This window comes from Protopterus annectens, chromosome 6.part0 (genome assembly GCF_019279795.1).
Source record: "Protopterus annectens isolate FY-2018-M chromosome 6.part0, PAN1.0, whole genome shotgun sequence".
Taxonomy (NCBI): domain Eukaryota; kingdom Metazoa; phylum Chordata; order Ceratodontiformes; family Protopteridae; genus Protopterus; species Protopterus annectens.
This window is the reverse complement of record NC_056737.1, coordinates 543,319,849-543,391,937: the sequence shown is the minus strand read 5'-3', so window position 1 is coordinate 543,391,937 and position 72,089 is coordinate 543,319,849.

Here is a 72,089-nt window from a genome sequence, read left to right as displayed (position 1 = left end):
ATTCCAAACTATCAATATGTCATCCAAAAAGCAAAAATATTTGACTATATTGACCATGAATGGCGAATTAAAAACAAAATGTTTTTCCCAGAACAGCATAACAATGTTGGCATAAATGGGGGCACAAGCTGCCCCAATTGCCACACCATCTAGTTGTTGATAAATTTCATCCTGGAAATAAATAAAGTTGTTCTTTAATACTATTTCTATATTTTCCAGGATTAATCTAAATTCATTGTCATTCAAAAATTTAAATTCTATTAACATGTATTCAAACCATTCAAGTCCTATATTATGCGGAATCACAGAAAATAAATCTTTAACATAATTTTGTATGTTTTTTGGACTACCTGTGGATTATCACTTTGTGGGGCAGCCTTCATTGGATCCTGTACTACTGGGGACATTGCGTTTTACTGGTTCCTTGGTTTTTTCCCCATTTTCCATTTTTTTACTTTTATCAGCTCTTTAAACCCATACTTCCTATCCAGACTCTAAGGTAGCCATGTTACTAATTCAGAGAGTCATCTGAACTCCAGTCAAGGATTCATCCCTCTGTGCCACAGGACCGAGTCTCTGACCAGCACTGTTTTTATTGATGTATCCAGACCAAATGACCCTTCCAGCACATCAGGTGCCTGTTAAACTATTCCACAATGGTCTCCCTCCTACCATTTACATTAAATGAATGAGGAGCCACCTCTCCTTTTGTATGTACTGTGTTAAAATAAAAACAATTTAAGTAAGCAATGTAGGCACTTCATGCAGCTTAGTCACAAAAGCAATGCCCGCCTTTGAAATTTGTTTGCTAGAATGTTAGCAATCTCTATTGGATCTCAATAGGTAGCGTCATTTTGAATAAGTTCTGAGCACAGCTAGTTGTTACCCTTTAGTTTTCTGGTGCAGCTAATGAAGGATTTACAATTCTTTTTTGCTTCTGATGCTAGTCTAAGCTCATGGGATGCCTTCATTTTCCTAATGGTGCTTTTTAGTTCCTTCATTAGCTTCTCAACATTATCCTTGACTTGAATTTTCTTTTTCTTATATAGTTTAAAAAACTTTTTTTTCTTTTATTGTATTTTCATTTATACATATGGATAACCAGACTGGTTTGCTTTTAAACATGACATTTTGTTTGGATCTGATAGGGATTACCAGTTCAATACATGTAGCCAGTTGTGCATAGAGTGTGTTTGTGTAACTACTTGCTGCGTTAGTATCTAGAGTAATAGAGTTAAAGTTGAACTTAGAGACATCATCATATAATTGTAGATGGTTCATACATTTAAAGTCTTTCAACTTTGTGATATTTACATCTAGGTGTTTGTAACTGCAGATAACTGGAGAAATGAGTTGAAAGGAAGTTAGTTGATATAGATGCCATGCATCTGAGGACCAGATCAAGAACGTGTTGCCTCTAGCAAGTTTCTTGATATTTTTTACCATAAAGTTTTTGTTTATGAAATGACAGGATTTTCTGGTGTAATCTACAGTTCAGGTATAGGTGTCCCAGTCTATTATTGTATAATTGAAGTCTTCTAGGATAACGGAACTGTTGATTTGAATTCCATCCAGTGTATTTAGGAAACTACTAGGATTTTAATGGGAGCCCAGATGAGGTCTTGTAAAATGCTGTGATCTGGTAATTGGTCCTGTTTAGTGTGATTTAGATGTGGATCAGTTAATTTATTGAGACTTAAGAGATCTATGTAGAAGTGATGTGGTCTTCCACATGTTTATGTACCTCTGCAGTTACCACTACCACCACCATTTCCATCATCAGCCCTCTTTTTCCCCTTTTCTACATGATGTTAGGAGTGTCATATCAACTGTTGCCATGGTTCTCGAATCAGTGCCACTGTCCTTCCTTCCTTAGGTATGGCTGTCTATCGCATGTCTTCTCTCACACATTATATCCATCTTTTTGCTGTATGCACTCATTTCCTCTTCCCTTCTTCCTGTTTGCCCCAAATCTTCTTCAGCAGATTGTCCTGCTTTTCTGACATGTGTCTGGACAAGCATAACCTGTTCTCTTTGACTTTCTCTGTAATTGGAGCTACTTTGGCATCTGCTCTGATGTCATTATTTCTTTGTCTGTCCCACAGTGTGTATTGTATCCTCCCACCAATATCAGGCACTTATAGGTTCATAGGTTCGTAGGTTCATACTAGGCTATCTGCCCTAGGGCATTTATAAGCCTAGCCAGAGTGTGTTTGGCTTTCGCCACCCATTTTAAATGAATTTTGCTATGCCCTTTTTCGAGGTTAGTATACTGTGCCTCTGTCGCCCTTTTTCGAGGTTAGTATACTCTGCCTCTGTCTAACAGTGACACAGAAGCGGGGTAAACCTACTATCTCCCATCCACTCATCAAGATTCCTCTTGAAGAGAGTCAATGAGGGACTCTGCCTAACCTGGACTGCGATTTTATTCCAGAGTGAAGGGAGCCTCTGGGTTATGAATCTGTCCCTCCAGCATGTCCTATTTATTTCAGTGCTGAGGTTCAAGTCTCTCTAGTGCATAGCTCGATGGGATTTGGATTTTCTGAGGTGCAGCATGTCCATTAATTCCGGGTTGGACATGGCTTTATACGTCAGGCACAGATCGCCTCTGAGCAGGTGGTATGCCACTGAGTAGAGCTGGAGTTTCTTTAACCGGGCAGCATATGGCATCTGTTTGAGCCCTTTGATCCTCTTGGTGAGGTACTTTTGGGGTCTTTCCAGTTGCTGCAGATGTCTGTTAAGGTACATCCCAAAAGGGGCATTGTACTCAATTATGGGCCTGATGAAGGATGAGTAAAGAGGCACGATGACCTCCCCTGATCTAGATGTGAATCCCTTCATGATTAGGTGGGCTATATAAAATGTTTTTCTAACCACTTTGGCCACATGGTTGTCAAATGAGAGATTGCTATCAACTTGGGTCCCCAGGTCCCTAATTACTTCTTCCATACTTAATGGATTTCCACCTATGTGGTAATTTGTGAGCACTTTGTTTTTGCCAAAGGGGATGACTATACACTTTTTGGCGTTTAGCTTGGGGCCATGGCTCTGGCACCAGTTGTCTATTTCTATGAGGCCCTTTTGTAGGTTGCTTGTGTCGGCTGGAGAGTCTATTATGGCACCATGTTTGCAGTCATCTGCGAACTTGGTCAGCCACAGTCCTTCTGTGTTAGCCTGTACCTCCGAGAAATATATACCGAACAAGAGAGGTCCCAGGACTGAGCCTTGTGGGACGCCACTTGTAACTGGTTTGGAGTCTGACATGGCTCCAGCAATTCTAACCATGTGGGTTCTGTCCTTCAGCCAGTTTGCAACCCATCTAGTGACATAGGGGTTTATATTTAAGCTGGTGAGCTTATCTATAATGCCTGAGTGGGGTATTGTATCGAAGGCTTTTGCAAGGTCCAGGTAGGCTGTGTGGACCACCTTCCCCTCGTCAATGGCCTTGGTGACTGTTTCAAAGAAATCAACCAGGTTTAAAAAGCAGGATCTGCCCTTAACAAAGCCGAACTGGGTAGGATCCAGTGTCTGTAGGTCCCCAATATCTTTATTTATGAGGTCCATGATGATCCTTTCCATAGCTTTGCAGACCAAGCTAGTCAAGATTATGGGGCGATAGTTTCCAGGATCCATTGAGGCACCGCCTTTGTGGAGAGGGACCACTGTTGCTGTACGCCACTCTTTGGGTACATATCCTGTAGTAAGGCTAAGACTGAACAGTAGTTTTATGTTTGGCTTTAGTTCTTCTTGGAGTTCATGTAGGACGCAGCCCAGGACACCATCTGGTCCCATTGATGCTATGTTTTTTGTTTTGGAGAGGGCGGCTCTTACCTGAGCATCTGAGATGTCAGGGGGCAGCACTCTGCTGGGATAGATATTTGCCCTTTTGGTGGGGAAGGGGTGGAGAAGTTTGCGCTGAACCTGTCAGCTAGGATGTTGGCAATGTCTGTGGGTTCAGTGTATTTTTTAATCATCTCCATCACCTCTAGCTACCACAACTGCTCTGCCTTTTCTGGCCAGGTTTCTGTACCATATAGTAGTATTTTTTGCACTTCAGTTTTGCACACCTTACTTGTTCAGCTTCTTTGGCATTCTTCTGTCATACACTACCCCTGACACTCTGTGATAGTTGACTGCAGCCCCTCTGTTTCTAGCTTTGACTTCCTCATTCATACTTCCCTTCTCCTGAACTACACATCCCATATACTTGAAGCTATTAAACTGTTTGACTCTCTTCACTTCTATCTCAGTTCACAGTTTCTTCTGACTTCCCCATTTGCTGCCATTACAGCTGTCTTATCTGTACTTTTTCATCCCATGTACCTTCAGTTCTAAATTCCATTCTCCTATCCTTTGCTGAAATTCTTACCTATAATGTCACATTGTCTGCGTACAGCAAGTTTGTTGATCTATCTCCTCTGAACTGTTTGCAAATCTAGTCCATCACCAGCATTAACAGCAGGGGCTAATTGCTGGACCTGATGCTCTGTTACTGGTAACCCTTTTCTGAGGTTGAACACTGTCTGTACTTCAGTCATTGGGTGCTTGTACACAGCCTTCACTAATTTTATTAATGTTTCTGGGATTTCGAACCACTGCAGGACTGCCCAAAGCAGCTTTCTTGGGACCTTGTTATAGGCTTTCCCCAAGTCTAGGAATGCCCAGTTAGAATATTTTGTCATCTCTAGTTTCTCAACTATTTGTCTCACTCCATAGATGCGGTTAGTTGTACTGCATCCTGATCTGAATCCAAACTTCTCATCTCCCATCTTATTTTGTAGTACTCTGCATATTCATTTATCAATCACCCTCTCCAGAACTTTCATGCATCATGCCAGTAGTTTGATACCTTTGGATATCCCCTTTGTTCTTGTACACTGATAGTAGTGTGCTTATTTTCCAGTCATTGGGGATTCACATTGCTCTCCATAATGCTACGAGTATCCTTTGGAGGCATTTCCACCCTGTCTAACCCATCAACTTGATCTTCTTAGTTGTGACTTCATCTGAGCCTGCTGCTTTCCATGATTTCATTTTCCTTGGTGCTGTTCTTCTTCTAGAGTGAGTTCCTTCTCTTCTTTATCTTAGGTTGTGTCTGGGACAGTACAGATTTTTTGGGGTTTTCTTCATTCATAAACTGCTGAAGGTACTCCTTCCATCTGCCTTTCCAAAGGGTGGTAGCTATTTTATTTATCTTTTTGTCTTTGCCTTACAAACTAAGAGAGTTTCTTTGTTCCATCTACTGAGACACTTTTCAGAAGCTTGTAGAGTGTCTTGGATGCTTTGTTCTTTGCTATTGCAATTTTTCTTTTATCCTTTTCATAGATACATAGCTAATGACCAAAAAGGACTTTTTAAGCTTAGCCATGTATCACAAATCTCTGACAAGTTCTGGTACCCTTGATGAGTGTAATCAGGGGCTTGGGAGTTGAAACATTTACGAGCAGGGGCCTGGGAGATGAACCATTTACAGGCTGCTTGTGTTCACTAGAAACATAGGCATTTTGAGACTTTCTGACAGCCAACCAGTTTTCCTTCTTAGCCTGGTCCATCTTTTCACCTCCTATTTTCCCACACTCCTTCCTTTCTTTTGATGATTTCCTGAACTTCTATATTCCACCACCAGCTTTCCTTATATGCTTCATTTCGATACGTGGCATGGCTACATAGCTGTTCTGTAGTCCTCACACATGTTGTTTTGAAGTGTTGCCATTCTTCTGTAAGTCCAGCTATTTCATTCTCTTCCTGAGGTGCTAGAGTCCTGAGTAATTTCTATAACTGTTGTTTGTTTTTTCTATCCAGTCAACTAACAGGTCTTTAGTCTAGTCTCTGTTGACCTTAGAGTCTTCTCTGACCACTGCCTGAAGCTGATTGTTGCAACCAGTGGTTAATGCTGTGACCCAACTGTTTTACTGGGATAACTTTGCAATCACTGCTTCTATCCCAGTCTACCCTGAGTTGCTTATTGGCCATTCTTGTATGTGATCTTGTGACTGTACCACAATAAACGGAGGTAGTGTGCAAAGGAACAATAACCAGAAAAGAAAACACACAATAGCACACAGGAGTCCAACCCCAGATACAAAAACGTCCACACAATAAAGCCTGAAGGTCACTCACTTTATTAACCACACTAACGCTCAAAATGTACACAGCATTTTCATCTAAAACTCATAAAGACCTCTTCAGATGTAAAAAATCAAAAGCAAGCGATTCTTTTTAATTACCCCTCCCTCTTTAAAATCCTCCAATAAAAACTTTATTAGCCTAACTTGAAACATTTTAAAATTTACTAGTTGTATGTATTTTAAATCTAATAGCGACAAATAACATCATATAAACTATATATTATATTCAAAAGTACAAATTAATAAGTTGTATAAAGAAAAACAACATCAAATACTGTAAAACAATAGTTGATAACCAGCTTTAGATAAAAAATAAATAAAAATATATATGTATGAATATGTGTGTGCTGTCTGAAATCTTCCTCTCTATTCCCATCCAGTGGCCAAATCAATAATTACAAATTACAGTTTTGCTGCCCTAAGCTTTAAAACTGGTTCCAGAGAAATATAGTCATTTAGACCTGCACCTTTATTTGCTTCCAATTTTACTTGCCAAAGCAATTCACAAAACTCTATAGTAGTCTCCCATGGTCCTCGCCGTGGATCCACATCCACTTTTTCTATAACATAGAAGCCATACTTGGCTAATGGACAGGAATTGAGGTGTCTGTAAAGGGCGTTAGTCTCATCCATCTTCCCAATATCATTGACGTGTTCATAAATACATCTTTTCAACTTTCTGGTAGTTTTTCCTATGTAGAAAGCCCTGCAGGTGTTGCATATAGCAATGTAAACCACTCCTATGGTGTCACAATTGCTATAACCATTTGTTCTAAGTTCTATCCCTCTTTGGGTTAATGTAACTGATTCCGTCTGAAGGACATAAACACATTGGGAGCAACTACCACATTTATATGTCCCTATTTTCTTTCTACTCTGTTTCCTCTTTCTAGTCTCTAAAATTTCTTTGATATTCCTACCTTTTCTATAAGTGAATTTTAGGGGATCTATAAATATTTTCCTTAAATCTGAATAACTACTAAATTTATTCTAGTTATTGGTGACTACATTTCTAATTGCAGCTGCTTCCGTGCTATAAACAAAGTTACTGTTCCAGTTAGTAGTATCCTGTTCTTCTTTATCGCCCTCCCTCAACTCTTGTTTTCCGACAACACACACATATTCTTAAATATATTTTTATTTATTTTTTATCTAAAGCCGGTTATCAACTATTGTTTTACAGTATTTGATGTTGTTTTTCTTTATACGACTTATTCATTTGTACTTTTGAATATAATGTATAGTTTCTATCATGTTATTAATCACTATTAGATTTAAAATACATACAACTAGTAAATTTTAAAAAGTTTCAAGTTAGGCAAATAAAGTTTTTATTAGAGGATTTTAAAGAGGGAGGGGTATTTAAGAAGAATCGCTTGCTTGTGATTTTTTACATCTGAAGACGTCTTTATGTGTTTTAGACAAAAACCCTGTGTACATTTTGAGCGTTAGTGTGGTTAATAAAGTGAGAGACCTTCGGGCTTTATTGTGTGGCCATTTTTGTATCTGGTATTGGACTCCTGTGTGCTATTGTCTGTTTTTTTTTCTGATCTTGTGACTGTCTTTCTTTCTGAACCATGTATTGGCTACTATAAAGCCATTTGCAGACAGAAGTCTAGAATAGCCTGTCCTTTATTCTTGTTGCCCCAACCATGTGGACCCAACCAGTCTTCATATCATGTTCTGCCTATCTCGATATGTGCATTCAGGTTACCTGTTATCTACACCGATTCTTCTTGTTATCCTGTTTTAATTTATCAAAGTCTTTTGGGTTCCTAATATCATGATGAGAATGAACTCCATTACTAAGTCAAAGTATGATTACAGTTCATGAAATTAATATTGTTTCAATCTTTGATGTTAGCCAGAAGTGCTCTTTGCAACACTCGCAATGTGCCCAAAAATGATACCTCCTGCAGTTCATATAGAGTTACATGTATCAGTAACATATCTAAGCACAATTGTATATTCTTTTTTATAACACCCAATGCTCCTACTACACTAGGAACTGTCCAGGTACCCTTCTTCCAGATTGCCTTCATTTCTGTTTGCAAATCCTGGTATTTTATGACTTTGTGCCTCTCTGTATGTAAGACACTGTAGTCACTGGGTGTCACAATTTCAATGATCAATGCAATTTTTGTCTTCTTTTCATTGACTACTATATCTGGTTTTCTCACATCTATTTTTTGAACTGTTGGTAATGAGTGATCCCATATGATATAAACTTCATCATTCTCTGTAATGCTTTGTGGTTCACATTTCCATTGTTTTAAATCTACTTCAGTATTATACTGTTTGCTCAATCCCCAATGCAACAGTTTTGCCACATTATGCCTTTCAGTATAAAATCCTTCCATTAGTACATCACAACCAGCAACGAGATCTGTGACTCTTTCCGGTTCTATTTTATAAAACCTACATTTCTCTGTTTCTTCCTCATATTCAATGTACTTTGTAGACCAATATGTATGTAGTGCACTATCTTGGACCACCGATATTAACATTTCATATTTTGGTTTAAATTCACTTATCCTTAACCATTCCTGCATTTGATTCTGATCAACATGAGATTGTTCCAAGAGTTATCTGTAGCTGTAAATATATTTATGCGTTTTTCACACTTCTTGCCTTCTCATCTGATCCTTCATCTTATATTCTTGCTTTTGTTTTATAGCACATTCAGTTGCTGCCTTATTTTTATCTACTGGTTTGATTTCTATTCTTGCTTGACACTGATATGCTTCTGCTAAACTAAGCAGGAAGTCATCTCAGACTTATTCTTCTCATATTTTAGAACATTCACTATGTTTGGGTCTTGTGAAGTCAGCAGATATGTATGCAGTCCTACAATTACAGATCTATACATGCAATTAATTTCAAAGAAGCCCATATCTCCTTCAGAATGGGAAATATATAGTCTTGGTATACAAGATGATTACATGATACAATGATTTTTATAAATCATTTGATAAGCATTAAGCATCCTTCTTGTTTTCCTGTCCAACCGATTCAACACCTTTTGGTGTCTTTCAGTTATTCCAAAACTGTAAGTTAGGACAGGAAGAGCAAATTGGTTTATATCATCAACTTTGTTCTTAGATGTTAGTGCTGTTTTCCGTATTAATTTTAGTCTTCTAAAATATTCCTTACTAAATTGTATTCACATTTGTTCACGTTTTATTGTTGATCCTTCATCAATTGCCAAATATTTATACATTCCCTCTTGCTCAAGTTCTTTTATATCACATTCATGTCCCAAACTGATGTTTTCTTGGTACTGCAACTTTCCTGCTTTAAATGTTGATTTTGCACATTTATTAAGACCAAATGACAATCTTATATCATCTGAAAAGTTTTTGACTACTTGTAGTTGTACTTTCAGTTTCTCCTGATACATTATACAGTTTTAAATCATCCACAAAAAGATGATGAGAATTATTTACATTTTGTTATTTTCTGGGAGCCAAATTGTAGCTATGACCTAATCAGTTAAGTAGACAGCTTAATGGGTTAAGCCAAGATAAAACAGCAGCAGTGATAGAATCACCCTGGGATATCCCCCTTTGAATTTTTAATCCCTGGAATAATAATTTGTCCTTTATTATGGCTTAACTGCAAAGTGGTTTGGCAAAGTTTCATGGTGGCTGTAATGCAATTGATCAATGTAGGGTGTATCTTATACATTTCTAAACACTCTTTTATCCATGAATGTGGGATACTGTCAAATACTTTTTTGTAGTCTATCCATGCCATACTTAGATTTTTCCCATTTATAGTTCTCCATTATGACATTATTTAACAACAAATAATGATTTGTTCTATATGACTTTCCATATGACTTTCTTTGCTTACCCTTTTGTTCTATTGCCATGACTGAGTTTTCTTTTACATGATTATAAACTTTCTTGGCATCAATTCCAGTGCATATGCTTTTGGAAAGCACGTTATTGGTCTATAGTTTTTAGGATAGCTTGCAGGTTTGCTCTCAAGTAGGAGTATTGTTTTTTCCTGTTTTTAACCAGGTTTTCATCTGTTTGGGGTACACTTATAAACAGTTCTTACTCATGGCTAAATCTTCATGTAAAGATGCTAATATTTTTAGTCAGAAGTCGGGTACTGCATCTAGACATGGAATTTTCTATTTAGGAGCTTTTCTTAATTTGTTTCAATTTCTCTGGCCTTTGCTTCATCCCATTTCATATCCTATACATTTGAACTTCTTATTCTTTCTTTTATTTCTTCTTTCCATTCAACATCTTTGTTATATTCCACAGGCTCTTCATAGATATTTATCCTAAATGTATCTATTCCTTCTTTTTAGGTGGTGTTTCAATTCCTTTTGCATTGTTTCCCAATTATCTATAAAACTTTTTTGGGTCAACAGTAAATTGCTTATTTTGTATTTTTCCTTTATATTTGTCTGCATATCTTATAAGTTTTTCTGTCTGTGCTGATATTTTTAGTTTATTATTTGCAATAGTGCACGGTAGAACCTGATATGTTGTGATATTTTCAAATCAGTTTTATCATGTTTATCTTCATAAGTATCTGTGTTGATCTTTTCCCTCTTCTGTACTCTTCTAACAGTGAAACTTCTTGCCTTACTTCCTTTATAGCTTTTACTGTTCAATATTTCCATTATGGCATTTGATTTCTCCCCTTCCTTTTCCTTACTGCGTTGTGTTTTTGTGGTAAGACTTTATCAGTTATTAATTTAGTCGTACAGTAATAGATCCTATTTACATCGGATATATTGCATGAATTTCTGTGAACAGTCCCAATTACTGTGGTCATTTGTTTTATCAAACTTCAACTTTTTGGATTTAATTGACTTTCTGCAGTCTATTGTTTTCATTTATCTTAATATATCTGTCCATCACTATTAAATCAAGCTCTTAGATCATTTTCTTCTAAACTGAGGGCACATTCTTTGTTCTATATGGGGATCCACTTATTTAACTTTCTGTGGTGTTATCAGAATTTAATTTTCTACACTAAATCCTTCACTTTGCAGATAATCCATAACATCACTTTCTATTTCTTTAACTTCTCCATAACTAATCCTGTTTTTTTACTTTTCCTCTTTGCTTTCTTATTTTTTGAATTGTAAAATTTTTCATATCTGGATGTCTTTGCCTGTATTTCTCTTCAAATATCTTTGGTGCTGCTCTTTTTGTACTGATTGTTTTGATTTCTCCTTTGCATAAATATTGCACCATATTAAACCTCTTTTTTCTTTCCCAATTATTCTTCAGATATCTCCTGCTCCACCTGTTTCTCCTTACTTGGGGGACTTGTTGTTCCATCATGCTGTGATATAACCAGTATTAGACTTTGTGCACCTAATCCTTCACTTTGCAGGTATTCCATAACTTCAGCTTCTATGTTTTTTAACTTCTACTTTTCTAATCTTCTGATTTCTTTGTGGTCATATTTTTTGTGTATTGAACGTTTCCATATCTAGATGCCTTTGCCTGTATTTCTCTACAAATATCTTTGGTGCTGCCTTTTTTGTATTGTTTAATTTGGCTTTCACCTTTGCATAAATATTGCACCATATCAGATCTCTCTTTCTTTCCCATGTCCATGTTTCTTTTTTATACCTTTCAAAAATCTCTGGATTTTGTTCTTTATTTTTTGTACTTCTTAAGTCACTTCTTTTTCCAAATGGTCTAAGGTTTCTTGGTCTATATAATGTTTTTGATAAATCTGTTATATTAATGAACACAAATTTGCATGTGAAGCTTTTGACAGTTTTTCTTGTGCAAGTATTTTTCTTTGCTCTAATTTCTCTCTGAATCTTTTTTTTTCCAGAAGTTCTGGGCTTCTTGCATAATAGTAATAATGCATAATTTCTTTCTTATCCTCAATAGTCTAGCCTATCATCCTTATGGCTCTTCTTTGGTCTGTTAGATTATTCTGACTTTCGTGGACTACTACTTCCACCTACAACAGGGAACATCCTCCCCCCTGGGCCTGGCCTAGCCCCATTGTAGGAATGTTTCTGTTTGTTGAGGACTCTACACTGTTATTTTGTCCAGTCCTGGCACCAATGTACCTACCAGGATTGGTCACTTTTTTATCCTGGGACTTGTGCAACCAGCTATCTTTTTTGTTTTTCAACCTACTTCTCTCCATGTTATATGCTATATAAAATAGAGTCTTGGTGTATTTTGTGCCATCTTGGTGAGATTTTGTGAAAAACAGGGCCCACCTCATGAAGGTACTCACCAAGACTTGAGGATGAATTCAGTTCCAGCAGTAAAACTCTCCTTTGCTTGTTGATTTATCATCTCTCCATTTGAACCCCTGTTTTATCCTGCTTTCTATACCAGGTCCTGCAACTCCTGTCTGATTCCACTCTTTACCTCACTACCACAACCCTGCTGTGGGGCACAGGCAGGCCGAGATTAGGAATACTCCCCTATCATTACATTGGAGTCTCTGATTGCCATGAGTCTGTCACTAATTCTGCTGACAACCCTCACTGCCCTCCGAAGCACCTCCCTCACTACAATTCCCACACTATTTCTAAACTGTTCTCCTCCTGATTAATAAACTCTAGATCCCAAGCCAAGATAGCTTTGCTGCACTGCCCTTCTATATTGTCTCCTGGATACATAGGATGTCCTTACAATCATGCCATTGACTTCCATGCTGCATCTGGTTAGTGAACCTACATTAAGTGTAGCAATTCTTAGTTTATGCTTGGCAGGTTGATTGGTTTGACATCCAGATCTCACTCTAAAGAAGTGTCCCAGGTAAACCAAGCCGAGCAACTGCACCCCATCTAGCCAGTTGCTTATTAACACAGAGTTGCTGGGCTTTATGGTGATCACACACTGGCCAACAGGGTACATATATCCCTCACACTGTTAGACTGGGTCATCCATCCACTTTAAAATGGCAAATACCCATGCCCATTAAGCAACATTAGTTGATATGAGTCACCTACAGACAATTATTTTTTTTTTACACCATCAAGTGGCCAGCTGTGACATGGCATGCAGTCTGTGATCTCCTTTCCTGAGGACACTGCACACTACAGTTGATGCCCAATGTGGTTGGTCTCTGCAACTCTCCCCCTGTAGACCCCATCTAGACATTGTGCTGCTGCTCAAAACTCTATTCTTTCTTAACTGAATTTGAGGTGGAAACACACTTGTTTTTCAGGAGATGGGATGGAGACAGGGGAAATATACAAACTCAATACAGGCATTAGCCTGAGGTCAGGATTGAATCTTGTACCATGTCTATAGGAGGTGAATAACTTAGCCATTATGCCATCTGGTCTGTCTCAGTTACATTGGGCAAAAAGCATAGTAGGTGTAAAACCCTGGTATAGAGGGAGTGCTTTTTGCACTTTTAAACCATGTTTCTGGCATAGCATACACATGCACATGCTCCAAATGCAGTACAGACTTAAAATTTAGACTCCTTGCATTCAGCAGAGCCACTTTGATTTGGTCAAGTACTTTGCTTACTTCTTTTGTACAGTTGGGAGATCCATTAGTTGGAGTCTGCTGCAGACATAGTACCTCCAGTACTCAAAAGCCTTGGAAAGAAAGGTGCAACCTATCCCAGGTAAAGCAAGAGCGACGGTCTATTGTTTCCCTCCATGTTGACACATACAGCATTCTCCCAGAATGACACCAACAATGTGATCACATTGTTGAAGCCAATTGTCTTTTCCCTGTACTTTGGTATCATTTGTGGAGACAGAATTCTGTTCAAAGCCAGGATCTTGTCTGCATTTGTGACATGCAAGGAGGGCTCTGTTATATCTCTCTTCATATCCCTCAGGATTTTATGCACCGGGTTATTCACATCCATCTGGACCACCATCTCCATTTCATAGTCATAACTATTGGTATGTCAGACATATTGGCTACTCAAAGGTAATCCACTGCCATGCTTGCTTTGTCCAGCCTCATGACAGCTGGGTCAGTGTGTCTGACAATGAGTTACTAGTCACATGTACACTTCTGCTAAACGGTGCCTTATATAATTAGTTTGAATGGTTAATTACCCAATGACCCTTTACATTTAAGTCATAGTCTTATTTGTTTGGCGTAAGAATCTTTGCAGCCTTTGATATCTCACAGATCTTGGTTCCTGAAAGGCAATTGACTCTCCTGCTTTCTTTGTCCAGCTCGTGAGACTTGTCAGTGTATGACAATTTCACTAATACACTTTAATTAAATGGTGCCTTACTGCAGTAGTTTGAATGCTTTATTACTTAGTGAGCCTTTACTGTTCTAGTGCTAATGTGTGTTGTGTTGTTTTATTTACACTGAGACCGATATTTTCTAGATTTACTACATCTGGGAGGGTAAGGCAGGAATTTGTTGACAACAACAGGGTATGATATTTTACTGTGTGTGTGTGTGTGTGTGTGTGTGTGTGTGTGTGTGTGTGTGTGTGTGTGTGTGTGTGTGTGTGTGTGTGTGTGTGTGTGTGTGTGTGTGTGTGTGTGTGTGTGTGTGTGTGTGTGTGTGTGTGTGTGTGTGTGCGTGTGTGTGTGTGTGTGTGTGTGTGTGTGTGTGTGTGTGTGTGTGTGTGTGATTGAGTAAGAGACTTACAGGTTGTGTTTGTGTTTGAGAGAGGGAGGCCTCCAAGTTGATAAAGTATTTAATCTCTCACATATAGCCAGTGATAAGACAAGCAACAATTCATTGTTTGTGAGCATTAGGCAACTGAGCATACCACATGCTATGAAGCTGGCAACTAAGGGTGAACAAGCTGTCTGACCCTACAATTTAGTCCAAGAATAAAGTAAATTAATTCAATACTATTTGATTTTAAGAAAAGTTTAAGTAGTTAATAGTTCAATGGAGATATAGTTCTGATTTTACAGGAAAGTGGCTTACAGATTTATTAATAGATGGCTCTTAGTTGTAGTGTAAAATAAGTAAAAAGGTAAACACATAATAAAAGACTAGCACTTCCAGACCTTCAGCCTAATTGTATATTCACATCGCCACCCCCACCAAGCATGACCCTGGGCACAAAAGGCAGCAATTAACTTCACACTCAGTTGGCATTCACCCCTATCAGACCTTATAATACATACACCCTAGTTTTCTTCCCTGCCCTTGGATGATAATCACAGAAAAAAATAAATAAATACCTTGTATGCTTGTAGACTTGGTGCTTGAGTGTGACATCACCCCCATCCCATCTTTTCAAAGAAACAAAAAAAATTAGAGTATATGCAAATACATATACAAATGTGCACACACAACACATTCACATTTGGGGGTCTGCAGGTTTGTCAACATCTCTTTAGTCAACTGCATTTGATCAATATATGCAGATGGTCTAATGGTCTATAAGTGTGTGAGACTGACAGTCCATGGGTAAAGAAATATTCCATTTCCCAGGGGATTGTGTTTTTTCGGATTTAGTATAGATATATATCTATATATATATATATATATATATATATATATATATATATATATGTATATATATATATATATATATATATATATATATGTATATATATATATGTATAGTGGAGTGGGGAGATGATATTTTTGGCATGTGTGGTAATGTGTGGTATTGTGTCAACGTTCTGTTTGTCAACCTTCTGCGGTGAATGTTTCTAAGGTCGATGTATGGGTTACTCAACTAAAAGGAGTGTATATATACACACATATATATATAAATATATATATATATATATATATATATATATATATATATATATATATATATATATATATATAAAGAAAGAAACACATGATAATAAGGACATTGCAGTCACAAGCATTTATATTTTCATCATGGCTGTAATGCAAGATCCTAAAGAAAGATGGAACTGAATTTCTGAAGCCAGATTATTCTTGGAGGAATTTTTGGTGGAAGAGAGGGGCCAAACAATATAAACAGGGTAGGTGAACATGAAGAAACTGTTAACATAAATTTCTGGGCCAAACAATACAAAAGAATGTCAGTCTCTTAAAAGACCAAGAAGGAAAAACAGGAAGGTGACAACAGTTAAGGACACCAAGAACAGTTCTCAGCAAATTCTGCAGGTACAGAGGTATCAGTAGCTCCTGTAAATCAAGGTGAAGATCAACTGGCTGCAGTAAATGAATATTTAGAGGCTTTTATTGAAGCAATTAATGATGAAGGTAAGGTAATATTAGATCAAATATTAGGCAAGAGCAACAAAAACCCCACAGATAAAAAGCCAACTAGTGTGCGCAGTTTAATGTTGTCCAACACAGTAAACATAGACACACTCAATACACAGCCATTTTCACTACTACAAAGTGCTCACTCTGATGCACTCCCATGACATTAGAATATAACAACAATGATATAAACTTGCAGAAAAATGCTGACAAAAAAAAATAGAGCATTTTGTTATTACGGCACTTATCACAAATGACAAAAGAAAAGTTTTGGAGAGGCAATTTCATACATATTTTTGATCTTGTAGATGCTGAAGGTATTTGCAGAATCATTGATACTGACTTGGAAGGGTAGAAAGACCTCATAGAAGCATTTGTGGTCTTGGGCAGACAGCAGCCAAGATCATAGGACAATATCATGGGACAACTGGGTCATGGAGTTCATACATTTTTTTCCCGAAATGTTTTTATTCATTTGATAACACCATGGGCAGGATTCACGAAGGCTTGCACAGAGTGTAAGAGACGTGCAACACTCCATGCAAGCCTCGCGATCCAGGAACAGCCCTAAGCTCCGTGTAAGAGACCAGCTAAAACATCTCTTACACGGACTGGGCGTGGACATGCTAAATACCTCACTTGCATCCAAAAGGTATGCAAATGAGGTATATTAGCGATCCACGAAGCAGGACAACTGAGTACATTTCTGCAAATTCCACAACGGAGCGGTGTCAGCTCCGAAAAAAGGTTGCATATGACTCAGGCAGCATGCCAATGGCCAAATATGTGGCCATTGGCAATACAACCTGATGCCAAAATGATAAAATTATATATTTTTTTAGCGCAGCCCCGTGCAAACGGGCTGCGCTGTATAAAAACATAAAAAAGAAGGTTATAAACCCACAAATGTGGGTTTTATGCAATACATGGAATGACAATGCAGGGACCAGCAGACCAAAACCAACATGGCCACCGTGTAATGGTTGCTAAGGGGGGAAGCTGAGTTTAAGACATGTAACTAAGCATTAGTAGGCAGTCTCATGTAAATGAGGGTAAGGATACTGAATCTCACAGTCACATAGCAAATGAGCACAGTCTGAGTAGTGTAAGAGATACATAAGGGGGAGGAACAGAGTAGGAGATAGGTGACATCACAGGGGGGAATGGTAGAAAGAAATGCAGTTCATTGGAGGCCAGTGTAACATGACAGATGACAGGCACAGATCATGGAAAGAGGTGTGCCACTAGATAAGTCATGGAAAGTCAAGAAATGGAAGGTGTACACTGTTACCTACACCAAAGTTTCTTGCTGGGCGTGCATGCGCATGTGTGCGCGCCATGAAGCACGAGTAGGACAGTGTGTGCACGTGTAAGGCAGTCTGAGCATGTGGGAGCGTGTTGGGAGATGTTTAACACTGTTTGCGCAGGTGTATGCGCGTGTAAGGCAGTCTGAGCATGTGGGAGCGTGTTGGGAGATGTTTAACACTGTTTGCGCGGGTGTACGCGCGTGTAGGGCAGGCTGAGTATGTTGGAGGCTGTTGGCAGACGTGTAACAGTGTTTGCGTGGGTGTACGCGCGTTTTAACCCGAATAAGTAGATTCTGAACCGTGTAAGCACATGTGCGCGCGTGTAAGCCACTGTGAGCGTGTTTCAGATAGTATGCACGTTGCTCCCCCCTGAGGAAACAGAGAGGAAAAAGGAAGCAACAGAATTAATAGGAAGCTAGCAGGGATAACTGCTGAAGCTAGCAGGTGAAAACAATTCGAAGCAGGCAATTACACAGGCAGAATAGTAGCCCAGCCCAGCACTTAAAACTCTGCAAACAGTAGTGCAGGATGTTTCCATTAAGAGACACTGCAAGACAGGAGTAAGCTAATAGAAGTGAAAACTGAAAAAGCTGAACTCAAAGCAGAAATGTTAGGGGCTGCCATAGCTGTCATAATGAGACATAGGCAACTTGCTGAGGGTGGTGACAATGCAGATGGTGCCAGACAACCCACAGTGAGGAGACGGAGAAGAGTGTACAGGCCCAGGGTCACCTACCACGGGTTACATGAGCTGGAGATAGTAGAGCACTATAGAGTGGACAGAGAGCTCCTGCAGCAAATTGTTGAGCTGTGCAGGCCATGCCTCACACTCAGAACCAACAGAGGGGAACCCATCCCAGTGGAAACCAAGGTATGTGTTGGCCTAAGAATACTAGCAACAGGTACCTTCCAGAGACCAACTGGCGATATGATGGGGATATCACAGGCATCAGCCTCCAGGGTACTTCACCAGTACCTGGATGCCATGTCAGCACATGTCGGTGATCATGTATATTTCCCCAATGCCCATGAGGTATTGGCCAGCAATATGCGTCTCTTCCAGCAAATAGCGAAATACCCTGAGGTACTGGATGCAATAGACTGCACGCACATACACATCAAAGCACCAGCCGGTGAGTGGGGTAGGGCCTACATTAACCGCAAGGGCTTCCCCTCCATCAACTGCCAGGTCGTGTGTGATGCCCAGGGCATAATAATGAATGTGTGTGCTGGCTGCCCTGGGAGTTATCATGATTCCAACATCTGGCATTTGACGCAGCTGTACCAGACATTTGCCAATGGGGACATCCCACACGGACACCTAGTGGGGGATGCAGGTTATGCACTGGAGCCGGGGCTGATGACACCCATCAGAAATGCACACACACCTGAACAGGAACGCCATAATGAGGCACACGCACAAACACGTAATGTAATAGAGCGTGTGTTTGGGCTGCTCAAGTCACGGTTCCGGTGTCTGGACACATCTGGTGGAGCCTTGCAGTACACACCAACTACATGTACCCAAATTGTCATGGTATGTGCTATGCTACATAATATGATCTTGCAAAAACAGCTGCAGCAGGACCAGCATAGGGCCGGGCCAAACACCCCCCCACCATTGCCAAGGCCATCACAGGCAGAGCGTGACTCAGAGGAGGAACAACCTGTGCCTGCCCCAGTAGGCAGAAGGAGGCGTGCCCAGTATGCCCTGGCCTTGGCAAAGAGGCAACGCATAGCACATACACTGGCTCAGTAGGAACCCTGGGAATGATACCCCTCTCTGACTCACTCATATAGTAACAGAGATGCCTAACATGACACAACCTGCTCTCAAACATGTACAGGGAGTGTAGTATGTGCATCCGACAGAGGCAGCCCTGCAGCACCACATGAGGCATGATTGCCATGTGTTAAGCAATGTAACACCATCTAGTATATGCAAACATGAAGACCCTGCCTAACATCTCACCCTCACCAAGCATGATGCCACACTATGAAGACAAGAAGATCAAGTACAATAATTGGCTGAAGTAATGCAGTCAGTCAAAGGGGAGCCAATGTGTTACAGGCTGGGAAGATATGCGGAGCTTGACATGATGCACCACCTGCTAGGGGTGGCATGCACCTATCATGCCATGCCCCATGGATACTGGCAAAGGCTGTCAGTACCCACAACATGCCCTGAATAGGTAAGTCTCAAAACACAAACCCACCTTCATAGGTTCTACAAGGGATAGGAACCTAAATGTAATACTACCCCATGACAGATGTAGAAACAGCAAGATGTGTGCAGTGAAACGCACACAGTAAGGAGAATGTAGATACCAGTCCTGTAATAGAGAACTGGGCAAGGCTCACATCAGCACCCTAACACTACCAGGTCACACTCCATACTGTGCTGTACAGCCGCAAAACATGGAACAAGCTACAAAAGGAGGGCGACTAGCAAGAAATGGCAAGGATAACCACACCCCCATGTTGGTACCACAACAAGAAGCAGCATGGAATAGCCATGGTCAAACACCAATGGCTAAAACTGCCTCACAGTATATAGCCTGCTGCAGACTACTGTCCTAATACCAGGAACAGCACCTGGCCTATGTCAGAATACATGAATATATCAAGCCCCCCAAACCACATTATATTGCTTGACTGAAAATACCCACACATACACCGGTAGCATTGTACTAGCACCAACACAGTAGGAGAAAATTACCCAGATTCCATAAACCAAAATGCCCAGGAACAATGTACTTCTCCCACAAGAGGGGTAAGCATACTGGATGTGATAATCAGCAACATGTGTACTAGATGGCAAGATGAGAAGTGTACCCCTCACTGGTAAGTCCAGACCATAGAGTAATCACACTGAATATACACACCCTGACCCCAGTCCCTGGCCAGAATACCACAGTGACAAACATGTGTAAAGTATAGGTTGCAGCCCTCAAAACCGATGTTGAATTCACAAAAGGCCCTGTGCAAGTGCAGAATATGGGACACACCACAGAACATGTTATACAGGCATTCTATGAACACAGCCAGGAATGCTTGGAGTATGCAATCACAAATAACAACAACACACAATGCCATACACGCAGGCATCTGGCATGCTGGCCTCCAGCCATTACCAAACCATGCAAGAGAATGAGGAAGTTACCACATGATAGAGCAAACATAAAAAGGGAAGTAATCACTGACCAGTAGTATGGCAACAACATATGTCCACACATACAATCCACTAAGTCCAGCCACGACAAGTATAATCTGTGAATCCAGAGGCAATGTGACGCCAGTACCAGGTACACAGACAACCACAACACCCTCCAATAAATACAAACATATGTGATAGATGCATCCATGTATCCAAACCAGAGGTTGAGCTCCAACAACTCAGTACTGTCAACACTAGTCAGGAGGAGAAGGTAACCACATACACCACAAACCCAGTCCCACGTAGACCTACCACAACTGTAAACCAAACACATAAACACAGACAAATATTCCCGGAGGCCTTAATTACAAACACACCACACCAACAGAAGCCTCCAAAGTAGATCACAAGCAACCACAACCTTCAAACATGCAACGAATAGTACGCAAAGCTGGTGTGCCAAACAGTCACAGGCCCGAGGGAGAAACAACATGCCTGATACAGTTGTAATAGGTGTCTATATAGGCAGCTTTCCCACTCACCAGACTGAACAAGGGAAAGGGTAGAGTAAGCTGCTTGTAGGCTGCCACAAAATGCCACACAACACAAGTACACAGGTCACCCCAAAGCAAGCAGAAATATGATGCACTCAATGTCCATGCTGGTGTGAATTACCTGAGATGTACCTCCCTGGTCAACATCAAATGAGACATGGATGGTCCCTCCGTGTATGTACCCCAGGGTGGGATGACACTGGCTGTGTGCAGCATCCAACCCTCACCAAGAATGATGCCACAGTACAAACACAGAATGCTCATGTTTAACAGCTGGCACAGTTACAGCTGTCAGTCCAAGAGGGTCTACTTTGTGTCTGCTTGAGATGTCAAGCATGACAAGCCATGCTGCTGTTACAGGGATGGCTGTCAGCTGTTACCCGTGTGCTTCTGGATACTGGATAAGACATTTGCCGCCTCCATAGAGCTGTATGTAGGCAAGGCCAAAAAGACTACCCACCACCCTAGAAAACATAAGTGGTAGGAAACATAAGGGTAATGCTGACCAATGCCAGATTTGTAAACTGCAATATGCATGCCCCTGAGGCACTTCCCATTATGGAGAACATTGATGCCTGTCCAGTGACAGAGGCCTGCTGCAAGCCTAGTGATAGCACACCAGCACTACTAGGTTATACCACAAATCATGTGTTATGGCCCCAACACCTGCACCAAGACATCAAAGGAGGGGGAGTACCCATATGCAGCACAGACACCCATATTGCCAGGTAACTGACAATGCACAAAGCAGCGGACACCACCCATGTGCACATAACTGTAGTCAAAACTGCTGTACAGTCTGTAGCATGCGACAGACCACACTCTCACACACAAGAACTCCACCAAGACATCCGAAGACACTGGACAGTATGAATGTCCCACCAAATACCAGACAAGGTACACACAAAGTACCACATAGGTGTCAAACCATTATGTATGCAAGGAGTAATCAGCGACCTAGGGACACAGGTTGACATTAACCTGTCATGTGACAGCCACAATGCCAATGTGGCTATGAAGACTGTTGATACTGGACACCGTATCATGAAAGGATTCACATCAACATCAACAGAGGTCACTGTGCCACTGTACTGTTCCCTTATCAGACCCATAATCTAGTACAATGACTCATATGGGATGTACTGTACGTGACACCTGCAGCGGTTCAGAAGACCTCATATTTACCCCACCAACAGGATAAAGGGTGTGAAATATATGTCATATGCTGCCTGGCTGTAGACACCCCAGCTGACTGCAGTCACACACTGCCTACACAGAGGCATTGTATGTCTGTTGTACAAGGCCATGTCCAACACAGGAGTAATGGACATGCTACACCACAGGAAATCAAAGCCATTGGAGCTGTGAGAGTCACAGATGTCAACCTCAACACATAATGAAATAAGATGTGCTGGAGGGACAGATACATAACCCATAAGCTCCCCACACCCAGAAACAGGATCCCAATCCATGGTAGGCAGAGCCCCTCACTGACACCCCTCAACAGGAATATTGCCAAGTGGATGGATGACCGTACATGTATACTAGGGGTCCCCACTGTGTCACGACCAGACAGAGGCACAGTGAAGAACCTCATAAATGGCCATAATTGAACATAGCAAGGGGTGGCGAAAGACACACACACCCTAGCTAGGCTTACTAATTGCCTAGGGTGTCTAGCCTACTATGAACCCATGAACCTATGAAAATACAAAACATACAGGACACTAAGGATAATCACAAGGCTTACCCAACTGATGGTAGGAACCATGTTGGGCATCCACAGACATGCTCCGAATCACACAGATATTACAAACAACATACCAAACACACACACATATTGCTAACATACAACCTGTCAGGTGCAGTGCAAACACCCCCCCCCAACTGCAAAATACCTATCCCAGCAGATGGTCCCCTGACATTGCAGATGCTGAGGTAACAGCCATCATCTGCAAAGCAGAACACACAGCAGCAAAGGTATGTGATGGTGTCCTGTGCTGAGGCCAACATGGACCCCAAGAATAATGGAATGCCAAATCACACTACTGGCCAATATCAGCCTTACCACAGGATATGTACCAAAAGAGCAGTGTACAACAACAGTGGTCCATCACAGCAAAGGTGTTGCCTGAATGGATACTCCAAACTACCACCCCAGGATCCTGACAAGTTTGTTCTGCACAGCTATGGAAAGGATCAATATGTACCGCAGACAGAAGGCTAATGTGGACCCACTGATACTGGACCCTACACAATGTGGCTGTTGTAACTGCAGAACCAGCCCCTAAACATGTCTGACCAATTTGAAGCAGTCATTAATGTCATTGACGAGGGCTATGTGGTCCACACAGCGTAGCTGGACCGTGCACATGCTTCTAGACAATACCGTACGTGTTCAGTATGGATATGTTCACCAGCTTAAATATACACCCCTATGTCAGTAGAAAGGTTGCAAAGCAGACCAAGGACAGAACTGACATGGTCAGACATGCTGCATCCATGTCAGACTACAAAGCAGATATGAGTGGCATCCCACAAGGCCTGGCCTTTGCCCCCCCACCCCCGTTCTGTATACATGTCCCATAGGTATAGGCCAACATGGAAGGACTGTGACTGAGCACGTATACAGAGGAGTACAAGCAGCCCACCATATCCAACCCCCAGCTGACAGAAGCAACCCACAAAAGGGCCACCTACAAACAGACAACTGTAGCCATAGCCATGTCAGCAAGCTAATTGCAGAACTGTGTATAGACAACCACCGCGGATATACAGTAAGTGGCCACAAATTACCACATGGGTGTTAACCCATGAGGTACCTAACATGTAACGTGAGACCTGGGTACAAAAGGTGATAAATATCCTGCATTGGACAAACATGTGGCTGTAGTGTTCGCAGAAACATGTACCATATACCCACCCAAACAAGAAGGCTGGCAGATGTAGATAAGGGGAACTCACTGTGGCTCTGCAGCCATCCTCCATCAGCATCACAACTGACTATAATAGCCCCTGTGGGATATACCGCAGCAGACACCTCCATCAACTGTAAATTCCACAACAGTACCCCACCAGCGGTAGCAAAGAGCATGAATAGATGCATGTGTTGCCTGAGTAAACAAACTGCAGCCCCACACACCACCATCCTTCCCAGCTACCGGAAAGCTGTGCCTGATGTATGAAGCCATGTCCAACCTGGAATGAACGAACATGTTGCACCTTGTACAATCTGAATGGCAGTGAGCTATGCACATGAGAGACCTGAACCCCAGCACTGACATACATAGGACAAGCTGTACAGAATGATCCATAACACAGAAGGCACCCCCACACTTCAGTAAACTCCTGGTACAGGTCAGCCAGAAAGCCACATATCGACACCCTTCAAGAGACATCCTGATGAGTGTATGGGAGATGGTAGGCTACCCTGGGTATCACTGTTATGTCAGAGGTAGACGGAGGCACAGTATACCAACCATGACATATGTAATGGCAAACTCCAGTTACAATGTGTATCAAAGGACAAACACACCCTGTGACTAGCATCAGACATGGCCTACTGAACATCGCTAGTGTTTGCCAATGTCCACCCATGTTGTGGAATACACTAGCAATGTTGGACGAGCCTGGTGTAGGTAGTCCATATCTGAACATATTGCAAAACGGTCATATGTGCACAACTGGTCCCTACACAGTCTGTTGTGCTCACTATGAAGATGTCAAGCAGTCATAGGACTAAAGCCCAGGATACTGTCCACCACAGTGAAAGTACCGAACCAGAACACTATACGGTACTACAGTGTTAGGTCATTATGAAAGTATGTTGAGAACTGTCTGCAAAGTATCCCATGTAATTCCTGCAGGCACAGTATAATCCCTGTTGTGGCAGACATGAAGCAGTTGGCCAGTTAGTACACAACATGACACCCAACACACAATCATAAACGTGCGATATTGTTGAAGGTCACACACACCCAAATATGTGGTGGACTTCAGAGTGCAACATATGGAAAGCTCACACTGGGCATGCTCGCACACTTTGATAAATGAGGCATATGTCAGACAACATGCCATGGAAAGGCTGAACTGGGCATGCTCACACACTTAGGCCATATCTCCATTTAGCAGTTGGCCACACATATCTGTTATTTGTACGTGTCAGTCCAGGAACCAACCACAACACAGCAATCAGCCCAGTGCACACAGTAAATGACCACAGAGACATAAGTGATATAGTGGATCGCCGTCATATGCAAACATCTGCCACAGATACACAAGTTGGTCATAGGAACAGGGAATGCTATGGCAATAAAGACCTGCAAACAGTAGAACAGCACAACAAATATTGTGCATCCAACAACTGCACATATGGGTGTAGAGGTTAATACTAGACTTCTTGCCCAAGGGAATGACAGCTCAGCCAGAGTTTGCTTGGCATCTGCATCCCCCGGATAGTTGGCTACTGTGCCACTGTAAAATAGGTCACAGAAGGCAACATGTGAGGCTAGTGAGCTGTGCCTCTGTCAAGCAGGGGCACCGTGGAGGTCTCAGGGATTGAATGTGCTAAGCCACAGCCATGTTGTCGGTGTGTGCTGTGAGAGGGTTGCTGAGGATCTCTGACAGTAGGTGTCCATCAATAACAGACTGAGGGGAGCCCTATCTGCATTCTTTGGACGATTCCACTGTCAACACTGTGTTGTAATGAGTATGTGTGAATGAAGTGCTGTGCTGGAACTGTCCACAGATGTTCTCCCTCTGTGGGCTACAGCTCTGCAATGTATTAGGTCACTCTGTCTGTTGAACGGCGCATATATGGCTGGTGTACAGCCGACAGGTGTCTTGTTGTGGAGCAGTCATGGGTATATGTGGGATAGCATGACCAATGCAAATTGTACACATGCTCATAGGATGCAATTGTCAAGGATTATGCTGAGTGGCCAGTATAGTCCTCCAGCATGGGTCCTCTGAAGTCATCCACCCCAGTCTACACAAGTGTAGAGTCTGCTTGTGCTAAACACAGTTTGTGTGCAGTGACAACCTTGCCTGGGGGTGGAGATGAGATATGGATGTCCAGGGAAAGGTGGGTATGGTCAGATATCAACAATGGTGGTCTACCTCTGGTGTGGAACAGTGAGTACCCACGTTGCAGATGGACAGGTGCAATATGTATTCACCCTTGTGGCTGTGGTGTGTGGTTCTGCCATAGCACAGGGACCCACAAATTGTAGTGGCTGTAGGGTAAAGTGGTAGAGGCCTGAGTAGTTCTCACACACAATATGCCTGTACCTGATGTTCACAACTGGAATGGTGTATGTGAATACCTGCATATCCTGGCACTGTTCCCAGGGAAGCTAAGTGTATGTCCTGGATGTGGGTGTGGTGTTCTGGACTGGTTGTGTTGAGTGTTACAGGTCCTGTGGTCCCAAAGCATGGTATAGAACATAACCTGCCAGTGCGATGTGCATATCTGACCCTGACGTAGGTGGCTGCAAATGCATATATATGCTATCCCCCACCTGACAGGTAGTACTACATCTACATACCTCTGTAGAAATAAAGATGTCAGCACCCTAGAAATACTACAGATGCAGAACAGATGCCCAGTAATTCGGATAGTGCGCTCTGCTAATGCGTCTCCCTCAAGTGTCATAATATAGTTAGGGAGGGGTTCGAATCTTGCAAATGCTCTGTGTGTGTGTGGGTGAGTGGGGTTTGTGTGTGTGAAAGGTTGTGAGAGGGAAATGTCCCTTTTGGCAACTGGGAGAACACACTACAGGATGCACACTCCCTTTTGTAAACACAGATGATGTCAGCACCCTATAGGTACAGCAGGAGAAGGGAAGTCTTCCAGTAATGCAAATAGCGCGCTCTGCTAATGCGTCCGTCTCGAGTGTCATAACATAGGTAGTGGTTTGAATCCTGCAAATGGCAAGTGTGTGTGTTTGGATGAGGGGGGTTAGTGTGTGTGTGCAAATATGTGTGAGGGAAATGTCCCTTTTGGCAACTGGGAGAACACACTACAGGATGCACACTCCCCTTTCTAAACACAGATGATGTCAGCACCCTATAAGTACAGCAGGAGAAGGGAAGCCTCCCAGTAATGCGAATAGTGCGCTCTGCTAATGCGTCCGTCTCGAGTGTCATAACATAGTTTGGTAGTGGTTTGAATCGTGCAAATGGCAAGTGTGTGTGTTTGGATGAGGTGGGTGTGTGAGGGAAATGTCCCTTTTGGCAACTGGGAGAACACACTACAGGATGCACACTCCCCTTTCTAAACACAGATGATGTCAGCACCCTATAAGTACAGCAGGAGAAGGGAAGCCTCCCAGTAATGCGAATAGCACGCTCTGCTAATGCGTTAGTCTTGAGTGTCATAACATAGTTAGGTAGTGGTTTGAATCCGGCAAGTGTGTGTGTTTGGATGAGGGGGGGTTACTGTGTGTGTGCAAATTTGTGTGAGGAAAATGTCCCTTTTGGCAACTGGGAGAACACACTACAGGATGCACACTCCCCTTTCTAAACACAGATGATGTCAGCACCCTATAAGTACAGCAGGAGAAGGGAAGCCTCCCAGTAATGTGAATAGCGCACTCTGCTAATGCGTCTTTCCCGAGTATCGTAATGTAGTTAGGTAGGAGTTTGAAACTTGTAAATGGCATGTGTGTGTGTTTGGTTGTGGGGAGTTTGTGTGTGTGCATTTCCGTATGGAAAACATGTTAATTTTGGCAATCAGGAGATCACATTACCTGATGCACATAACCTTTCAAAATACTGATGTTGTCAGCACCCTATAAGTACAGCCAGAGAAAAGGAACTATCTAGTAAACCGAATAGTGCGCTTTGCTAATGCATCTTTCTCACTTGTCATGACTTAGTTAGGTAGGGGAATAAATTCTGCAAATGGCAAGTGTGCATGTGTGTGGGGGTAGTAGGGTGTGTGTAAATGCAAGTGTGAGAGAACAGATCCTTTTGGCAAATACTACAATACACCAGATGCTGCATACTCCCCCAGTAAACACAGGGGATGTCACCACACTATCAGCACAGCCAAACAGGGCTAGTTGGCTAGTAATGCCAATAGTGTGCTCGGCTACTGTGTCTATTACCATTGTCAGAGTACAGATAGGTATGTTTTGGTAACCCACAACTGTCACGTGTGGTTGTGTCACACAGTATGACCTTGTGTGGGTGTTTGTACATAACAATGCATGCCATTGCCTAAACCAGCAATGGCATTGCACACATGATGTATGTGTGTGACACATACACAGAAATACCTGTGACCTGCAGTAGTTACCATGTCTGACACATGCCTCGAGTGGATAAATGGTATTTGCAATGTATACCAATATGACTGTGTCTTACTGTGCAGGGTCCGCACGTGGTATGTCTCTATACACTGTGGGTGTCTATGGTGAAAGACCTACAGCAGGGGATACACATCTGGTCTGGGCCATATAGTGTACATGTAGTCGATGTACAGGTGCTGCATGTTCCCACCTGTTGTGTTAGTAGTAACATGTCATTCCACTGCAATTCAGTGACCACATGCTGTGAACCCTTCAACTAGTGTGTTGTAGCTACAGTAATGCTCACACACAATATTTGGCTGTATGCAGTCCGGCCATATAAACACAGTTCTTGAGACTGTCATATTGCCAGTGTTGTTATGGAGGATTGGTGGTCTTCCTGTGTATGGGAGGGTTGTGTGTGCCAGGCTATGAACCAGATGGCAGTCCAACACACTGTTAGCTGCACATGAGAAGGCCCTGATGGTTTGTGTTGTGCTAAAAACCTGGGGGGGGTGTATCTGTGTTACCTTGGGATACCACCCCCCATCCATGTGTGTTACATGTGTAGGGGATGACAGGCATGGTATGGGGCATAACCTGTCAGTGATGGGTAACACCTGTGAGCCATGAATCATGAATCTGTTACTGCACAGACATTGCAGTACACCGTGCTGAGGGCAGTGTCTGGTGCATGCATCTTCCAGTGTACACTGCTGTTGTTGTGTAGCAGCACTGTTAGTGTCCTAACCTGTGTGATACCCACGGAGGTGGCTATGTAAACCATGTCCTGCAGCATAAGGCAGTATGTGTGTACCAAGGAGCTTTGCCATTATACATCGGGCCATGGGTGTCACGTGCAAGATGACCCTTGCACATCATTGTGTCTTCCCTAGCATGTAAGCACACGTTGACAGCCAGTGGATACCCTATGAATGACAGTGGAGACTGAGCATAATGTAGACATACAACACCCTTCCCACATATAGTGGTAGAATACCTGGTGAGGGTATGTTGGCAACCAACATCAGGCTCATACTGGCCTGTGCCACATGCTGAGAGATCCATTCTATGTTCCCTATCATGTAGTCCAGGGAGGTATGTCTCAGGCAGCCATACTGGCATGGTCAATGAGTGAGTCATATTTGTCCATGCCTCTGACTGACCTGTATGCATGTGTGCTGTGGTGGACCATAGTGCCCCTGAGGCATATCACTGTGACCTTCACCAGATACAGCCTGTTGAGCGGGACCCCAGTGCAGCACACAAGACAGGTACCTGACACGTCTGTAGCAGGTGTGTTGTGTTGCCCTACAGGCTGTAAGTGTGTGGCACAGGGGATGTGCGTGCCATGTGTGGCATGTGCTCTGTTCCAACGGAACATATGCCTGTGTGCCAGCTGCGGAGGTGTGTGATGCCCAGGCAGGCTGCTATTCTGAGTCCCCACGTATGCCCCAGTGTGTTCAGCATGCTGTCAGTGCGTGTCAATGTCTGACTTGTATTGTAGTCACTGTAATATATTTTATTTATTTATTTATTTATCCTACATTTGTTGACTGGTATAGTCCGACTGGATGCATGTCCATTTCCAGGGGAGGCCCGTGGAGACAAGCTACGAGGGTAGCAGATAAAGCATTACATAATACTAGTATTACATATTATAAACAGATTATTTACAGAGATTACATAAGTAAGCAAGTCAAACATGTTCCACAGGTTAATGTTAGTCCTGAGCACAAGTCAGGATTAAATTAAAATTACACAGTAAAGTGGTTCACAGATTTTACACATTCGAGTTAGCCAGGCTTGATACTTTGACATAGCCAGTTAAGTGACAAATGTTGTTTGAGTCTACTGTTAAATTGGCCTAAGGTGGACAGTAGGGTAATATCAGCTGGAAGTGTGTTCCAGGATATACTTACAGGGTTTGCAAAGAGAGAATCACCAGCTGTGTTATTAAACTTGCTAGTCTGAAGTAGTAATTTGTTAGAGGATCGAAGCGGTCTAGGATTGTTATAGGGGGTGATAATATTTGAAGTGCAGGAGTATTGTTTGGATTATAGAGGATTTTATAGGCCATAATCAGTTGGTTATACTGTATTAGGCTGGGTATTGCAAGCCAACCAATGTGATTTAGATTGATGCAATGATGTGTCCTACAAGGCAGCCCAGTGGCAAACCTGGCAATGTGGTTGTAGCAAATTGAGTGTTTGTTAAGGACAGTCTTGTTCATATTCGAGAGTAGAGGGGATGCATACAGAATGGTTGAAACAAGGTGTGAGCGAGCTATGGCACCTTTAGCTGGAGGGGCTAGGAAGGCTTTAATTCTGTAAAGTGACCCTAGTTTTCTATTGATGGCTTTGATAATCTGGTTAGCATGTAGGTCACATTTGAGATTATTGTCTATGATGACACCTAATAGTTTTGGAGATGGGTCAGGGGAGATTATTGTGCCATCAGTTGATGTTATGGTAATGGTGAAAGCGGTAGACCTACGTGTTGGTGAAATAACAGCAGTTTAGTTTATTTGGGATTTAGGATCAGATGATGTTCAGAAAGCCAGTTTTCTATTGTATTAAAGGTGGTCTGGGTAGATGACCATAACTCTACTGGAGATGTGGCTGAGCAGATCAGAGTAGAGTCTTCAGCATATTGGACACAGCTGACTTTTGGGATGACAGTATAAAGGTCGATAATGAAGATGGAGAACAGCAAAGGCCCTAGTATAGAGCCTTGTGGTACTCTGAGGGTGTTAGGTAGAAGGTTAGAGAGTTTGTTCTGCCAGAGGTCAGCCTGCTGTCGACCATGCAGGTAGGATTGAAACCATTGGAAGGCTCCAGTATCTAGACAGTGTTTGCAGGGTGTGGAGTACAAGTTGGTGATCAACCATATCGTATGCCTTGGAAAGATCCAGAAAGAGGGCTGAGGATATATAATTAGTGTTGTAAGTATGGTTTATGGTGTTAGTAAAGGCTAGGAGGCCTGAAGTAGTGCTGTGATGAGGACGTATGCCATGCTGAGTGTCTGTCATAATGCGATTTTGGATTAGGTGGTGCATGAATTGTCTATGACAAAAGTTTCCATAATCTTTGCAAGTAGAGAGAGTATAGCTACTGGCCTATAATTGGAGAATTCAGTAGAGCTGCCTCCTTTGTGAAGTGGGATTACATATGACATTTTCCAGATGGTGGGATAGTTAGATTTTACCATGGTTCCTTTGATTACCTTTGAGACGGGGTAAGCAATAGCATCATCTGGTTTTGATAGGTACTCGGCAGGGAGTTGATCAGCAGGAAGTGTAGTGGGTTTCACTGTTTCAATCAAGGTATGGAGAAGTGAAGTGGTGACTGGTTGGCAGCTGAACGCAAGTAGTTTTCTAGGGGTGTTACTTTCAGGACCAGGGGAGCCAGGAGGTAGATGGCTAGCTAGGGCCTGAAATGTCTCAGTAAAGAACTGGTCAAAACTATCAGGAACATCTTCAGGAGTATTATCAATAGTAGCAGCAGGGATTGGGGTTGACGTTTGTCCAGGATGTAGTATATATGACATGCCACCTGACAGGGTATGGCATTACTGGGTTCAGAGAGACCAGTCCCCAGATTGGCTGTGTGGTGGCATCCCACACATGTGTTGTACATTCCTGGCCAAGGGTGATGGCTGACTGCATACATGTGGCAGCTGTGACATTGACACATGACTCACATAAACCACAATTGGACCATAGAGGCGATTCACAGGTTACCTTTGCACATGCTACCCTAGTAGTGTGATTGCCATGATCAGTACCAACACATAGGGCCAATGGGGAACAACATACTGAAGGTGTGTATGTGTGGGTGTACCGCTACTGTTTCATAGCACTGACATACATGACTGCACACGTGGGTAAATGCCAGGTAAGACATGTGCAATGTGTCACAGGCAACGTACATGCATACAGGACAGATAGTGACGTTCTGTCATGTGTAAAGTTGACATACGTATCGTACGCTATGCAGATGTCACTAGAAGTCTACAGAAGCACTGTAACTCTGCATTGCAGGTGTAAGCAGTGTTCCAGGAACCCCAAGCTAACATGCATGCAAACAAAGCTACAGTAAACAGGGCTGGAAGTAGTGCATTATACAACAAAGAAGGGGTAACAATAACAGTAAGTAACAATGCAAATATGTAGGCACTATCAAAATGTACCCAGGAATACACAGCACAGATGCCCATGGTAGAACTGATATTATGTCATACTTATTTGTGATTTGGATTACTTTGGTACTGCACACATATCTACATGCGAACATCCACATGGCATAGTCGTTGTGGGCAACTTGACACCATTACTGTACATGTCCACCATTGCATATCACTACTTGCGTTATGTATGCGGCTATCTGTTGACAACCTTACCACCGGCATGCAATTATGTGCAGCTGTTATACTTTGGTATGCACTATGGGTGCAGATAACAATTCAGGACATTCATACAGTTACTGCAGCAGGCATGCTGGGATAAACACACAGTCATAGCAGCACACTGTACTGTTACCAACATGATACTACTAATACACTTCTATGTAGTCACCCTGTGCATCAGCAAAGTGTTTACCTGTTCCCGCAATGATGTTGGAAATTGCAGGAGGTGGCACAGTGTCATCATATGCACAGGGTGTGGATTAGGTATGCCTGAGTCAGCCACTGATACCACCAGTTGACATGTGTGTGTATGTGTGTTGGTGAGGGGCAGCAGTACAGGGTGGGGCAGTGTTGGTGCAGTGTGTGCATGTATGTGGTCACCCTAGGTGTTAATATTTCGCATGTGTGTATGCACGCACACAGTTCCAACTCATGGCTGCCATATACAGGGGTTTGTGGACAGCCACAGACTGCACCTGGCAGGCCATACATATCAGTGTCTGTGTGCACGGACATGGTACCTGTACCTGGCAGGGGTGCTACGGACCGTATCCAGTACTAAGCCAGACTGGGTACTGTCATCAGAAGTGGGAGTGTGTTGACTGGACACAAGTCCCTGTTTGGACTGTCCAGAGCCACATGCACGTGGTCTCCTGGGGTGTTCCGATGACAGCACAGACCCAGCATTGCTGGGGCTGCTGCTGGCACTATGGGGGCATGCGCGAGCCTGTTGTCATCTGCGCCGACTGCCAGCTGCTGCTGCTGCTGGCATATGGCCACGTCGACGCCGCAAACACCCACCATTGTCCTGGCTCATGGACATCTGGTTGTGGAACTGCTGTAATATGTCCCCACAACGTCTGTCTATGACATCGGTGAAGTTACGGATAGCATCCGCAATGTCACGCATACTGTCTGTCATGGCTGTGCGACATGCTCTCAGCTCCCTCAGACCCTGTCTGGTGTACCTTTCCATATGTGACTGTGCCTGCATGACAGTCTGAAACATAGCTGAGGTTGACAGACCTCTTTGGGCATGTCGGCCAGAGGCAGTACACCCATGGATGCTCCCACGAGAACCCATGGGCAAGTGTCTGTGTGGTACCATCGGAGGACCCTGCCCATGGCTGCTGTTTGGGGACGCATGTGCCACAGGTACCACATTACCCTGGTCTATGCCCACTGTATCCTGTCCATCACCTAGGGACAATGGTGACAAAGGATGTACAGGCAGGATGACTGTGCGCAATGATGGGGTTAACAGCTGTGTACTGTCAATTGGCTGACAAATGGCAGACCCTGACACACCTTCCTGTACCATTACACAAATATCATCATTACCAGTAGCCATGGCACAGGATTCAGGTTTCCTGCTGCAGGTCACCAGAGCAGCCCCAGAACCTGTGGGAGGAAGACAGGAAACACAGTTTACAGTCTCCAGACATTGTTACCAGTGATACACTTATACACACATGCATACATGCACACATGCACACATGGACACAGGCACACATACACACATGGACACAGGCACACATGCACACATGGACACAGGCACACATGCAGACATGCACACATGGACACATGCACACAGGCACACATGCACACAGGCACACATGCACACATGTAGACTTGCACACGTGGACACATGCACACATGCACACACGCACACATGGACACATGCACACATGGACACATGCACACATGCACACATGCACATGTGGTCACATGCACACATGGGCACATGCACACATGCACACATGTACACATGCACACGTGGTCACGTGTACACATGCACACATGCACACGTGGACACAGGCACACATGCACACATTGTTGGTGTTCCGGGCTGGAGCCACAACACTTAGGGAGTAGCCCCTCCAGTCTGGTGAGGGGGGGATGTGTGGCCACCCCACCTCCTGTGGCGACCTGTTGCCTGTGGATATCTGATGCACGCTGATGGACACTTCGGATTAAATCACTGCAGTGATGTCGCATCTGCTCATATGTCCTGTTATGTGTGCCAATATCATTTACCCTATGGACAAGGTCTTGCCACAGTGCAGCCCTCTCCTGCTGATTCTGACTGGTGTGGGAAAACAGGATGTCATACTCCCGCACCAGGCTCTGGTGGATCTCCTCATCTTCTGCCACAGAGTAGGCGGGTTACACTGTCACGCCATCTCCCTGGAAGAGAACACAGACATATCAAAGTAGTCTACTGACCATGTCAGCAATATATGGCACACATACTATACATGATACTCATGTGTAGTGATATACTACTACTCCCATATGTTGCATGTGTGTATGTCGTGGTGGATACACAGGTACATGGCCAGATATCAGTGCTCAGCCAACACCTGTGCAACAATACCTGCTACATTCCACACAACATAGTAGCATGCCCCATCGGTCAGCACACACTGACAGGTGCAATGCACAACCTCACTCTGGGGGTTCATCCCAAGGTACTATATGTGGGACACCGTCCACTACTGTGATGTGGACAGAAGTTACTCGGCCTGGATATACATATCCCACCACCACCACCAGCACAGTAGACTACTTTGATATGTATGTGATTAGACAGTTATTCACTTGCTGGGACTGAGATGGTATCCATGCATTACACTGGGCCAGTGGAAGCCACAAGCCACACTGCTGACCCCTTTGCAGATGCTTACCATGGACATGCCACAGATTGCATGGAACTAGCACACACATTTCTAACCCAGACCCTATGCACAAAGGTTAGGCATCCTGTCCGGTGGACCTCAGACAGAGGCAGATTGTATAACAATAGCAGGAGGCTACTGCAGGGCAGAGCACATTCACATTAAGGGAAGGCATCTGTGGTCAGCACTGGTACTACGCTACGGTCTGTCATAACAACGGCCACGGCCTACTCTGGGAGGGAAATGGACACAAACACTATGGATGACCACAAGGCCTTCTTCAGTTATGTTACACATATGGACCACATGCCTCAGATATGCTCTGTGTTAATACACACCTACTTAACATTCACCAAACACACGGATATTGGCAACAATCTTGCAGACATGTTTGGTGCACGTATCCCCCCACCTTCTCCCCAACCAGTTGAAATATTTATCACAGCTGCATGTAACCCCCCTATCATCTCACATGTCCAGGTGAGGGCCACCCTCAGCAGAGAAGAACACACAGCATCACAGTGAACTTGTTGTATCCCTGGATGTGTGCTACCGGCGCCCGAGAGGACATACGACCGCATATAACACTGATAATTTATCTTGGCCGTACTACAGGATATGTACCTGGACAGTAGCATACAGCAACAGTGGTCCCACACCACTAAGGGGGCACCTCGACTGACCCTGGGAATTACCACATAGGTTCATAGGTTCATAGGTTGGTACTAGGCTATTGGCCCTAGGGCCTATACAAGCCTAGCCATAATTCCCTGGCTATTTCTTTCCACACTATTAACTTCCCTGGACCCCTGTCTAGCAGGGCAAATGACGTGATTCCTGGGTGAATTTCCTTTCTCCCACCCAATCTTCAAGGTTCCTTTTGAAGAAGGCCAAAGAGGTACTCTGCTTGACATGTATGGGCAGTCTATTCCAGAGTCTGGGGAGTCTCTGGTTCAAGAACCTATCTCTCCAGCATGTTTTATTTATTGTGATGACAAGGTTTAGATCCCTGGAGCATGTGGCTCTGAGGGATTGGGATTTCTTTAAGTGTAGCATGTCCAACAGCTCTGGGTTTGACATGGCCTTGTATGTTAAGCAGCATCGCTTCTGAGTGGATGATATGCGACAGAGTATAACTGGAGTTTAAGGCAATCAGTGTAGGGCTTCTGCTTTAGGCCTACGATTCATTTAGTGAGGTATTTCTGCATCATTTCCAGTTGTCTCAGATGTCTTGAGAGGTAAACAGACCATTTGCAGGTACAAAGGTTAGAGAGTTTGTTCTGCCAGTGGTCAGCCTGCTGTCGACCATGCAGGTAGGATTGAAACCATTGGAAGGCTCCAGTATCTAGACAGTGTTTGCAGGGTGTGGAGTACAAGTTGGTGATCAACCATATCGTATGCCTTGGAAAGATCCAAAAAGAGGGCTGAGGATATATAATTAGTGTTGCAAGTATGGTTTATGGTGTTAGTAAAGGCTAGGAGGCCTGAAGTAGTGCTGTGATGAGGACGTATGCCATGCTGAGTGTCTGTCATAATGCGATTTTGGATTAGGTGGTGCATGAATTGTCTATGACAAAAGTTTCCATAATCTTTGCAAGTAGAGAGAGTATAGCTACTGGCCTATAATTGGAGAATTCAGTAGAGCTGCCTCCTTTGTGAAGTGGGATTACATATGACATTTTCCAGATGGTGGGATAGTTAGATTTTACCATGGTTCCTTTGATTACCTTTGAGACGGGGTAAGCAATAGCATCATCTGGTTTTGATAGGTACTCGGCAGGGAGTTGATCAGCAGGAAGTGTAGTGGGTTTCACTGTTTCAATCAAGGTATGGAGAAGTGAAGTGGTGACTGGTTGGCAGCTGAACGCAAGTAGTTTTCTAGGAGTGTTACTTTCAGGACCAGGGGAGCCAGGAGGTAGATGGCTAGCTAGGGCCTGAAATGTCTCAGTAAAGAACTGGTCAAAACTATCAGGAACATCTTCAGGAGTATTATCAATAGTAGCAGCAGGGATTGGGGTTGACGTTTGTCCAGGATGTAGTATATATGACATGCCACCTGACAGGGTATGGCATTACTGGGTTCAGAGACCAGTCCCAGATTGGCTGTGTGGTGGCATCCCACACATGTGTTGTACATTCCTGGCCAAGGGTGATGGCTGACTGCATACATGTGGCAGCTGTGACATTGACACATGACTCACATAAACCACAATTGGACCATAGAGGCGATTCACAGGTTACCTTTGCACATGCTACCCTAGTAGTGTGATTGCCATGATCAGTACCAACACATAGGGCCAATGGGGAACAACATACTGAAGGTGTGTATGTGTGGGTGTACCGCTACTGTTTCATAGCACTGACATACATGACTGCACACGTGGGTAAATGCCAGGTAAGACATGTGCAATGTGTCACAGGCAACGTACATGCATACAGGACAGATAGTGACGTTCTGTCATGTGTAAAGTTGACATACGTATCGTACGCTATGCAGATGTCACTAGAAGTCTACAGAAGCACTGTAACTCTGCATTGCAGGTGTAAGCAGTGTTCCAGGGAACCCCAAGCTAACATGCATGCAAACAAAGCTACAGTAAACAGGGCTGGAAGTAGTGCATTATACAACAAAGAAGGGGTAACAATAACAGTAAGTAACAATGCAAATATGTAGGCACTATCAAAATGTACCCAGGAATACACAGCACAGATGCCCATGGTAGAACTGATATTATGTCATACTTATTTGTGATTTGGATTACATTGGTACTGCACACATATCTACATGCGTGAACATCCACATGGCATAGTCGTTGTGGGCAACTTGACACCATTACTGTACATGTCCACCATTGCATATCACTACTTGCGTTAGCTTTCCCCCTGTGCTACCCATGTATGCGGCTATCTGTTGACAACCTTACCACCGGCATGCAATTATGTGCAGCTGTTATACTTTGGTATGCACTATGGGTGCAGATAACAATTCAGGACATTCATACAGTTACTGCAGCAGGCATGCTGGGATAAACACACAGTCATAGCAGCACACTGTACTGTTACCAACATGATACTACTAATACACTTCTATGTAGTCACCCTGTGCATCAGCAAAGTGTTTACCTGTTCCCGCAATGATGTTGGAAATTGCAGGAGGTGGCACAGTGTCATCATATGCACAGGGTGTGGATTAGGTATGCCTGAGTCAGCCACTGATACCACCAGTTGACATGTGTGTGTATGTGTGTTGGTGAGGGGCAGCAGTACAGGGTGGGGCAGTGTTGGTGCAGTGTGTGCATGTATGTGGTCACCCTAGGTGTTAATATTTCGCATGTGTGTATGCACGCACACAGTTCCAACTCATGGCTGCCATATACAGGGGTTTGTGGACAGCCACAGACTGCACCTGGCAGGCCATACATATCAGTGTCTGTGTGCACGGACATGGTACCTGTACCTGGCAGGGGTGCTACGGACCGTATCCAGTACTAAGCCAGACTGGGTACTGTCATCAGAAGTGGGAGTGTGTTGACTGGACACAAGTCCCTGTTTGGACTGTCCAGAGCCACATGCACGTGGTCTCCTGGGGTGTTCCGATGACAGCACAGACCCAGCATTGCTGGGGCTGCTGCTGGCACTATGGGGGCATGCGCGAGCCTGTTGTCATCTGCGCCGACTGCCAGCTGCTGCTGCTGCTGGCATATGGCCACGTCGACGCCGCAAACACCCACCATTGTCCTGGCTCATGGACATCTGGTTGTGGAACTGCTGTAATATGTCCCCACAACGTCTGTCTATGACATCGGTGAAGTTACGGATAGCATCCGCAATGTCACGCATACTGTCTGTCATGGCTGTGCGACATGCTCTCAGCTCCCTCAGACCCTGTCTGGTGTACCTTTCCATATGTGACTGTGCCTGCATGACAGTCTGAAACATAGCTGAGGTTGACAGACCTCTTTGGGCATGTCGGCCAGAGGCAGTACACCCATGGATGCTCCCACGAGAACCCATGGGCAAGTGTCTGTGTGGTACCATCGGAGGACCCTGCCCATGGCTGCTGTTTGGGGACGCATGTGCCACAGGTACCACATTACCCTGGTCTATGCCCACTGTATCCTGTCCATCACCTAGGGACAATGGTGACAAAGGATGTACAGGCAGGATAACTGTGCCAATGATGGGGTTAACAGCTGTGTACTGTCAATTGGCTGACAAATGGCAGACCCTGACACACCTTCCTGTACCATTACACAAATATCATCATTACCAGTAGCCATGGCACAGGATTCAGGTTTCCTGCTGCAGGTCACCAGAGCAGCCCCAGAACCTGTGGGAGGAAGACAGGAAACACAGTTTACAGTCTCCAGACATTGTTACCAGTGATACACTTATACACACATGCATACATGCACACATGCACACATGGACACAGGCACACATACACACATGGACACAGGCACACATGCACACATGGACACAGGCACACATGCAGACATGCACACATGGACACATGCACACAGGCACACATGCACACAGGCACACATGCACACATGTAGACTTGCACACGTGGACACATGCACACATGCACACACGCACACATGGACACATGCACACATGGACACATGCACACATGCACACATGCACATGTGGTCACATGCACACATGGGCACATGCACACATGCACACATGTACACATGCACACGTGGTCACGTGTACACATGCACACATGCACACGTGGACACAGGCACACATGCACACATTGTTGGTGTTCCGGGGCTGGAGCCACAACACTTAGGAGTAGCCTCTCCAGTCTGGTGAGGGGGGGATGTGTGGCCACCCCACCTCCTGTGGCGACCTGTTGCCTGTGGATATCTGATGCACGCTGATGGACACTTCGGATTAAATCACTGCAGTGATGTCGTACCTGCTCATATGTCCTGTTATGTGTGCCAATATCATTTACCCTATGGACAAGGTCTTGCCACAGTGCAGCCCTCTCCTGCTGATTCTGACTGGTGTGGGAAAACAGGATGTCATACTCCCGCACCAGGCTCTGGTGGATCTCCTCATCTTCTGCCACAGAGTAGGCGGGGTTACACTGTCACGCCATCTCCCTGGAAGAGAACACAGACATATCAAAGTAGTCTACTGACCATGTCAGCAATATATGGCACACATACTATACATGATACTCATGTGTAGTGATATACTACTACTCCCATATGTTGCATGTGTGTATGTCGTGGTGGATACACAGGTACATGGCCAGATATCAGTGCTCAGCCAACACCTGTGCAACAATACCTGCTACATTCCACACAACATAGTAGCATGCCCCATCGGTCAGCACACACTGACAGGTGCAATGCACAACCTCACTCTGGGGGTTCATCCCAAGGTACTATATGTGGGACACCGTCCACTACTGTGATGTGGACAGAAGTTACTCGGCCTGGATATACATATCCCACCACCACCACCAGCACAGTAGACTACTTTGATATGTATGTGATTAGACAGTTATTCACTTGCTGGGACTGAGATGGTATCCATGCATTACACTGGGCCAGTGGAAGCCACAAGCCACACTGCTGACCCCTTTGCAGATGCTTACCATGGACATGCCACAGATTGCATGGAACTAGCACACACATTTCTAACCCAGACCCTATGCACAAAGGTTAGGCATCCTGTCCGGTGGACCTCAGACAGAGGCAGATTGTATAACAATAGCAGGAGGCTACTGCAGGGCAGAGCACATTCACATTAAGGGAAGGCATCTGTGGTCAGCACTGGTACTACGCTACGGTCTGTCATAACAACGGCCACGGCCTACTCTGGGAGGGAAATGGACACAAACACTATGGATGACCACAAGGCCTTCTTCAGTTATGTTACACATATGGACCACATGCCTCAGATATGCTCTGTGTTAATACACACCTACTTAACATTCACCAAACACACGGATATTGGCAACAATCTTGCAGACATGTTTGGTGCACGTATCCCCCCACCTTCTCCCCAACCAGTTGAAATATTTATCACAGCTGCATGTAACCCCCCTATCATCTCACATGTCCAGGTGAGGGCCACCCTCAGCAGAGAAGAACACACAGCATCACAGTGAACTTGTTGTATCCCTGGATGTGTGCTACCGGCGCTCCGAGAGGACATACGACCGCATATAACACTGATAATTTATCTTGGCCGTACTACAGGATATGTACCTGGACAGTAGCATACAGCAACAGTGGTCCCACACCACTAAGGGGGCACCTCGACTGACCCTGGGAATTACCACATAGGTTCATAGGTTCATAGGTTGGTACTAGGCTATTGGCCCTAGGGCCTATACAAGCCTAGCCATAATTCCCTGGCTATTTCTTTCCACACTATTAACTTCCCTGGACCCCTGTCTAGCAGGGCAAATGACGTGATTCCTGGGGTGAATTTCCTTGCTCCCACCCAATCTTCAAGGTTCCTTTTGAAGAAGGCCAAAGAGGTACTCTGCTTGACATGTATGGGCAGTCTATTCCAGAGTCTGGGGAGTCTCTGGTTCAAGAACCTATCTCTCCAGCATGTTTTATTTATTGTGATGACAAGGTTTAGATCCCTGGAGCATGTGGCTCTGAGGGATTGGGATTTCTTTAAGTGTAGCATGTCCAACAGCTCTGGGTTTGACATGGCCTTGTATGTTAAGCAGCGATCGCCTCTGAGTGGATGATATGCGACAGAGTATAACTGGAGTTTAAGGCAATCAGTGTAGGGCTTCTGCTTTAGGCCTACGATTCATTTAGTGAGGTATTTCTGCATCATTTCCAGTTGTCGCAGATGTCTTGAGAGGTAAACAGACCATTTGCAGGTACAAAGACATTCACAAAAAAAAAAAATAAATAAATAAAATAAAACAGAGCAAATTTTTCTCAAAAGACAGTGATTTTCAGATTTAAGAATTGAAAAAAATTAAATATTCGATTAATAAGAATTCTTGTCCCAGTCCTCTTCAAGTAATGCATCACACCAAATGACATTTGATGACCTTTATTAAATTTTCATAAATATAAATGTTAACCAATATTCATTCATTTCAACCAAACATGATACAGGTGAAATAACATCCATGTAACATTATCATAGGACAAGACAGGGTAATCCTGCTCATTCTGATCAGTAAGCAGCATCCATACCTCCACTCACTTACTTATGAAGCAGCGTACCCGCTCACTTCTGTTACCATTTATTGTATTATACCAACCAAATAAGCAGCTTCCTCCGCTTGCTTATGTACTTATCCAGCAGCATAACCACCCACTTTCCTTTCCCAACTTATTGAATTGAGCATCCAACACCAGAGGGGGAGCAGAAGAGGGCAAGCCTGCCCCTCTACTCTGCCCAGCAGCCTGACCAGGCTGTTCCCTCTTTCTCCACCAAACTTCCATCATCTAGCCACCATTAGGGGATAAGGCCAAACATCATTCAGTGTACAATAATTATCAGGACATTACCAGGCCCTGGCAATTACCTAATGATTACCAGAGCTTTACCTGCCACTGGATCAGGAATATTCAACCCCCAAACACCGAAACTAAATAAAGGAATTGCATACCACCCTTACCATAGCAACCCCTTTACTTGGCCAATGACATGTAGAAACAATCTGTAAACTTTTAAATGCCATTTAACAACCACCTTGCCAACACCAACAACCCATTATAAACAGTAAGACACCTACACCCCATGATAGCTTTAGTAATCTGACCCCTCTTAGCTCTATCAGTACCCTTGAATGCCAACAATATACCAAACTTGAAAATGCCCTATGTCACCTGGTCGAAACAAGATTAGTGACATACCAACTCTGTCCAGCATGTAGAAATTAAACCATACCATTTCTGTCCTTCAAGTACAGTAAATCAAACCACACTTCCATGCAAGGACACCCCATCTAGCTCACCACCTGAACCCACTTACTCAATGCAACCCACTAATCCCCTACCCCTGAAGGCTGCAACCCTACCCCAGTCAATCCAAGAGAAAAAAAAAACAGCTACCAATAATACAATGTAAATTCACTCCTGATGCTCCCCACCCAAAACAAGCAAAACAAACCATTAAGTTATTATTGGGAAGAAAATATAACAAAACTCCATATGTGGCTGCCTTGCTGGAAGACCATGACCTCTTTTCACAGCACTCCATCAACCAACATCATCCTTGACCCCTCTCACACCTGTCAAAGCCACCTTCCGTCAACCTACCAAGTAATACCTGGCAGCCCGTCTACATTTTCAACCTCCACGGGATCTGCATCATATGCATAATGGGCCTGGTCTGCTAAGCCATGGAATTATGCAGTATGGGATGCATATGCAGTGATATTGGGTACCTGCAGACACTTGTTCCCAGCCAGTGTGCCTTTGGGATGGGCTGATCCTGCCTTTTGAACCTGGCTGACTTTTCAAAGCAGTCACTACAGCCATTGCTGGGCCAACACACAGACAACTGGTGCCAGGATCATGGCCTAAGACTGATTGACATGTAATGTATGGTCATCCCCTTTTGGTGGAACTACGTACACACAACATATCACATGGACATACCTATGGATACAGACCTATGACACATTTGGAGGGTTCACAGTATGCACACTATTAACCTGCTACTTTGCATTACCTGTGTTTGTCGCAGCTGGTTGCATTACCACTGCTCCTGCTTGCTGCTGCTACTGTCAGTGCTGACAGCTTCGGGTGACAGAGTCACAGTGTATAATTTTTTTTTTTTTTGCTCTCTTTCTCTCTCTCTCTCTCTCTCTCTGTCTCACTTCTCGCTCTCCCTCTGTCTGCTTACAGACAATGCAATGAAAGTATTGCATGTGGGGAGTGTTAGCACTGGATGCTTTTGTAGGTATCTGCATAGGTCCATGTGATGGCCTCTGCACCAATTGTAAGCCAGCATTTGCTAATTGCATACAGCCAGTTGTGTACTGATTGCAGTTCTCACTGTGATTTCAGGTCAGTGCTATAAAAGGGCATGTGGGATAGGCGTTGCTCTTTCAGATTGTGAGGGCGGGGACCATGCTGGTATGCTGTGGACAGTGTTCTGTGAGTGTAAAGGTTAGTATCTCTCTCATGATTCAGGCTGTGTTGTATATTCACATTTCTCCATTCCTCTCTCATGTTCCCTGTAGCAAGTGTGTATGCACAATGACTCCTACAACTATATATAGATATATATTTATATATATATATGTACATATACATACATTTATATATGTACTTTAACTGACCTTATTATCTACAAGCTACCAACTAGCATGGCTGTTTCTGTTCACACACTACTATTATGGAAATCCAGTAGTTTTGACAGTAATTTTAAATGACATGCTTTGTGTACTACACATCCTATATTCCCTTTACATTCATCCCTACTATTACATGTCATATTTATTTTAGCACAGTGTTTTTGTATAAGAGTCTTGGCTTAGTGGAAGGTCGTACAGACTAGTGTTTCCAAGGTCCTGGGTTCAGGACTGACAGTGGGATTTTATTTTGCTTTTGAACTGAGTACAGGACCTGTCAATCAAAGTGACTAAGGCACTTTTAAGTAGTTTTAACCAGGTTAGCGCTGGTTTGTGTGGAGCTCACGCATGCGCACAGGCGGTTAGCTCCACGTACACAAGCGCACACCCGCTTACAACCGCTTAACGGTGCTTACTCTGGCGCACACCCACGCTTTTTTCTTTGAAAGAAAAGAAAATGGGGAGACAGGAAAGTGGTGAAAAAGGGGTCACAAAGAGGGTACGACAGTAGGGAAACAAGCTTGGGATGTGCAGGAGGGATGTAGGTAAGGCCCATAGCTGCCCATTTCTTCATCAGCAACAGCTGTGCATATGTATGTAATTTGGTGTGACATTTGAAACCTTCCACCCCTGAGAGAGGTGTCAGGACAACAATAATACTTGTACCACAGCCAGTTGTAATTGATAGATTCCATGTCCAGCAGACGTGTGCAGAATGGGCAGCTATGTATGGGGCGTAATTTTTTTGTGGGTACAGAGTGCCCATTTTTTTTTTTCAGGTGAGAGTGGTATGTCAGGTGAAGGAAGTCGGTACAGCTGGGGAGGTAGGTTGGGTAGGTAAACAGACATGACAAACAAGACGCATACAGGGGCAGTGTATGACATGTGGGGGGGTTACACAATTGTCGGGGATGGAGGTTTGGATATCCAGAGCCCATGAGCCCACAGATGACAACAGTGGAACTGATATCCTCACCCATAGGCAGTTGCCACTGTTCCTTCAATGCCCAGGATGGGGCTGTGCTGGGGGCTGTGTAGGCCGGGCAACAGGCATGCCCGTTAGTTGCGCCACCCATGCCTCGAGCTGGCGTAGGGGCTCAAGAACAGAGCCCGAATCTCCCTACGCACCACAGTCCGGACGCTATGGAGGGTGAGTGGTGGTTCTCCTCTGGCCACACTTGCAGAGGGGGGGTGAGCCCCATCCCCTGCAGCGCTTCCACCCACAGGTGGCACAGGGCCACCGGAGGAGGGTCCGGACTCGGCACTAGTGCCAGGTGCACTCGCCAGCTGAGGTGGGAGAGGTGGGTCCGCTGGAACCCGCCTTCCTGTCGCCCTATGTTTTGCATTATGTCATGACAGTTTGGGTTAGTGACATATAATACCATTCACAATTAGTTGTAACAGCATGCATTAGTATTCCCATTAACCAAACACCCAGATATTCACACCATTGAACAGCGTGCATAACACATGCATAATTTGAACAGAAATACACAGTCCAACAACATGCAGGGTTAATTGATGGCAATAGGCCATCAGGTGTGGATGTATGAACAGGGCAGATGCATCAACGGACATGCAAATATATATGACCCAACAGGACAAACGTCCAGGGGTGTTAATTGTGATTGCACATACCATTTTCACGTGGAATGGGTTATATGTGGTTATAGGGTGGGGGTAAAGAAAATAATATTAACACCTTCGAATAACAATACATATGTTGTACATTTCTAATAGCTACAGTTATATACATACTACTGTTCTAACTACAGTTTCCTATATGATACCTATTTCAACTTGGTGAAAGGACTGTTACTGCAACATCAATATACATTTTATTGTTCTTCATACACATTCATATCTAGCTTTGTTCAGCTACATCATCCTGCTACATTTGCTTTATATAGCTGTAGACAAGTGTGGATGTTTGGTATATCAGACAATCATCCTATCTGCATATTGCAGACTGAAAGCAACATATCCAGATTTTGGGATACACATTCCAGATGCAGCAACACTTTGAACAGATTTCGCTGTTTGGTTTTGAATCTCACATGCATTTCATTCTGTCTTGACTGCAGTATACTTTATTCAGGGGTTATTACTACTGTATTGCTGGATTCATGACACTTTCTCACACTCTTTCACTTGCTTTCATTTTACTATTCAGGATGGTACTTACTTCTAGGCTTTATTGACATGTTTTACCTGTAGTTATTACATTCCTTTCCAGCAGTCTCACTTCTGTCATGTTTCAGTATTTCAACAGGGATATATTTCACACATGTGATTTCATCATCTTCTGCAGCTATACTTTTCAGCCTGCTGCAGGTTGTGTACTATTTTCTTACAGGTAGGGCATTTTTATTTCAGAATATATGTCAGACAGTTTCATTTTTCGGTTTAACTTACAGGCTGAAACACACTTTTGTAATCAAGCAATACTTGCAGACACTTTCACACTGTTACTTGCACATTTTATTCCTTACTGACTACACTGCACTCTTTTGCTGACTGTCATACTTTTATATTTCTTTACAGTTACTGGTAGTGGATTACTGACCTGCCTGGTGGTGCAACCGCACCAGCCTATCGCCATAGGCTCTGCGGTTCACAGAATGGACACCTGCAGCTGTAATATTGGAATACACATCTCCATAATATCAGCTAGTTTAATTTCTTACATACATAATTAAATGTAACTTACTCAGTAGTGGGGCGTTGGGTGTTTGCCGGGCCTCCTGGATCCAAAGGTTCAGTTGGTCCTGCTTGCGTCTCTTCAGGTCTGCATGGTGGTGACGGTCCTGCTCACCAGTCCTTGGAATCCCTGTGGCACTGTTGAGATCATGAGCCAACCGGTCCCACGCCTCGACCCTGTATGCTCCCCAGAGGACCTGGCCCTGCATGAGTTGGGCCTCATGATTATGGACTAGGAGCCAGACCATGTACCTGGACTCCTCAACACCCCACCTCTGTGCTCGAAAGCAACTACCCTCTCCTACTCCTGTCATTCTGCCTGCAGGTCAGTTCTACAATCGTTTATGCTGTGTATTCCCGCCTATGGGGCTTATATAGTCCGTTTTTCCCCCACATATCTGTGATTAGCCATTTTGGAATTGTATCAACTTCAGTAAACCTGCATTGTCATGCTCCAGTTTGTATTCATTCCTATATATTAGCTATTATTGCATTTAAAGGTACTGCTGTCATGGCTTAGTGGTTCTGTACCTTGGCTATGGTGTATAGTATCCGGGGTTCGAACCTGGCCACTGCTTTTTATATTTTATGACTGTCTAGACAGGCTAGGGGGTGTGTCTGTGTAAAGGCAGTTTTGTTACAGCTTGCTCAATGTTGCCCGCCGGTTAGCTTGTTTGCGCGGTGCGCTGGCTTACACCTCATTTGGCTGTCAGCACACATAGTACGCTCAGCTCAGCAAGGGGCACACAGTTTGAGCGTGTTAAATCACTGCTCAGCTACGGGCACTCATGTTGCACTTGTTAAACCAGTGCTCACCTACGGGCAGATGCACTCACCTTGTTAAACTGTAGCTCAGCTATAGGCGCATCTGGCATTTTTTTATTGTTTTGTTACCTCACATTTCTTCAAAATAAATGGACTATTTCATTACATTTTACATAAAATGTGATTTTATATGTATACATGTTTGTCAGGGAATTGTTTCATGCTTAGTTTGATAAAAATAAAAGTTGGAGGTGTGGGAGCTCGAACCATGAATGCCTGCTCTTCAGCTGACATCTCTACTGCTATGCTATTGCTTCTTGGCTTACTTTGCATATTTAATTCTTATATGCTTTCCCACTGACTGCTAACTGTAGCTGCGCTACGGGCACGCCCGCGCACTCACGGTTAAACATTTTTACAATTTAAAAAAAATATATAACATGTTTATTTATATATTTTCTGTTCATAGTCTGTGGGGGCATGTGTTGTGTTGTGTTTATTCACATTTCCGTGGACTCTGTCGTGGGTGTTTACTTTGGGCACTTTTACTCTTCTGGGGGCGTGTCCGCTTGCAGGGCTTGGCCTACGGACACGCCCCCTACTGTCTTACACAGACCGTGTTAGACTTAGGTGTGATTCAGCATGCTCTCATGAATATGCAGAGCATGCTGACATCACTCCGTTTAACTGCAGCCTCTGTGTAAGAGTTATAACTCTTACACGGAGGCTTCGTGAATCCTGCCCCATAACTTTACATTATAGTAACAAGAAAAAAAAAATCAAAGTATATACAATGTCCATAACAAATAAAAAGCAGTATACATAGGAGAACACTTAATATTTCTCTAACAGATTAGACAATTTTGTCCAAGCAAGTAAATGATGGGTTGTGTTGTTAGTCCTTGCTTTTATAGTAGTAATCTCATTCTTACAAATGTATTTCACAAGATCAGTAATCTCAACTTTAAAGACAGGAGAAGACTGAGATTTCCAGTTTTTAGTAACAATTTTCCTTGCTATAGAAAAGATAGATCATAGTAAAAATGTCTAACCAGAATGGGGAAATTGTTTTGCAGTTAACAACCATATGTATCTAGTCAGCCTTGGGGTGTCCACATCTCCAGCATTTCATTTAATCTTTTTGTACATTATTGTTAGTCTTTGTTGGGTGAGAAACATCTATATAAAAATTTCCATATGTATACGCACCAGAACAGGGAAGATGTGGAGTCCTTCATCGACTGTAAATAAAGTTTTTTTTATCTTTTTCTGAGAAGTATTAACTTCATTTGAATAATTCCAAAAAGAAACATCTCTTTTGCTAAAATCATTTCTGAGAAGTTTATAAATAACAGATATGTATGAAGTATTCTTGGGTGAGCTATTAATAATTGTTGAGATAAAATCCAAGATTCTTAAGTTGCTCTTGTTGTATGCTCTAATGAGGGTATAAGCTTAGTATGTATAAAATCCCTACAAGTTTGGATGTCCAGCCATTTGCAGTTTTGCAAACTATATCTGCTGATCAAATAGTCTGCAGAACTTATTTTATTAGCTGAGAGAAATTGATTCCAATATAACAGGTCACCCTTCTTAAATTCTAACATTTTCTGAGTATCAAAAGATATCAAACATTCATTTGTATAAGCAACAGCATACATAAATATTAATAAATTCTTAATTAATTAGATAACATAATATTTTTAAACAGCAGCAATGTTTGGTTTATAAGAGGCTTTGAATGCATATTTTTAAAATCCATATAAAGATGTTTGTATATATTTGAGTATATGGTTCAAGCAATGCCCTATTACTATTAAGAAGTACATTTCATCTCAGTAGTTATGGAGAAAGACACTTCTATGATTATCCCTTTGCTCAGCTATTTCCTCATTGTAAGGGAGGCCCATGTCATAAAAGGAGGAATGTCATGGTGCCACTATAATCAAATGTTCAGGAAGCTAAAAGCAAAAGACAGTCAATTAAAATGGGAGACCAGACATGCTGACACTTGGTTCAATGTAATGGTGGACAAACAATGAAGTGAACCCAGGTAACAAGATGAATATTCACCCACCTGAAGCAAGACTTTCTGGAAACTACAGATGGCCTGCATGGAAAGTCCCTCACATTTGCAACATTTTTGGTGAGACACACCCTGCCATAAGATGTTGAAACACAGACTCAAAATGGTCCCACACCTCAACTCAGTTTCAGAATAGAACTCAATCCAAATCAGAAACAGCCTCATATAGAGCTAAAACCTATTTTTGTGGCTCTATCAGAGCCCACCATTTTTGCAGATTCAGATAAACTAAATTTGAACTATTCTTCCATTAAAACAGCAATCCTCAAAAAACACTTAAAGGACAACCCCAACCAAATGGTTACCAATTTAATCATTGAAGGCTTTCCCATGGGTTTCTCCATAAGATCCAACATTCAGTTCTTACATTCACCATGCAAAAAAATTAACATTAATAAATGGGAAAGAACACATTGTTCAGCCTCTCACTTATAAGGAGATACAGCTAGGATGGGTCAAGGGGCCATTTTATGAGTTACAGTGTGTACTGTTTGTTTTTCCCTGTAGGCATGGTCTCCAAGAAGAAACCAGGTGAGTGGCATTTAATACACCACCTATCATATTCAAAATTATTATCAGTGAATGACGGTATAGATAAAAATACTCTTTAGTTCATTACTCATTGTTATATGATGCAGTAGCCATTATAAAAGGAATCATGGATCCATGGCTTGCAAAAGTGGACATACAATTTGCTTTTCACCTTTTATCCATCTGCACCCAGGACTGGCACTTTCTATGCATGGAATTCAGTGGCATTTATTTCTTTGACACAGCTATGCATTTGGGGTGCTCCATGACCTGCTTGGTGTTTGACTGTTTCACAAAGTCACTTCTTTGGTGTTGGAAGGAGTCAAACTCTTTCTTTCTCAGGGTTGAATACCTTGAGGATGTTTTTTTTTTTAATCATAAGAGACTCTGAAGCTCAAATCTGCAATTTACTAGGTATTCCTCTAGCTTAAGACAAACTAGAAAGACCACTCAAGGTGATAACATTTTTTGGGAATTGAGATCAACACCACACAAAGTTGCTTTCATTTATCAAAAGAAAAGACTACAAAAGTCACCAGTAATGTCAACAGCTTTTTGACATTTAAAAGTGTATCAGTAAGGCAAGTCATGGACCTGCTCTGCCTCCTCCACTTCACATGTCAAGTTATAGCACCCTGTAGAACATTCATCAGATCCATAGTAGACCTTTTGTGCAGAGGGTTAAGAAACATCTCAGGGTCAGGATTAATAGCAGAGTCAAAGAAGATTTAAAACTATTATCCATATTTTCCTAGATTGCAGTTGTTCATTATTCTGGTACGACAAAGAGGTATCACACGAAAACTGTCCAGTCGTTCACTGATGCTTCTAGTGAATTTGGCATGGGAGGTTAAAAATTGGTCCCATTCAGAGGAGGGACATCACATTTTGAAAAATGTTCCTAATATGAGTTTCAGTTCAGATTTGTCAAGATCAGCTCAGAAACAAGATCTTAGTTTTCGATAAGACAACAAAGTGGCAGTTGAGGTACTTACCAGAAAGTCTTCCAAAAACTTTTCAGTCAACTCTGTTTTAAGGCTGTTAGTTTTCTTTTCTCTGAAGATCATCACGTCTTTCACCACAGAGCATATTAACTGGTCTAAAAACAAATTAGCTGACATGCTTTCTTGATTTTAAGTCCAGCAGATCAAAATGTTAGCTCCATAAGCAGATTTACTCCACATCCTGATACCAGAAATGATTTGGATGATTGGAGAAGGATAACAGTAACTTGGTTTTGAAACTCGTGAGCCAAAAGCTCCAATAGATCATACACCTCAGCAATTAAACTTTTCACTTATTTTCTTCACAGTTTAAAAATACAGGACTGCCAATGGTCTTTACATATTATACTATACTATCTCCATAACTGCAGTCTCTCTGGCCTCACTTCAGGCAGTCAGAATCAACACAGCAGCCTTAAGTTTATTTACTAAAGTATTTCAAGTTCCTGATATCACTAAGCATTGGGCAGGTGCCATAGTCTTTAAAAGGTGGGCCGCTAAGAAGAGCTTTCGACAAAACAAAACCAAAGACATCCTGTAGGATCAACATTAATGGCATCCATGTTACTTAGTTAACATTTCTCATCTTATTTATATTACAACTATTGACTCTGGTCTACTTTATTGTTTTGGTTATACTTTGCTGATTTTACAGTCTCTGAATTGGTTGCAGGCTTTAGTAGGCAAATGTAGTTTTCACACAGAAGGCAACATTAATCTGGATTCCTGGAGTCCAAACGGATCAGCAAGATCATATCCAACAAGCTCATTCACAGAGAAACAATGACCCTCTCACATGCCCATTTCATGGGGCATAACACTTGGTGTTTAGGTGTGAAATTAATACCCTACCAATTGTCTATCTACCAGCAAGGATAGCGGAAAAATTACCAACACAAATCTGCCACTCACTCCTTCATATCAGTGGGTTGTACAAATTGCTGCAAAGTGAAACCCTGCAACGAAAAGTATAAGGATGAGCCTTTGTAAACAGTGTAATTGTTACCTTGTATGCACATGATCATCCTTTCTTTATTCTGACGTGTTCATACTTTGCTTGCATGTATTAATTCAGCAGTCTGACAATGATGAACTAATTGCATCATCCTTTCTTTATTCTGACGTGTTCATACTTTGCTTGCATGTATTAATTCAGCAGTCTGACAATGATGAACTAATTGCATCATCCTTTCTTTATTCTGACGTGTTCATACTGTGCTTGCATGTATTAATTCAGCAGTCTGACAATGATGAACTAATTGCATCATCCTTTCTTTATTCTGACGTGTTCATACTTTGCTTGCATGCATTACTTCAGCAGTCTGACAATGATGAACTAATTGGATCATCCTTTCTTTATTCTGATGTGTTCATACTTTGCTTGCATGCATTACTTCAGCAGTCTGACAATGATGAACTAATTGCATCATCCTTTCTTTATTCTGACGTGTTCATACTTTGCTTGCATGCATTACTTCAGCAGTCTGACAATGATGAACTAATTGCATCATCCTTTCTTTATTCTGACGTGTTTATACTTTGCTTGCATGCATTACTTCAGCAGTCTGACAATGATGAACTAATTGCATCATCCTTTCTTTATTCTGACGTGTTTATACTTTGCTTGCATGCATTACTTCAGCAGTCTGACAATGATGAACTAATTGCATCATCCTTTCTTTATTCTGACGTGTTTATACTTTGCTTGCATGCATTACTTCAGCAGTCTGACAATGATGAACTAATTGCATCATCCTTTCTTTATTCTGACGTGTTCATACTGTGCTTGCATGCATTACTTCAGCAGTCTGACAATGATGAACTAATTGCATCATCCTTTCTTTATTCTGACGTGTTCATACTGTGCTTGCATGTATTACTTCAGCAGTCTGACAATGATGAACTAATTGCATCATCCTTTCTTTATTCTGACGTGTTCATACTTTGCTTGCATGCATTACTTCAGCAGTCTGACAATGATGAACTAATTGCATCATCCTTTCTTTATTCTGACGTGTTCATACTTTGCTTGCATGCATTACTTCAGCAGTCTGACAATGATGAACTAATTGCATCATCCTTTCTTTATTCTGACGTGTTCATACTTTGCTTGCATGCATTATTTCAGCAGTCTGACAATGATGAACTAATTGCATCATCCTTTCTTTATTCTGACGTGTTCATACTTTGCTTGCATGCATTACTTCAGCAGTCTGACAATGATGAACTAATTGCATCATCCTTTCTTTATTCTGACGTGTTCATACTTTGCTTGCATGCATTACTTCAGCAGTCTGACAATGATGAACTAATTGCATCATCCTTTCTTTATTCTGACGTGTTCATACTGTGCTTGCATGTATTAATTCAGCAGTCTGACAATGATGAACTAATTGTGCATAGAGAATGAAATACTCGAAAGGTCTGCTTGGCCTTTTTTGTCACTGAACTGCTATATCCCATCTACAGTAACTACGTAAAAGGCATATTTGTACTAGGCAGTAATCTTCTGCAATAAATTTCTTGGCAACGTGATCAAATATTGCTTGTCGTGATGATTCTTGACCACATCTGGAAATCATAGAATGTGGCATCTTAGTTTTATATCTCATGGTGTAGACTTGCTAATATTCTACATTCCAGAGTTGAACTATATCAAATGCAATGTCTAATTGCTGACTGCATTTCATTTTCATGGACGTATGTATAATTCTTCCTGTTTAATTCTACAGCTGAGCAATTTTATTTGTCTTTGTTGACTGGGAAAACTCTGACTAGGCAAAGCCCATTTTCAGTGGAGGCCTGGGTTTATGCTTCTCAATATATATTATAAGCATAGCAAAGGGCTTTCTTCATTTGAATGAGGCATTGAACTTCTCAGCTTGATGGTCACTTGTGCTTTGTAACTTTTCCTGATTTAAAAAAAATGAAGCATAGATTGTCTGGCATCAGTTTGTCAGATTTCCTTTGCACTTGTGGCTATATAAATGTATTCTATTTAGACACATGTCAATATGATAATTTAAAAGTGCCTGTTGTATTCTGAATGCACTTTGGTAACTTTTTTTTAAGGTCTGCATGTGTCCTGTCCTGAAAAGCATTGCTAGCCATTCAGTTCCTTTTTTCTGAAATTGTAACTGAAATTAGTCAGATTAACATTTGTGCAATTTATATATATATATATATATATATATATATATATATATATATATATATGTATAACATTTGGGGTTGAAACTCAAACCATGATTTGCATGGCCTGAGCTCAGCTAGCAGCACAGATACTTGAAGAGTGAGGCAGGATAGGTAGGGGATGAGCAGTTACTGCCAGCTCACTCATCCTGGGAAAAGGAAATGGTAGTCCCTGTCAGCCAGATTACTCCATTGTGGACCAGAGGATATTGGTTTGGTGTTGCATGTCAGTGATAGTAACCATCAAAGGTGTATATGTGGGAGAATGTGCATGTAATTGGGGGGCATAGATGATCTGCAGTGATACAAATGCTCCTGAAAGCCACCAGAAGGCACAGTTAAAGACCTAACCACAAAATCTGTGACGGCTACCTATATGACAGCCACCAAGGAAGAAGCTGATGGTGCATACAACTGGGAAAATACAACAATGAAAAAGAAAAAATAAGTGTCTGTAACACCACTGTCCAGCATGCATGCATCCACACAAACACCAAAATGAAACATTTCCCCCAGACTCCCACTAATCCCTTCAGGCTCAGCAGTTTGTTGCTAAAAATATGTACAAGCACCAAAATTAAACATTTTCTCCACCGCACTGATCCCTTCAGCAATACAAGGGCCGGCATTCATAATTATGGACTGGGACTTCAAATTTGCATTTTTGTTAGTAAATAGTAAGACTGAAGTGAAGACTAAGAGCAGTGCAAACCAGAATGACAATGAAAATGTGGAGGCCTTTTTTATGAAAACAGTTTCACCTCTGCTCCCTTCCTGTCCTCTCCCTATCACAAAAGTGTAGACTGAAAGACTATAGTTAACTAACTACAGTACACACACACACACACACACACACACACACACACACACACACACACACACACACACCTAGTCCTAGCTAGAAGCAGAGCAGCGCTATGTTAATGCATTTACAAAGCAGTGAAAGCACGCCAGACCTCTCAGTGTATTTACTAGTACAAATGTATCATAGAGGGGTTAGCACATGCAGACATGACACAGGTCCAGTGCACGTTTTTAATAAACTGACAGAGACCCTTGCTTATTTTATGAAAATGCCAGAGAGGTTGCTCTTTCGAGCCCTGTGCATGTGCTGTGTAAGCATTTTCTCTATGACTTCTGATTCCTACCCATTTGGATGTCACCAAAAGCATAGGTTTTAGGTCAGTCGAGTCAACTTCCCACTCCTCGCTGCCGCTGGGCTGGTGAACAGAGCACTACAACTTATACTTAATTAACTTTAACAGTTAAATTCAATCTGAGCCATGGACTGAGGAAGAAATATAATATAATACGACCACCAACTTTTTGAGGAATCAGAAATAAATATATCCAGCCAACTTCATTGAAATAAAAAAGTACACAACAGTAAAAAAAATGCTTACTGTTTCAGTTTGAATCACCACACTCAAACTGGAGGTACAGCCAAGTCAAGAAAAACTGAAAGCAAGGCAAGATGCTGATGTCATTGCACACACCCCCTGCTGCACGTTGGTGATGGTGTGGTCACATCATCATCATAAAAAAAAAAAAAAGAAAAAAAAAAGAATCGAGAATTAAGGGTGCCACTTGGGGAAGTCGTGGCATCCCATTATTTTGCCCTCAAAGCCGGTAAATACCAAAGATTTCAGTACAGTTGAGAGGTCTGCACAATCTTGAAAAGTCATTTTTCAAAGAAAACTGTTAGACACAAAAATACTCAAAAGAAACAGTAACGCGATAAAAAAAATCAGACACCAGGAATACACACATTAATAAATCTGCATAAAAAAAATACAAAATAATTAAAACAGAATGAGGACTATGGCACAACTGAAACATACTTTACAGTAGTAAAAGCACAAAATCTCAAATTTAAATATATTTCCCAAATAGGAATGTGTAAAGACATATAATAAGGTAAAACAGTATCCTTCTGATGAAAGTAAAAGCTTAAACTTCACAAACAGAAAACAAAGGACTGTAGGGAATCATAGTGATTAACATGAAACAAAGCAGTCAATATAGCAACAGAAAGAAGCCACTGTAATCTAGTAGTCAAATTACACACACACAAATGTAATAGAAATTATCAGCCAGGCATAATATGAGCTAAGAGATATATCTGAAGATGCAGTACACAAAAGTAAAAAATGCATGAATACAAATATATATGGAAATGGAAATAAAATGTGCATGCACTTTGCTATAGTAAACCTATCAGATAAAGGCAACAAGTATATTATAATCTAAACCAATATAAAAAAAATGCTGGGGGATCGGAGATCATTTCTGCTAATATATGTTTACTCAGTTATTGTGAGATGTTATCACAGTTATTATGTTGATAGTTATTTTTAGAGTACAAGGGACATATCATCAGTTAAATTGATGTAAAAATGATGGGGGAATCATTACTGTTTCAATATTTGTATCTTTCAGTTCTTGGAGTTCCAGCAAAATGATGACCGCTGTGAATATTTCTGAGCCTGCATTGGCTGGAAAATAATTATATGTTCACAAAGCAGTGTGTTGTGATATGTTAGTCTCCTCATCCAGGCTCAATCAGCTTCTAGAACTCAAATGAGGTATCATGTAACGTTAGTGCCTGTTAATAAAGTCTGTATAAATAGCCCACAACAGTCTGATGTGTCCCTTATGTGACTAACTGAAACATTTCAGATTAAAATTCCACACTGTTCAAAAGTTATAACATTTCACAGCTGTCAGTTAGTTAAAAATTATAGAGGAACTATTTTACCTCAAATACACTAGAAAACATATAATTACCATGCATACAGTTAAATTCATGCCTCTCAATGCCTCTGCTTGAGATGCAATATCAATACCACACACCCCTATGCCTAATTACATATTTATATGTCGGCTATGTCTCAATGAATGCATTTCTTTTGTAGTTTATACATGCACTTTTGTTCAAATCTAAGGGCACTGACGTAATTCTTGTGTGTTGTAGCTAAATTATGATACATTTCATTTTTTCTGAACACAGGCATTGTACTTCTTTCTGTGTACCATTTTAACCCTCTCACCCCCAAATATGCTATGCGTTCTTCATGTAATTATCAGAGAAAAACAATGGTTTATACCCCTTCCTTTTCCCATCCTTCCTCTTTTTAATGTCTCCCTCACTTATCTCTTCCCTTCTTTCCCTTCTGCCCTCACCCCTCTGTCTTCCTTTTTTCCTCAGTTTCCTAATTCCTAAATAGACTGTTAGCTACTTGTACCACTAGTCTTATGTTTCATGAGTTCTGCTTTGTCTTCTGAGTATAAAATGCCATGTATACTTTGAATGATAGCCAGGCTACATGCATGCAAAGAACAACCTCGTTCATGATGATGCCAGATAACCAATGGATCTATTCAGTAATTCCAGCACATAACAATGACTGTAGGAGCTACCATTTTGTACAGTGTCAAAACAATTTTTTTGAAAGAGAGGTGCTGTTTTGATTCATTTTTCAATTGATTTTCCTCATTTTATTGCTCTTCTGTTTTTACCTTTCTGACCTGTATTCAGAAATTTGAGGACACTGCAGCATAAGTCACAAGGACTGTTTATTATTTTAATTTTATGTCATGCCAAGTTTTCTTATCAAACAACTATTCTGGATCTTGAAATAGCTTGAGTTTGTTATAATGCTCATAATGTTAGTTCACTTATGTGATGTACAGCATAGCTCTCAGCTGAGCTGCACACAAGTAACATTTTAAAGAAAATAAGAATTCTTTATAATTTAAGGGGCAGGATTCATGAAGGCTTGCACGGAGTCTAAGAGTAGTGTAAGACTCCATGCAGCCTTCGTGATCCAGGAACAGCCCAAAGTCCGTGTAAGAGACAAGCTAAAACGTCTCTTACACGGAGTGGGCGTGGATAAGCTAATCACCTCACTTGCAGCCGAATAGCATGCAAATGAGGATGATTAATGATCCAGGAAGCCCAGAACAGCCCGTGTAAGAGCCGTTTTAGCTGCAGAAATGTACTCAGTTGACAACTGAGTACGTTTCTGCAAAAACCGCAATGGAGCCATGTCAGATCCAAATAAAGGGTGAATATGTCTCAGGCAGCATGCCAATGGCCAAATATGTGGCCATTGGCAAGGTAACCCGATGCAAAAATATTAAAAATATATTTTTTTTTTTCGGCAATCGCCGATGTTTAAACCCAGCGCAGCCCCACACAAACAGGCTGCGCTGTATAAAACATAAAAACGAAGGTTATAAACCCACAAATGTGGGTTTTATGAAATACATGGAATTTCAATGCAGGGACCAGCAGACCAAAAACAACATGGCCACCGTGTAGTGGTTGCTAAGGGGGGAAGCTGAGTCTAAGAGATGTAACTAAGCATTAGTAGGCAATCTGATGCAAATGAGTGTTAGGATACTGAATTCCACTGTCACATAGCAAATGGGCACATTCTGAGTAGTGTAAGAGTTACAGAAGGGAGAGGAACAGAGTAGGAGATAGGTGACATCACGGGGGGAATGGTAGAAAGAAATGCAGTTCATTGGAGGTCAGAGTTACATGACAGATGTCAGACAGATATCATGGAAAGAGGTGTGCCACTAGATAAACATGGGAAAGTCAAGAAATGGAAGGTGTACACTGTTGCCTACACCAAAGTTTCTTGCTGGGCGTGCATGCACACGTGTGTGCACCATAAAGCGCGAGTAAGACAGTGTGCGCGTGTGTAAGGCAGACTGAGCATGTGGAAGCGTGTTGGTAGTTGTTTAACACTGTTTGCACCAGTGTGCGCGCGTGTAGGGCAGACTTAGCATGTAGAAGCCTGTTGGCAGACCTGTAACACTGTTTGAGCTGGTGTGCGCACGTTTTAACCCGAATAAGACGATTCTGAGCCGTGTAAGCATGTGTGCATGCATGTAAGCCACTGTGAGCGTGTTTCTGCTGGGATACACGCTGCCCCCCCCTGAGGAAACAGAAAGGAAAAAGGAAGCAACATAATTAGTAGGAAGCTACCAGGGAATATTGCTGGAGCTAGCAGGTGAAAACAATTAGAAGCAGGCAATTACACAGGCAGAATAGTAGCTCAGCCCAACACTTAAAAATCTGCAAACAGCAGTGCAAGATGTTTCTCTCAAGAGACACTGCAAGACAGGAGTAAGCTATTAGAAGTGAAAACTGAAAAAGCTGCTCAGAGCAGAAATGTTAGTGGCTGCCATAGCTGTCATAATGAGACATAGGCGACTTGCTGAGGGTGCTGACAATGCAGATGGTGCCAGACAACCCACAGTGAGGAGACGGAGAAGAGTGTACAGGCCCAGGGTCACCTACCACGGGTTACATAAGCTGGAGATAGTAGAGCGCTATAGAGTGAACAGAGACCTCCTGCAGCAAATAGTGGAGCTGTCCAGGCCACGCCTCACACACAGAACCAACAGAAGGGAACCCATCCCAGTGGAAACCAAGGTATGTGTTGGCCTAAGAATACTAGCAACAGGAACCTTCCAGAGACCAACTGGTGATATGATGGGGATATCACAGGCATCAGCCTCCAGGGTACTGCACCAGTTCCTGGATGCCATGTCAGCACATGTCGGTGATCATGTATATTTCCCCAATGCCTGTGAGGTATTGGCCAGCAATATGCGTCTCTTCCAGCAAATAGCAGAATACCCTGAGATAGTGGGTGCAATAGACTGCACGCACATACGCATCAAAGCACCAGCCGGTGAGCGGGGTAGGGCATACATTAACCACAAGAGCTTCCCCTCCATCAACTGCCAGGTCATGTGTGATGCCCAGGGCATAATAATGAATGTGTGTGCTGGCTGCCCTGGGAGCTACCATGATTCCCACATCTGGCATTTGACACAGCTGTACCAGACATTTGCCAATGGGGACATCCCGCACGGACACCTAGTGGGGGATGCAGGTTATACACTGGAGCTGTGGCTGATGACACCCATCAGAAACGCACACACACCTGAACAGGAACGCCATAATGAGGCACACGCACAAACACGTAATGTAATAGAGCGTGTGTTTGGGCTGCTCAAGTCACGGTTCCGGTGTCTGGACACATCTGGTGGAGCCTTGCAGTACACACCAACTACATGTACCCAAATTGTCATGGTATGTGCTATTCTACATAATATGATCTTGCAAAAACAGCTGCAGCAGGACCAGCATAGAGCTGGGCCAAACAGCCCCCCACCATTGCCAAGGCCATCACAGGCAGAGCGTGACTCGGAGGAGGAACAACCTGAGCCTGCCCCAGTAGGCAGAAGGAGGCGTGCCCAGTATGCCCTGGCCTTGAGAAAGAGGCAACGCATAGTACATACACTGGCTCAGTAGGAACCCTGGGAATGATACCCCCTCTGACTCACTCAGATAATAACAGGGATGCCTAAAATGACATGACCTGCTCACAAACATGTAAAGGGAGTGTAATATGTGAATCCGACAGAGGCAGCCCTGCAGCACCACCTGAGGCATGAATGCCATGTGTTAAGTAATGTAACACCATGTACAATATGCACACCTGAGGACGCTGACTAACATTCTACCCTCACTAAGCATCATGCCACAATATGACAATGAGATGATCAAGTGCAATAATTGACTGAAGTATCGCAGTTAGTCAAAGGGGATCCAATGTGTGCCAGCCTGGGATGACATGCTGAGCATGACATGATGCTCCACCTGCTAGGACTGGCGTGCACCTATCAGTGCAGGCCGTATGGATACTGGCAAAGGCTGTTGTTACCCACAGCATGCCCTGAATAGGTAAGGCTCAAAACACAAACCTACCTCCATAGGTATCAGAAGGGATAAGAATAAGCTAAGGGATAAGTCGAAACAGCAAGATGCATGCAGTCTAAACTCACCCAGTATGGAGAATGTTGATATCTGTGCTGTAACAGAAAACTGGGTCAAGGCTCAGAACAGCACCCTAACACAACCAGGTTACACCTCATACTGTGCTGTACAGCTTCAAAACATGGAACAAGCTACAAAAGGAGGGTGACTAGCAATAATTGTCAAGGATAACCACACCCCCATGTTGGTACCACAACAAGAAGCAGCATGGACTAGCCATGGTCAAGTAACAGTGGCTAAAACTGCCCACCAGTTTATAGCCTGCTACAGACTACTGTCCCAACACCAGGAACTGCACCTGGCCTATGCTGGAATACATGAATATATCAAATCCTCCAAACCACATTATATTGGGTGACTGAAAATACCCAGACATAGACTGGGAGCATTATACTAGCTCCAACACTGTAGGACAAAAGTTCATAGAATCCATAAACCAAAATGCCCAGAAACAACGTACCACTCCCACAAGAGGGGTAAGCATACTGGATGTGATAATCAGCAACATGGTACTGGATGGCAAGACGAGAAGTGCATTGCTCACTGGTAAAACCAGACCATAGAGTAATAACACTGGATATACAAATCCTGACCACAGTCCCTGGCCAGAAAACCACAGTGGAAAATGTGTGTAAAGCAATATTTGCACTCCTACAAACTGATGTAAAATCCATTAAAGGTCCTGTGCAGGTGCAAAATATGGGCCACACCTCAGAACCTGTAATACAGCCATTCCATGAACACTGCCAGGAATGCTTGGATTATGCAATCCTAAATTAAAACAAGACACAATGCCATACACGCAGGTATCTGGCATGGTGGACACCAGCCATAACCAAACCATGCAAGAGAATGAGGAAGCTACTACATGATAGAGCAAACATAAACAATGAAGTAATCACTGATCAGTAGTATGGCAATAAAATATGTCCACACATACAATCCACTAAGGCCAGCCACAACAAGTTGAATCTGTGAATCTTGAGGCAATGTTACACCTGCCCCAAGTACACAGACAACCCCCAACTCCCCCCAAGAAATACAAATATATGTAAGAGATGCAACCATCTATCCAAACTGGAGGCTGAGCTCCCTCAACTCAGTACTCCCAAAAACTAGTCAGGAGGAGAAGGTAACCACACATACCACAAACACAGTCTCACATAGACCTATCACAACTGCAAACCAAAGACATAAACACAGAAAAACATTCCCGGAGGCACAAATTACAAACACAGCACACCAACAGAGGCCTCTAAAGCAGACACCCAATCAAACAACTTCCAAACATAGCACATGCAACACATAGTAAACAAAGCTGGTGTGCCAATCAGTCACAGGCCAGAAGGAGAAACAACATGCCTGATACAGTTGTAATAGGTGACTCCATAGCGAGACACACTGCTGTCCCACACACCAAACTGAACAAGGGAAAGGGTACAGTAAGCTGCCTGTAGGCTGCCACAATACAATACATAACACAAGTATGCAGGTCACCCCAAAGCAAGTAGAAATATGATGCAGTCATAGTCCATGCTGGTGTGAATGACCTGAGATGTACCCCCCTAGACTACATGAAAAGAGACATAGATGAGCTCTCTGATTATGTAGTCCAGGCCGGTATGACACTCACCGTTGGCAGCATCCTACCCTTACCAAGAATGATGCCACAGTACAAACACGGAATGATCAGTTATAACAAGTGGCACACTTACTGGTGTCATTCCAAGGGGATCCAATGTCTGTCTGCTTGGGATGTCATGCTTGACAAGCCACACAGCTGTTCCAGGGATGGCTTGCACCTGTTACCCCTGGGTGTCTGGATATTGGATAAGGCTTTTGCCACCTCCATAGAGCCTTTCGTAGGCAAGGCTGAAAAGACTAACCCACCACCCTAGAAAACATTAGTGGAAAGAAACATAAGGGTAATGCTGACCAAGGCCAGATGTGTAAACCCCACTATGCATCCTCCCGAGGCCATCCCCAGTATGGAGAACATCGATGTCTGTGCAGTGACAGAAACCTGCTGCAAGCCTCCTGACAGCACACCAGCACTACCAGGTTATACCACATATCATGCGTCATGGCCCCAAAACCTGGAACAAAACATAAAAGGAGGGTGAGTATCCATATTCAGCACAGACACCCATATGTCCAGGTAACTGACAATGCACAAGGCATTGGAGTCCACCCATGTGCAACTAACTGTAGGCAAGACTGCTGTACAGTCTGTAGCATGCTACAGACCACACTCTCACACACAGGAACCCCACCCAGCTGTCCTGAAGACACTGGACAGTATGAATGTCCCACCAAATACCAAACAAGGTACCACAAATTACCACATAGGTGGTAAACCATTATGTATGGAAGGAATAATCAGGGACCTAGGGACACAAGTGGACAGTAACCTATTATGTGACACTCACATTGCCAATGTGGCTAGGAAGACTGTCTACATTGGACACCGTATCATGAAAGGATTCACATCTACGTCAACAGAGGTCATTGTGCCCCTATACTGTTCTCTTATCACACCCATAATCTAGTACAATGCCTCATATGGGATGTACCTTACCTGACTCCTGCAGCAGTTAGAAAGATCTCAAAGGTACCTCACCAAGAGGATAAAGGGTCTCAAATATATGTCATATGCTGCCTGGCTGTAGACACCCTAGCTGAATGCAGTCACATACTGCCTACACAGAGGCATTGCATGCCTGTTGTACAAGGCCATGCCCAACACAGGAGTAATGGACATGCTCCACCCCAGAAAACTCAAAGCCATTGGAGCTGTGAGAGTGAGAGATGTCAATGTCCACACATAATGAAATAGGATGTGCTGGAGGGACAGATACATAATCCAGAGGCTCCCCACACCCTGGACCAGAATCCCACTCCATGTTAGGCAGAGCCCCTCACTGACACTCTTCAATAGGAATCTTGCCAAGTGGATGGATGATCATAGAGTTACACTGGGGGTCTTCACTGTGTCATGTCCAGACAGAGGCACAGCAAAGCAAATCATAAATGGCCATAATATTCACATAGCAAGGGGTGGCAAAAGCCACACACACCCTGGCTAGGCTAACAAATGCCCTAGGGTGGATAGCCTAGTATGAACCTATGAAGAATCAAATTGTACAGGAAACTAAGGATAATCCCAAGGCTTTCACAACTGATGGTAGGAACCATGTTGGGAATTCACGGATATGCTCTGAATCACACAAATATCACAAACAACATACCAAACACACACACATATTGCCAACATACATCCTGAAAGGTGCAATGCAAACCCCCCCCCCCACAGAATGCAAAATATCTATCCCAGCAGACTGCGGGCCCCCTGACATTGCAGATGCTGAGGTAACAGCCAGCATCTACAAAGCAAAACACACAGCAGGAATGGTATGAGATGGTGTCCTGGGCTGAGTCCAACATGGACTCCAAGACGAATGGAATGCCAAATCACACTACTGCTCAATGTCAGCCTTACCACAGGATATGTACCCAAAGAGCAGTGTACAACAACAGTGGTCCTTCTCAACAAAGGTGTTGCCTGAATGGATACTGAAAACTACCACCCCAGAATCCTGAGAAGCTCGGTCTGCACAGCTATGGAAAGGATCAGCATGTACCGCAGACATAAAGATATTGGGGACCTTCTGACACCGGACTCTACCCAGTGTGGCTTTCTTAAGTGCAGATCCTGCCCCTAAACATGTTTGACTCAATTGAAACAGTCATTAAGGTCATTGATGAGGGCAGTGTGGTCCACACAGCATAGCTGGACCTTGCAAAGGCTTCTATATAATACCCTACGTGTTCATTATAGATATGCTCACTAGCTTAAATATAAACCCCTATGTCAGAAGAGGGGTTGCAAACCAGACCAAGGACAGAACAGACATGGTCAGACATGCTGCAGCCATGTCAGACTACAAACAAGATATAACTGGCATGCCACAAGGCTTGGCCCTGGGATCTCCCTTGTCTGGTATATATGTCCCATAGGTACAGGCCAACATGGAATGACTGTGTCTGAACATGTTTGCAGAGGACTACAAACTGCTCACCATATATGATCCACCAGCTGACACAAGCATCCCACAAAAGGGCCACATAGAAACAGACAACTGGTGCCATAGCCATGTCAGCAAGCTAATTGCAGAAAAGTGTATAGGCAACCCCCGTGGATATACAGTAAGTGCCCACCAATTACCACATAGGTGTTAACCCATTACGTACTTAGCATGTAATGAGAGACCTGGGGACACAAGGTGATAGATATCCTGCATTGGACAAACATGTGCTGTAGTGTTTACAGAAACATACCATATACCCTCCTAATCATGAAGGTTGTCAGATCTAGATAAGGGGAGGTCATTGTGGCTCTGCAGTCATCCTTCATCAGCGTTACAATTAACTACAATAGCCCCTGTGGGATGTACCTCAGCAGACACCTCCATCAACTGTAAAGTCCCCAACAGTACCTCACCAGGAGTATCATAGAGCTTGTACAGATGCCATGTGTTGCCTGATTAAACAAACTGCAGCTACACACACTGCCATACTGCCCACCCAGAGGCAAGCTGTGCCTGATGTATAAAGCCATGTCCAAGCTGGTATCAATAAACATGCTGCACCTTGTACAATCTGAATGGCAGTGAGCTATGCACATGAGAGACCTGAACCCCAGCACTGACTTACATAGGACAAGCTGTACTGCATGAACAATAACACAGAAGCCACCCCCACCCATGAGTAAACTCCCAGTACAGGCTACCCATAGTGTCACTTATCAATTCTCCTCAAGAGGAATCTTGATGAGTGGATGGGAGATGGTAGCTTTATCCTGGGTATCACTGCCATGTCACAGGTAGACAGAGGCACAGTATACTAACCATGACATATGTCATGGCAAACTCCACTTACAATGTGTGTCGAAGGACAAACACACTCTCCGACTAGCATTAGAAATGGCCTAGGGCACATCGCTAGTGTTTGCAAATGTACACCTATGTTGTGGAATACACTACCAATGTTGGACAAGCCTGGTTTAAGTAGTACATATCTGAACATAATGTAACATGGTCAGATGTGCACAACTGGCCCCTAACCAGGCTGTTGTGCTCACTATGGAAATGTAAAGCAGTGATAGGACTAAAGCCCAAGATACTGTCCACCACAGTCAAAGTACTGAACCAGTACACTATACAGTACTACAGTGTTAGGTCAGTGTGAAAGGATGTTGACAACTGTATGCAAAGTATCCCATGCAAACCCTGCAGGCACAGTATAATCCTGTTGTGTTCACACACAAAGCAGTTGTACAGTAACTACACAACATGACACACAACACACAACCATAAACGGGAGATATTTGTTGAAGTTCACACTCATCCACAAATGTGGTGGGCTGCAGAGTTTAACATATGGAATGCTCACACTGGGCATGCTCACACACTTTGATAAATGAGACATATGTCAGACAACATGCCATGGGAAGGCTGAACTGGGCATGCTCACACACTTAGGCCAAATCTCAGTTTAGCAGTTGGCCACACATATCTGGTATTTTTACGTGTTATTCCAGGAACCAACCACATTACAGCAATCTGCCCAGTGCACACAGTTAAATGACTACAGAGACATACGTGATATAGTGGATCCCTCCCATATGCAAACATCTTCCACAGATACACAAGTTGTTTATACAAACAGGGAATGCTATGGCAATAAAGACGTGCAAACAGTCTATCAGCAACAAATAATGTGCATTTGACAATTAAATATATGGGTGTAGAGGTCAAAACTATGCTGTTTGCCCTAGGGAATAACAGCTTAGCCAGAGTGTGCTTGGCATCTGCCTCCCCACAGGATGCACATTCCCCTTTCTAAACACCGATGATGACAGCACCCTATAAGTACAGCAGGAGAAGAGAAACCTCTCAGTAATGCTAATGGCGCGCTCCGCTAATGCGTCCATCTCAAGTGTCATAACATAGTTAGGTAGGGGTTTGAATCTTGCAAAAGGCAAGTGTGTGTGTTTGGCTGAGGGGGTTTAGTGTGTGTGCAATTGTGTGTGAGGAAAATGTCCCATTTGGCAACTAGGAGAACAGACTACAGGATGCACATTCCCCTTTCTAAACACTGATGATGTCAGCACCATATAAGTACAGCAAGAGAAGGGAAACCTCCCAGTAATGCAAATAGCGCACTCTGCTAATGCTTCCGTCTCGAGTGTCATAACATAGTTAAGTAGGGGTTTGAATCTTGCAAGTGTGTGTGTTTGGCTGAGGTGGGTTAGTGTGTGTGCAATTGTGTGTGAGGGCAATGTCCCTTTTGGCAACTAGGAGAACAGACTACAGGATGCACATTCCCCTTTCTAAACACTGATGATGTCAGCACCCTATAATTACAGCAGGAGAAGGAAAACTCCCAGTAATGCGAATAGCATGCTCCGCTAATGCGTCTGTCTCGAGTGTCATAGCATAGTTAGGTAGTGGTTTGAATCCTGCAAATGGCAACTGTGTGTGTTTGGCTGAGGGGGGTTAGGGTGTGTGCAATTGTGTATGAGAGAAATGTCTCTAGGAGAACAGACTACAGGATGCACATTCCCCTTTCTAAACACTGATGATGTCAGCACCGTATAAGTACAGCAAGAGAAGGGAAACCTCCCAGTAATGCGAATAGTGCACTCTGCTAATGCGTCCGACTCAAGTGTCATAACATAGTTAGGTAGGGGTTTGAATCCTGCAAATGGCAAGTGTGTGTATTTGGCTGAGGGGGGTTATTGTGTGTTAGGGAAATGTCCCATTTGGCAACTAGGAGAGCAGACTACAGGATGCACATTCTCCTTTCTAAACACTCATGATGTCAGCACCCTATAAGTACAGCAGGAGAAGGGAACCCTCCCAATAATGTAAATAGCACACTCTGCTAATGCGTCCGTCTCGAGTGTCATAACATAATTAGGTAGGGATTTGAATCCTGCAAATGGTAAGTGTGTGTGTTTGGCTGAGGGGGGTTAGTGTGTGTGCAATTGTATGTGAGGGAAATGTCCCTTTTGGCAACTAGGAGAACAGACTACAGGATGCACATTCCCCTTTCTAAACACTGATGATGTCAGCACCCTACAAGTACAGCAGGAGAAGGTATGTGGCATGGACAATGACTGAGTCATATGTGCCCATGCCTCTGACTGACCTGTATGCTTGTGTTATGTGGTGGACCATAGTGCCCCACAGGCATATCACTTTGACCTTCACCTTGTCCAGCTTGCTGAGCATGACCACACTGTACTGGACAATAAAGGTAGCTAACACAACTGTGACAGGTGTGTTGTCTAGCCGTACAGGCTGTGACTGACACACAGGATTTGTGTGCTATGTGTTATGTGTGATGTGTTCAGGCATAACGTATGCCTGTGTGCCATCTGTAGAGGTGTGTGCCGCTCTGGCAGGATGCTATTCTAAGGCTCCACGAATGGCCCAGTGTGTTCACATGCTTGTATTGCTGTCAGTGTAGGTCTACATCAGACTGGTATTGTAGTCACTGTAGTATTGCATGCCACCTGACAGGTTATGCCAGTACTGGGTTCAGAGTGCTTAGTCCCCAGTTTGGCTATGTGGTTCCATCTCATACATGTGTTGTACGTCCATGTGTAGGGGAGAGGGTTGACTGTGTACATGTGGCAGCTGTGACATTGCCACATGACCCACATATTCCACAACTGTAGCATAGAGGGGACTGACAACTGACCTTTGAACATGCTACCATAGTATTGTGATTGCCATGGTGATTAACAGTACATAGTGCCAATGGGGAACAAGGTACATAGGTTCATAGATTCATAGCGTCATACTAGGCATTCTGCCCTAGGGCATTTAAGAACCTAGCCAGAATGTGTTTGGTTGTCGCCATCCATTGTAAATATATCTTGCCATGCCCTTTTCTGAGGTTAGTATACTGTGCCTCTGTCTAACAGTGACACAGAAGTGATACCCGGGGTAAACCTACAATGTCCCATCCACTCATCAAGATTCCTCTTGAAGAGAGTCAATGAGGGACTCTGCCTAACCTGGACTGGGATTTTATTCCAAAGTGAAGTGAGCCTCTGGGTTATGAATCTGTCCCTCCAGCATTTCCTATTTATTTCAGTGCTGAGGCTCAGGTCTCTCAAGCATGTATCCCGATGGGATTTGGATATTCTCAGGTGCAGCATGCCCATTAATTAGGGGTTCGACATGGTGTTATACATTAGGCACAGATCGCCTCTGAACAGGCGGTATGCCACTGAGTAGAGCTGGGGTTTATTTAACCGGTCAGCATATGGCATCTGTTTGAGCCCTTTGATCCTCTTGGTGAGGTACTTGTGGGGTCTTTCCAGTTGCGGCAGGTGTCTGGTAAGGTACATCCCGACAGGGGGATTGTACTCAATTATGGGCCTGATGAGGGATGAGTAAAGAGGCACGATGTCCTCCCCTGATGTAGATGTGAATCCCTTCATGATGGGATGGGCTATATACAATATCTTTCTAACCACTTTGGCCACGTGGTTGTCAAATGAGAGATTGCTATCAACTTGGGTCCCCAGGTCCCTAATTACTTCTTCTGTACATAATGGAGTACCACCTATGTGGTACTTTGTGGGCACTTTGTTTTTGCCAAAGGGGATGACTATACACATCTTTGCATTCAGCTGGAGGCCATGGCTCTGGCACAAGTTGTCTGTTTCTATGATGCCCCTTTGGAAGATGCTTGTGTCGGCTGGAAAGTCAATTATGGCGGCCAGTTTGCAGTCAACTGCATATTTGGTCAGCCACAGTCCTTCCATGTTGGCCTGTACCTCCGATAAATATATACCAAACAAGAGAGGTCCCAGGACTGAGCCTTGTGGGACACCACTCGTAACTGGTTTGGAGTCAGGCATGGCTCCAGCAATTCTAACCATGTGGGTTCTGTCCTTGAGCCAGTGTGCAATCCATCTAGTGACATAGGGGCTTATATTTAAGCTGGTGAGCTTCTCTAGAATGCCCGAGTGGGGTATTGTTTTGAAGGCTTTTGCGAGGTCCAGGTAGGCTGTGTGAACCACCTTCCCCTCATCAATGGCCTTGGTGACTGTTTCAAAGAAATCAACAAGGTTTGAGAGGCAGGATCTGCCCTTAACAAAGCCAAACTGGGTATGAACCAGTGTCTGTCGGTTTGCAATATCTATATTTATGTGGTCCATGATGATCCTTTCCATAGCTCTGCAGACCAAGCTAGTGTGGCTTATGGGGTGATAGTGTCCAGGATCCGTTGAGGCACCACCTTTCTGTAGAGGGACCACTGTTGCTGTACACCACACTTTGGACACATATCCTGTAGTAAGGCTGGGATTGAACAGTAGGTTTATGTTTGGTAGTAGCACGTCTTGGAGGTCATGTAGGACACAGCCTGGGACACTGTCTCATCCCATTGATGCAGTGTGTATTGCTTTGGAGAGGGCAGCTCTTACCTGAGCATCTGAGATGTCAGGGGGGCAGCACTCTGCTGGGATACATATTTGCCCTTTCAGTGTGGAGGGGGGTGAGAAGTTTGCACTGAACCTGTCAGCTAGAATGTTGGCAATGTCTGTGGGTTATGTGTTTCTATTGACATTTTGGACTACCTCTGAGCATATTTGGGAATTACCACCCAGGCTCCTAACATAACTAAAGAAAGCCTTGTGATTATCCTTAGTGTCCTGTGCAATTTCTCTCAAAGCTGGCCTTAGACAATCTTATGAGTGCCTGTAGTTATTTGCTAATACTGATCAGTGATGCCTTCCCTATTCGGGAATTTGCTGTATCATTTAGTAGCTTCCTCCTTCTATTGTGTAGTTTGTTTATGGCTGGGGTCCACCAGACAGGACGTCTGCCTTTGGAGGATTGGGTCTTGGTTTTATTCGGGATCACATGATCCATGCATTCCTGAAGGTGTCCATAGAA